The 72089-nt window shown below is 39.3% G+C and overlaps 1 pseudogene; it reads left to right on the forward strand.

The window, feature by feature from the left end:
• The first annotated feature begins 4536 nt into the window (after nt 1-4536).
• LOC149185869 (cullin-3A pseudogene) lies at nt 4537-41944 on the forward strand (annotated as a pseudogene).
• The last annotated feature ends 30145 nt before the right edge of the window (nt 41945-72089 follow it).

A 72089-nucleotide genomic window follows, 5' to 3' on the forward strand; every position in this document is an offset into this window, starting at 1 on the left:
CCAAAAATAAACCACAGTGGAGTGGCAAAAAGGAGTTTTGAGCAAACGTAGAATACAAAAAGGAAAATTTCCATTGGTTGCAAGTGGAACCCACAGTAAAGCCTGGCTCGGCTAAGGTAGCCTGATAGGTGCACCCCAGAGGTTGGAAAAAAACACTCAAAAGTTAAAGTGTCTGGAGATACACGTTGGGGCATGCAACAAAATTTAGAAATCCCTATAGATGGAAGTCTTGTTACGCCTCGAGGTATAAGGAGGTGGTTTCCCATACTACTAATGGCATAGATCAACGACGAAGAACCATTTTAGGATCACTCCCCCTAATACCACAAACCATAATGGAGTGGTTTTCAGGCTGGTTTCTTGAACCTAGTGGTTTTTTATTAACAAAGGAAATTTCTCGCAAAAGAAAGGTTTCGAGGACCCTTTATCTCTGCTCTGGTAGGATAGGTGGCAACATGCAATTGGCTCGGATGACATAAGTGATGATGTTAGCATTGGCCAATCAATGGTGGAGACGTGGCAGTCATATTTGGCATTTTCAAGTACTTAAAGCACTCATATTTGAGTGACATGTGTCACCTATCACAAGACAACATGTAGCACGGGTGATGTTAACATGATGTCATCCCACTTAATGGATCCAGGTGGGTTGCTGATAGTGAGCAAAAGGGATGCATCGAGCAAGAGGCGATGGGATGACGAGGTGGCTCACTCAGCCCGAAGAGATTTTCTATTGGCTCTTACAGTAATGGGAGGACCCCACTAGGATAGCTCATCCCACAAGAGAGACCTCGACATGTTTGTTAACCGATCACAATGAAAGCACCAAGAAGCGAGCACTGAGACATGAAGGATAGACATCTAACGTAGTGGTAGGCAATCAAAAGGCATCGCGGAGGTCCCCACAGGGCACGTCGACCCAACGAATAGACCCCAGTGGTTTATAAAGAGGGCACAAAGGTAATGTACTAGGATAGAAAGGGCTATGAGCTAAACTTTGACCCTTGGTCATTTCACATAGAAATAGACCAAGGGCGTGGTGGAATAACAAGAGGCATATGCTAGTAGTGCCAGGCTTGGGAGCTTTGACATTAACACCAATGCATGGTCATTTCGAGTAGAAATAAAACCAATGGCATAGAGCCATTAACAAAAGATTTTGGCATGCGAAGGGCTTAAAAGGACTAAGTGCCTAAAATCCTTAGCCGATGGTCATGGAGACCTCGTCTTATGGAAGAAAATAGGAAAAGGGCTAGAGTAAAAGGGGATTAGACTCAAAATTTAGCGAAACTATTAGTTTCGTAGCAGAATTAGCAGTTAAGCTAAAGATCACTGTGGATAAAAATAGAAAAAGCATTGCTAAAACTGGTAAAAGGCCATAATTGCTAAAATTAGTGAAATATCTCAATTTAACTTGCATAAAAAGTTTGTTGAAGGTTGATAAGTTGGTGAACATAGTTAGAGGACTGAAATAAACATGACAAAGGTAAAAAATAAGGATGCATGCAACAATCAAAGAAAATAAAGAGAAGCCAAGAATATCAAGCCAAATTCCTTATAAGTAGACTTGAGAAAACAAGTTTAGAGAAGTAAGAAAAAAGAGATATGAGATATGGTGTGATCAAGCTGATGGTGTTTTCCAGTGATTATAGATGTTGAAGGTGTTGGTGATTGATGAATTTAATTGTTTATGAAAGCAAAGAAGGCATTCATTGTTTCTAATATAAAAATGGATGAAATATGAACCAATGAGTGTCAAACAAGTTGTAGCTTGCAAAATTAGGGGTGGGTGCTCCTTCTAGTGGGTGCTAGAAAATAGTTGGGGATGTAACTCCATTTAGTTGTAGGTGATAAATCAGGGAGTCATAGCTTCCTTCTAGCTGTAGCCAGAAAATGCAACAATAAGTTGTAGCTTGCCCTATGAATCAATTGAAGAGCATTTTTGAAGAAGTTATTTGTTCTTTGTCTGTTCCATTGATTGCTGAAATTATTGTTTGTCATACTTATTGCTGAAAGTACTATTTGATGTCTTTTTGTTCTTACACAAAGTGAAAAGAAAATTTTAAATTAGTAAAATTCCTACAAAACTAATTCACACCCTCTTAATATTATCTTAATTTCCAACAAAAAAAAATATAAATAAATAAAAACAAACACAAACCTATTTCTATAAAGCATGAAATATCTAACTCAAGTTAAAAACCTTACATGTAAAAGGGAGAACCTTTCTCATTCAGATGATTAAAACGAGCTATTGTTTTCCCTAATTTTTTTTTTCATTTATAATTTTTTTTATTAAATCACAATGTTGTTCTTCCAAGTTTTGCCTTCACGATAAATTTATTTGTTTTAATCGATTTAGGATAAAATTCAATTTTATCTCTAAAATCTTACTTCACCTACATAAATATAATTTAGACACCTCCCAGGGTATACATTTTCGAATTTGGTCCTCGAAGCTCATTTATATTATGATCAACTATTAAAAAGATCTTGGGTTTTGGATGGCTTGTAATTTTTGTGAGGAGGAAATCATTTGAAAAATAAGTAATATGATATCCTATTTCTCTTTACTCTCTAAAAATCATCTTTATAAACCTCTTACAATTCTTTCTTTTTACTATCCGAAAGGTTTAACGTAATTATTTATTAAGGAGCCACAAGAGACGTCTGAAGTATTCATTAAAGCCTTATAACGTTCTTTTAAAATCATTCATCAAATACGTGAAACATATTGAAATGGAGGCTAAAGGATAATTTTTTTATCAAGCCATATTTCATTATGTGAAGGCTCATATTAAAAAAATACGTGAGGCCCACTCACCTGATATCACACATGTGATGGTCATCGGGGCAGAGGAGAGCATTAACTCAGCTACCACTATCCACCCGATATCAAATGTGAGTCTTTCATTAGAAATTTGATCGACAGTTGGATTCCATCGGCTGAGAGGAGGATCGTTCATCCACCTCCTATTCCTCCGATTCCTCATTCGACATGAGATATGAATCATTGATTAAAGGTGGATCCCATCTCTATATTACTGTACTCAAAGCTTTCACATTCAACAATTAATATAAATTACATTCAATTTATGAAAGTTTATAAAACTACATAGTGTTGACCTAGGTTGTCATTGATGACAATATGGCAATATTCTAGATACTAGAGGATAACATGAAGCCAAGGGGAAGTCGAGCAGATCCATGAAGAGACAGGAGCAAGGCCATCAAGATAGCCAAGCCATAAGCAAGAGGAGTTACCAGAGGAGGCATATTGAAGCATATTATAGGATATCAGAACAAGAGAGGCATATCAGATAAGGTAGAAGCCATTAAGGCATCAAGGTATAAGAGGAGGTCTTTGAAAGACACTGCCAAGCCAGAGGAGCCACATTGGAGCAAGAGGAGCCATATTGAAGGAGCATTGCATGTAATACATGCCCAAGAAGAACCAAGAGGAGCTATAGGAGGAGCCATATATATATATATATATATATATATATATATATATATATATGCCAAAACAGAGTTGGCGGAGCTACAAATGTAAACAGAGAAATCAGAGAGCATATCGAAGCGCAAACATATATATGCATGCATTTAACAGCTATCGGGAGCTATCGGAGCCATATATGCCACAGATAACACTATGGGAGCATATATCATATATATGGATGCATCTACACTATAGGGAGCAATATATGCCACAAACTCATAAAACTCATGTATATAGGGCTATATGCACTATCATCAGTAAATAAATATATAGACGGGGCTAATACACTATCGGAGGTGGAAAGCGGACTTGAAACTTTATACACGGGAGCGTTGAGTCGTATCGGGTCCGGCACATAATATCGCATCGCTATAAGTGAGTGGTCTGCGTTAAGGTCTAGACCTAGACCTTGCGATTTGCGATTGCCGACATATATCGCATCGGCACTTCAGGAGCAGAGTTACAACGTGTTAAGTGGCCCATTGCAATCATCGATAGTGATCAGCGACATCGCATCGGTCCTCTGCCAAGGGCAACCCCCGATTGTGATACATATACATGTGGACCCACTACAACATTGTGCTATGGGTTAATAATGTATCACATCTACCCATCGCAATGATACATAAAGCCCTGTCCTCTTACAAGCACCGATTGCGACTCACTACGGACCCGATATAGTATAGATGCAGGTGTAATATTTCTTGAAGTCCGCCCTTTAGTCTTTTTGCCTGTTTTGCTCATATTTCTTGTGTAATTGAATATTTGGCTTGCGCGGGGTTTTTAGGCCAAAAGGCTTATGATAACTGTTCTGATGGTTCAGGAGGTTGAACGTTAGTTCAATGGGGCAAATCATGGTGATTGAGATTGCGATTGGGACAAAACATCTTTGTTAAACTGAAAAACCCTGTGTATGTCCATAATGATTGGAAAAATGAACACTATTACAGTGTAATGTAGAACATGATTTCTCTGTGTTCTCTTTTGGACCTCTCTTATGAATTTACGTGTCCCTGGAGTATCAGTGAACTCGAACAATGCAGAGGAAGCCACAACGACCGAGGAGGGAAGCCGAAGGATCAAGCGAGGCAGAAGAATCTATAGCGACTGAGAAGGAAGCCAAAAAGAGTCAGTGAAAAAGAGGAAACCGATAGACAGAGGCATGGGGAATGCATAAAACATGAAAAACAAAGAATATAAGTGTGGTTGAACGTTGTTGAAATAAGCTGGAGGAAACAAAGGCCGTGTGAGGGTCCAGCAGAATAGAAAGAGGGTCCAGCAGAACAGAAAGAGGGATGAAGGACCAACAGGACAATAGGCAATCAAAGGGGAGAAGTAGCCAGTAGAGAAACAGTCATGTTGAAGCATTCACTGTGACAATAAGAACATATGCTTGAACAAAATGCAGGTTCTTATGAAGAGTTTAGTGCAGCTATAGTGGACTCACTAAAGCGGTGTGGAGATATGATCAGAGGTCAGCTATTGGAGACTCTGTGTGGACTGTATGAAGAGTTGTAAAGACTCCATGAGAAGATTGGTTGTCATTGATGTTGTAGCATGGAAACTATAGTGAAGCTGTAAACAGACATAACTCAGTAATGAAGAGTTCTGAGAGTAGAACATTACTATCAAATGTGCCTTGACAAGATTGGGTCAGAACCCTTGGGGCTGGTGCCTCAGAAGCAAGAAGGATTGGAGTCCTTGGGGTTGGTGCCTCAGAAGTAAGAAGGATTGGAGTCCTTGGGGTTGATACCTCAGAAGTAGGAATGATAGGTGTCTTTGGATCTGGTGTCTAAGGAACTGGAAGGATTGAAGTCCTTGGGAGTTGGTGCTCCTAAGTCCAAGACTGGGGCCTTGGCGAAATAGAGTTGGAGCTTATTTGTTTGGTTGGAAACATACTTTAAAGCAAAACTGGCCTTATGTGTGGCAAATGATTTGTCCCTTGGAATGACTTCTTGAAAAATGATGGAGACATGATGTTTATGAGTTGGAATGGCCTCATACTTGGTGAGATGACCTCCCTTAGTCCCCCTCTACTCAGATGTCTCTGATTCCATAGCCAACCCTAGCTCAGTGGGAGAGGAAATTAGGGTTTAGTGTAGGAAAAACAGGGGATTTAGTAAATTTATAGGAATGAAGGGAAATAAAGGGGATAGGGGGCTTCTAAATTTTTATGAAAATTTTGGGAGGTAGGGAGGGATGTTAGGAAGTAAGAGAAATTAGAATTTTAAAGATTGAGTGAGGGGAAGGGGTCCAAAAGGGTGAAACACAGGCCTAGTCTAGAAAAGTGCCAAAAGCATAGAAATAGGCTAGGGTTTGAAGAAAAATGATGATATTGAGTGATAGGAGTGATGGGAAGTGTTTAGGAAGGTATATTAAGGATAGGGGAATGCGTAAGAGCATGAGGATACAAGTTTTGTTGATGATTTAGCCATGGAGGTCATGAAACCAAGAAAAATGTCCTCAAAACCCTAGGAGAGGGAAATGAGAGGAATGGGCATGGGAAAAGGTCAAGAGAGGTAGATGGAGCAATGTTGCACGAAGCGGGAGCGAAGCGGAAGCGCGAAGCGGAAGCGCAGAGCGCGGAAGCGTCATTTTCCAAAAATCTAGGAAGCGAAGCGTCCGCGGAAGCGTCTGCTATATATATATATATATTTTTATATTTTTTTGCATTTATACTCAAAACAAACATCCCAAATACCAAATTAATTGTAGAAGACATGAAAACATGCATATTTTTGCATAAATCAAGATAGATATGGCATCCATGATTCCATTGTAGTTACTAGTATGTACAACAATCATCTATATTCTAGCTATTACAAACATACATCAAATTTTTAAGCATATTATAAAACATAAAACATTTAAGCATATTATAAAACATAAAACATAGAGCATATTATGATTTATCTAGCAAGTGAGCAACTGTCAACATTTGTCATGTCCAAAATTCAAATAATAATGTTTACAAAATATGTCACTTGGTCACCGCCAAGCCAAAAAGGTTCAAAATTCAAATTCACAAGTCTACAAGTCTAATGAGTAATCTATGACAAAAAGAAGTAGATTGTGAATATATCTACTAATCTCTCCTCCTTCCACCACGAATAGAACGTGATGGCGGGCCTCCACGTGGTGGCAATGAAGAAGATGGTCCCTGTGTAAGTCGTGGCACTGGAACTGATGAAGAAGAACCCCCTGCCATTGGTGTTGAACCATGGAACCTAGAAACCAAGGGACCAGATGGGGGTGGGGGTGGTGGCATATCAACACCCGTGTCATCATCCTAGAATCGCTCAAAAAATTCATGCAAAAAAAAAAACACTAGTTAACAAAAAAATAAAAAACATGAATTAGAGAAATGCTTTATAAGGGAAAATTGGAAAATTCATACCACAATGGACATACCTGGATAAGAGAATCCTCTAATTGCTCTAGTCGCAACACTCCATCCTCCAAATTGGGCTCCTCTGGATTCTTGTCCCAAGTCAACAAGTCTTTATTAGACTTTGCATCTTCACAGTAATGGGACAACAATCGCAAGTTGTAATGAACATAAACCAAGCTCTCTGCCCGGTCTAAATTCAACCTGTTCCTTTTAACACTGTGGATGAAAGAATAAGAGCTCCAACACCTCTCTGCAGAAGAAGTGTTTACCACCTGTGATAGCATCCGCAATGCCAAACTCTGTAGAAGTGGAGTAGGCCCTCCATGCATGTTCCACCACTCAAGAGCAGAAAAATGCTCTCGATCTTGAATTGCATGCATGCTCCCAAATGGACCAGTGTTGCTCGTATAGTTGCTCACCTGTCTCCGTACCAATGCAGCCTCCTCATTATCAGGGATTAATCTACTCAATGCAGCCATATATTTTTCGTGAACCTCTTTATCTTGGTGTGGTTTTTTCCTGCTTCCCCCCCCAGGTGCTGGTGTTGAAAGCCATGATGGATGATAGTATTTAGGTGTCAAAACATATGCTAATGCATGCAATGGAATATTTAGCATTTCCCATCGGTTTTGCACCTCTTCACGAATATAATTGTACAAGGTGGTATCTCTAGGCTCAACAATGTCTTTAATCTGCCCCAACATGCTATCCATTTGCTCATACACCTCCCCAATTACTGGTCGATCTGAATATGCAAACTTGATCATGTAATAAATTGGTTTGGTGAATTGCAAAACATATTTAACCTGTGACCAAAAGTAACTGTCAAGAACAGTGTCCTTGACTGCATTAGCACCATCTGTGTCAGTGTTAATTTCATCCCATGTTTCAGCACACACCAGATTAGTTAAAGCTTGTCTCACCCTCACTAGCCGCCTAAAGGTGAGGTAATAACTAGCAAATCTTGTCTTTGCAATTTTAAGCAATTGCAACTTGGAGTAAGTGCCATAGAAGTAGTTTACCCTTGTATGCCCTGTGATGAATTTAATGAGCTGCTTCCCTTTCCTGTAAACCTCAGCAATCCACCCACAATCTTTGTGTTTCACAATATCATGCATCAAAAGGTTCAATGTGTGAACCAGGCACCCAGACCAAAAGATGTGTGGATGAGTACGCTCAATAATTTTTCCTGCTACCTTACAATTTGCTGCATTATCTGTGATCACTTGAACCACATTATTCGGACCAACATCTTTGATTGATTTCAATAGGAGATCTGCAATGTTTTGTGCAGTTGCATTGATGGAGGAGGAGTCATGAGATGCAATAAATACTGCACCACTAGAAGAAACACCAAGAACATTTATCAAATGTTGGTTTCTAATATTTGTCCACCCATCTGATACAATGGATACCCCAGAATCCACCCACTCATGTGTAAAACGTGTCAAAGCTCTTTGAACCTTAGCTTTTTCTCTTTCTAATAACACTGTTCTAGCTTTCTCATAGTTGGGGGCCTTGTATCCTTTTGGGGCTTCATTGATGGCCTTTACCATGTCATGCCAATAGGGAGAGCGAAGCACAATGAATGGTACACCGCAAGCACAAAGAAAACGGACTATCTTTCCATCCACATCATCCCTCCCAGCAACATTAAGGAAATCCCCTATTGTTTTTCTACCTCCAGAGGTTGCAGAAGTACCATGAGGAGATGGGCAACTACCAAATTTAGAGGTTGCACTTGATTCAGAATGAGTTTTTTGTTTCTTGTTTTTTTGTTGTGCAGCCATCTCTATTTGGATGTATTTTGTTTTTTGTTCAGCTGAAATTTTTGGGCAAATTTGTACCCCCACAGAACCCTTTTTTTCATCACTGTCCAGCACCCCACAAAGATGCCTCCTCAGACGGGTATATGAACCACAATATGGTTTTCCTCCATGACAATCATGAGGGCACATCCATTTGTAAGATCCACCACCCTTTCCCCCATCAAGTTTGGTCACATAGTTCCACAAGGGTGTTGTTGTACCTTTCCCATCTTTTGCTTCAGTGTCCCCTTCAAGTTCATCCCCTTCCTCTTCAAACCCTTCCTCCTCATCATACATTGGGTCACCAAGTTCATCCCCTTCCTCTTCCCCTCTATTCCTCACCTTTGCCATCATTAAAACCAAGAGTGGAATGATACATAGAAGCCAAAATAACACCATCTTGGAATATGGATATAGGTGGTGGACAACCTGTAAATAAAGGAGCAAGTAGAAACAATGGGAAAGAGTAGGAGAGGGAGGAGAAAAATACAATTTTTTTTTCAAAAAAACAAGGGAGTTTGGGGTTTGAACTTACCTCTTTAGCTCTTGTAGATGAAGTTCTCCAAGCTCCTCCTCCTTCTCCTAGCTCCTCCTTCTTCACTCCTCCAAGCTCTCCTCTCTTCTCCTCTCCTTTCCTCTCTTCTCTTCTCCTCTCCTCTCTTCTCTTCTCCAACTCTCATAAACTCAAAGTGAGAAAATGAGAAGAGAATGGGGGCTTTATTCTTTTCTAAACTCACCCTAAACTAACCCTAACCTCACCCTAACCCACCCCCTCATGCTAACTTAAGTGAACTTAAAAAAAAAAAAAAAAAAAAAAAACCGAGTTATATGCTGCCCGCGCGGAGTTTACTGGAAGCGCGCTTCCGGGCCTCGTGAAGCGTGCGCTTCCGGGCCTGAAGCGTTGCGCTTCCGGAGGCCCGAAGCGCCCTCCGAAGCGCGGATCCGGGCCAACGCTTCATGAATTCCAGGAATCGTTTTTAAAAAAAGGAATCGCGCTTCAGAAATTTGGAATCGCGCTTCGGGGAGAGGTTCCGGAACGCTTCCGTACGGGACGCGATTCTGGCCTCGGATCCGGGGGGGGGGCGATTCCTGCAACACTGAGATGGAGTGCTGGTGAGTGAGGCTTTTTTTACTAGGGCTACCATCAAGAGTAAAGTTTTGAATGAGGACCTAGTTGGAATGAAAAAATTTTCTGAGCGAGACCCTAATATGAATATGAAAAGAGGAGTTTTGATCATTGATGGCAATATGCAAATACTACCACTAACAGACTGGAGATACTAGCGAAAGAAAAATAGAGATAGGAAAGAGCCCATGACATCACAGTAAGTCGAGGAAAGGCATATCCAGGTCCAGATTGGGGATAGTGTGCTGAAAATGTGGGGAGAAAGGACACTTGAAGAAAGACTGCAAATCTGAAAGGAGAAAAGAAGGAGATGGACAACAAGAGAACAATCATGAAGTAAATGTGATAGTTGATGTGTTGAAAGATGTTTTGATTCTTTCATTAGAGAATATTATTGATGCTTGGGTGGTAGATTCAAGGGCTTCATTCCATGCCACACCTAATAGGAAACATTTTCATGACTATGTTTAGGGGGCTTTTGGACAGGTTCGTTTAGGTGATCATAAAACCTCTAAAATAGTTGGAATGGGTAAGGTTTTTATAAAGAAATGGAATGAAAAACAATATCTATTAAAGGAGGTAAGGAATATCCCAGATCTAAAGAAAAATATAATTTCAATAGGGAAATTGGGAGGTGAAGGTTGTGTAACTACTTTTACAGACAAAACCTGGAAAGTCACTAAAGGATCCTTGGTAATCAAAAGGAGAAAATGGTGGTACATTGTATTTAGGCAATAGTATTTATAATTTTGTTAATGCTTTAACCTCCACAAGAGTAGATACGAACTATGGCATCACAGGCTTGGGCACATGAGTGGGAAAGGGATGCATATTCTTCACTCAAGAAATTTTTTGCCAGGTTTGAAGCATGTTGATTTGGATTTCAGTGAAAATTGTGTTTATGGAAAATAAAAGAGAGTCAAATTTCTCAGAGTTGGTAAGGAAAAGAAGAAAGAAAAAATAGATCTTTTGTATAAAAATGGGTGGGGACCTTCTCAGGTATCATCTCTCAGTGGCTCTTGCTATTATGTTACTTTTATTGATGATGCAACTAGGAAAACTTGGATTTATTGTATTCCAAATAAATATAATGTATTTGATACTTTCAAGAAATGGAAAGATTTGGTTGAGAATGAGACAAGAAATAATTTGAAGTGTCTCAGATAGGACAATGGAGGTGAATAATGCATCAAGGAGTTTGATAACTATTGTTTAGAACATGGAATTTGTAGAGAGAAGATAGTTCCAGGAACACCACAGGAAAATGGTGCGTTAAAAAGGATGAATAGGATAATCATGGAGCATCCAAGGTGAATGAGATTACATGTAGGATTTCCCTTACAATTTTGGACATATTCTATAAATATTGTTGTTTATCTAATAAATAGAGGGCCTTCAATTTCCTTGGATGGTGGTATTCGTGAGGATGCATGCACAGGTAAAAAGGTAAACTACTCATTTTTAAATACTTTTGGTTGTGAATACTTTGTCCACATTAATAAAGAAAATAGAAAAAAGCTCGAGGAAAAATCAAATAAATGTACATTTATTGGATATGGTGTTAATGATTTTGGTTATCGCTTATATGATTATGAAAATCACAAAATCATTACGAGCAAAGATGTCATATTAAATGAAAAAGGTCTTTTATAAAGATCAAATGTAGGGAAAGAAACAAGAAAATGAAAACAAATAATACATAGTGCTTGATGCGATCATAGAAAAAGTAAAGGTGCCTAGAAATCATAATGATCAGTAGCAACAACAACAACAAAAACCACAACAGAAACACGCACCTCAAACACCTGAAAGTGGTGTTAGAATTTCTACCAGGATAAGTAGACCCCCTCAACAATACTCTCCTTCATTATATTATGTATTATTGACTAATTCTGGTGAACCAGCAAGATATGAAGAAGAAATGTAAGTAGAAACAAGGAAGAAGTGGGAGCTTGCTGAGGAAGAAGAGATGCACTCCTTGATGCATAAGTAGACTTGGCACTTAGTCAAGTTTCCTGGAGGTAAAACAACATTGTGGAATAAATGGGTTTACAGGTTGAAGGGAGAAGATGGAGGTAAAAAGAGGTATAAGGATATACTTTTGGTGAAGGGGTTTTCACAAAATAAAGGTATATACTTTGATGATTATTTTTTTTTTGCTGTTGCTAAAATGACTTTCATCATAACTATTTCTATTCTAGTGGTAGCATAATATTTGCATCTTGAGAAGTTAGATGTAAATACAACCTTTCTCTATGGAGATTTGGAGGAAGAAATATTTATGGAACAACCACAAGGGTATGATGTCAAAGGAAAGGATAAATTAGTGTGCAAATTGAAGAAGAGCTTGTATGGATTAAAATAGGCTCCAAGATAGTGGTATCTAAAATTTGATAGGTTTATGTTTGAACAAAGTTGTGCTAGATGCCACTCTCACCATTGTGTTTATCTTAAACAACAAGATGGTGGCAACTATATTATATTGATATTGTTTGAAACAAAGATAATACTTGGGGGGGGGGGGGGGGAATCGGTATTAAGGCTATTTTTTACTTCTTTATGCCAATTTACATTCCTTATTTAAACTTGCCATTCATCCATATAACCAGCAACAATATATAATGTAGCAGCAACATTAACTCAACACACAAGCATTGAAACCATAAGCATCATACACATTAGAATAAGTTTTTCATGTTGAAACCATTTTGGGAAAAAACCACAAAGCATGTTGTTGTTATTGATATAAATAGAAGCACCTACTCTATTACATCAATCTGTTTTGTGAGCACCCACTCACAAGAAGCACCAACTCCCTTTGATTGTTTGCTAGCACTAACTAGTAGGAAGCGCCAACTCCCTCTGTTTGTAGAAACCTGCCCAGCTTACCAAAAGCACCATGTGAGGCACCGACCTCATGGATTTGTTGCAAGCACCAACTTGCAACTCCTTGGATTTTTGCAACCACCAAATTGCAGGAGGCACTGACCCCCAAGCATTCTCAAGCTCCATTAGAGATGGAATCACCAGCTTCCTATATTGCAGACACCAACCACAATAAAAAAAGAACTGATAGTTCTCTGTAATTTGGTAGTAACTTTGCTTGATAACAATTTTTGTTCTTATCTCACTTTGCTAAACATTGCAGCTCTCTATGGCTGTCTTTAGCAACTCACTGACTTGCTCAACAATAGTCGCTCATCACCATCTATGAAACTCTATCACTACCCCTTCAACAGTAAGCACTCAACTCTCAACCTATTTTCTCTCCGCAATGGATAGTCTTCTCTAGGCCTTGCTTCTTACAACACATGCACAACTCTCTTATTTCTGCTCTCTATGTCACACACACAACCTTGTTCACACAGCTCAAGCAACTTCTGCCTTTAACATAGAGCGAAGACACTTCAACCTTGTCTCACATATCACATGCAACTCTCAACCTGAAGCACACAACAGAGGCAACTACCACCTTTCACAAACTGAGCACTGCTCTTGGGGTCTCTTCTTTTCTGCTTTGTCACTTTTGGCCTTTACACATGGAACTTGATCTTTCATAGCCTCTTATAATAGTGCATTCACACAAAGCACTTTTCTCTAAGGCTCACTTGTGACTATGCTGCATTCCCCCCACACTTGCTCATTAGAGCTACTGGTTTTTTTCTTCTAATGTTCAACCCATCGATGCTGTCATCCTGTCAATGATGCAAGACTGTCCTTAGGCATCACCCCAAACTCCATGCTATGACTATGTCGATGATTCTACACAGTCAATGCAGCCACATAGTCCTAATTGATCACTGCACATTGTACTTAGGCATGGCCTCTCCATGCTACTATTGTGTATGCCACTGGCTAGATCACCTGCATACTCAATCCCAGGCACAATCCACTCTGTCTATAAAAATCCCATCAATGAGACTTAATTCTCAGTCCACTGTACACTCAAGCCAAACACAATCCTCTCTGTCTTCCATCTCACATCACTGAGACTCTTCATACCTATTCAAATCTCATAGATCTCGTTAGTAATCCAACATGGCACCTCTGTACTCAGGCATGGTATTTCTATCAACCATTTTCCCTGTTGCCTTATTCTCATAGATCTTTAATTGATCCATGAAAATCACCATTCATCTTGTTACTAAACCTCTATTCCGCATTTAGTCCTACATCCACTGACCCATATGCCACCAATACACCTTTCTGCTATTGTTCTATCAAAGGATTTGTACTACAGAGCACTATCAGAGACTTTTCCATATCGACACTTTTACGTTAAAAGACATACAAAAACAGTGAACTCTGATTTTCCTTGGCCCCTTTTGTATAAGTCCCTTTTTTCATTTCTTTACATAGGATCAAGGGTAGTGACTGAGTGTCATGATCTGAGGTGATAAGTATTTTAGCATTCTACTGAGAGCCTTTTTCCTTTGTTAAAGATATTTCCTGTTGATTTCATAACTAGGAGCTAAACACTATCAAAGTCCTCTTATCGAGAATTTCTCTTTGCTAACTATATGACAACAACAACAAACTAACAATTTTTGGTTGTTGTCCCTCCGTACCAGCGCGTCATGTTGACATTAGCAGTCACATGTCCCTTATTAAATCCAATCAAATCCTGCCACTTTTCCACATTGGAGCTCATCTGAGATTGCCATCTATACTTATCAGCCTCAACCAGATGCCTCCATGTGTCTTCCTAGAGGAGAGAGAAAGAGGCCTCTCCTTCCCTGTTTTTTCAAAGAATTCCTTTCTATTTTCGTTTTTCACCTCCCTGACGATTTAACAAAGGATGTGTTATCCTTCACAATGTCCAAGGCTGAGAGCAATCGATGGAGGTAACCACAGACCAAGCTTTCAATTTGGTAGCTAGCCCTACCAAAATAGAGAGGGCTCTCTCTATGAGATCACAGCCAAAGAATTGACTCGAATGTAAAATGATTTTAGGCTAGATATGCTAGGCTCATATAGGTTTGAAACTTTAGGGTTTTGATGTTGAACAAGGGATGAAATCCAAGTAACTAGGTCAAAGGATCAAAGGGTAACAAAAACAAAAATATAAAGGAGCAAGGTAGCAGTAGTTTTGTGATGGCTTAGGGTTTGTCAGTGTAGTGTAGTGTTCAGAATAAATAAGAGGTCTTAATGAGCATATATATCATGAATTCACTAAGCAAGAAAGAAAATAAAATATAATGATAATCCCATCAAAACATAGCTTTATGAAAAGAATTCTGCTTATAAAATTAGGAAAAAACATTGAAGAAAATGATGAATGGAAAGAGAAGATGATTGTCTTTCATATGAAACTATAACAAATAAAAAACAAAATCAAAAACTCATTGCACATGAATTCCTAGATAATAGTTGCAAATGTTCTTTTGATTTCCTGAAAATGCTGAAGCACAAGTTATAGCAGTTCTCTCCTCAAATGTCCAACCCTTCTCTCTGACTAAGAAAATGATAATATAGACCAAGATAAATAGTTTCCTCACCTTCAAGGGTCAAGTCCATGAGTGGTAGAACAATTTCCAAGAATATCTCAACCAACAAGTGAGAGTGAGAATGTTGAAAACAAACTCTTCTTTTAGACTTTGATTTGAGTTTTTCTTCATTAATGAGGCCTAATTTAACACAAAAAAACTTATTATGCTAATTAATCCATGATTACATCATCAAGACATCGAAATAGTGAAATTACATCATCAATTCAAAATATACTGAAGAAATGTTGAAGAAAAATTATCACAGGGATATGCGCAGCGCCATCAGGGATATGCACAGTGCCTTTAGACATATGTGTGGCACCAACTTGTAGGAGGATTTTGGAGGCCTTCCCATTCTATAAATTCAGAACTTTATATCTCATTTCAAATCTATGGATGTCTAGTTGTCATTTGACTCCTACAGAAGGTGATTTGGACACTCTAGCAGGGAGAAAAATTGATTTTCCCAAGACTACTCTGATATGCGCAGTGCCTGCTTCAAAACAGTGGAAAAAAGTGACTTTTTGACCTGTTTTTGAGCATTTTCTCTCAACCAGTTTGCCGACAAGGTGCCCCAAGTGGATAGATGATGTGCAAGAGTGATTATCTATCCAACCATGTAAAGTTTTTGGCATTTGGATGGCTGAGGTGCTGGGCATACATGTGCCAGATAATAGTGAGCTCAAGAAGGTGATTTTGAGGGAGTGTCATGCGAAACCATATTTAGGCCACCCAGGATATCAAAAGACATTGAATAAAATTAAGAAGCTACCTCTATGTTTTAAAATAAGAAAAAAACCACCAAAAATTTCAAAATGGCAAAAAGTTCTCAAATTTTCTTCAAAATTGTCAAGTGAAGTCATCATATGATATGTCATGCCATGAGAGAGGCCTCAACAAGTAGATAAAGCTTTTCTTTTTCCTTTTGGCTTGTTAGGGTTTCCTTGAGCTTTTTCTTCAATTGCTTGATTCTGACTTGGGATATATTGTTTCTTGTGTAGTAATGCATAGCCATATGTATTTGCAAGTTATTGTCCCTACTTGCCTTCTTGAGGAGCTTCTCTAGGTGGCCATTGACCTTGTCAAGCCAATATACTCTATCTGCATTGATCTCTTTAGTAATAACGTCATCTAGAGTGATCTGACGTCTGGGTGGAGAAACTTCTTTTTGTACCTCAAGGGCTCTCTTGAAGGCTCTTGTTCTTGGTCTCCCTAGTGTGTTTGTTCTCCTTTTCCATCTTAAACATCCAACTGAACCACTGATTTTCCCTTTACATCCTCTTGCTTCAAATATGCTATGTGTTTGTTTTGGATCATTTGATTTACTTTCAATTGCATGTTTTCTTGTTGTAAGCATGTTATTAAAGCATTTGCCTTTGTCAGCTTGTCTTCCATCTTTTTTATCTTAGCCTCCTTATCCCTTATGATTTTCTTTGCAATTCTGTCCTCATGGCCTTTCTCCACATATGTCACATTGGTACTTGGATGAGTGAATTCCTCATGTTTTGGGGATGATCTTTGTTCACCTGCTATAGGTTGGCCCTTTCAACAATCTTTGGAGAAAACACACGCCTTTCACCTCTGGAGTAAGTCTTACTCACTTCTTCGCTATAATTTCTCTTGATAGGTCTGCTTGAAGAAGTAACCTCTTGCTATACTGGTGAGTTTGGAGGTGTTGATTCATCACTAGATATAGTTGGAGAAGATGGAGGAAAAGTTGAATTTGAAAATCCATCCCAAGACAAATTTTGTTATGAAACCAGCTCACAAAAAGATAGAAAAGAGAGATCCACGCCTTAGAATTCAGCCTCTTCGAGGGGGCAACCTCCTTTACATTACATAAATGAACAATTCTTGGATGATACAAATGAAAATACCTCCTTTCTATATATAGGAGTCTAAGGAGTCACAATACAATCAAGCCTACCTAACAATAATAATATAGGCACAAAAATAACAATAGAGGGATTCTATGGGGCACAATAGTAACAATATGGGCACTACATGGGTACAACAATATAAATAAGGGGTATAACTACAATAGTAATGGGGTAATCACTAGTATTATAGGGACCCAACATGCCCCTCTCCTTCAAAAAAGTGTTGTCCTCAACGCTTGAGTAGTTCTGGATACTTCTGCATAAAATTCTCATCCTCCCATGTGGAATCTTCAGCGGATAAGTTCTTCCACTTGATAAGATACTCTGAAATTGATCGATTTCGTAGCTGTCGAGTTCTTGTTTCTGTGACTGCTTCCGGTTCCAATATAATTTTTCCTTCCTCGTCAAGTTCTGGCAATATTGTTTGAACTGGGAGCTTGTCGCCTATAACCTTCTTTAAACATGAAACATGGAAAACTGGGTGCAATCGAGAAGCTGCAGGAAGCTCCAATTTGTATGCCATAGTACCAATCTTTTGCAACACCTTGTACGGACCATAATACTTTGGTGATAATTTATTATCCTTCTTAGCTTGCTTGAGGGACATTTGCTTATATGGTTGTAGCCGTAGGAATACCCAATCACCTACATCAAAACTTCTTTCACTGCGATGTTGATCTGCCTGTTGTTTCATTCTATTTGTGCCAACACGAGGTTATCCTTTAAGAGTTGGAGGACTTGTTGTTGATGTTCGATGTGATGTTCCACTGCCTGAACCTTAGAATTTTCTCTTAAATATGATGTGATGGATGGTGGTTGATACCCATAAAGTGCCATAAATGGGGTCATTTTTGTTGCTGTATGGAAGGAAGTGTTATACCACCATTCAGCCAGAGGCAACCATTTGACCCATTGTGTCTGTTTATCAGATACAAAGCAACGAAGATATCCTTCCAAACATTTGTTTACTATCTCAGTTTGCCCATCAGATTGAGGATGATAAGATGAGCTATGAGCTAACTGAGTACCAAGACAAGAAAATAATTCTGTCCAAAAATTTCCAGTGAAAATGGGATCTCTGTCACTTACAATAATCTTTGGGTTTCCATGTAGCTTTTGAACTGTTTCCATAAATGCAGTAGAAACTGTACTGGCTTTAAATGGATGTGATAATGCACAAAAGTGTGCATACTTGGTAAGTCTGTCAACTACCACCATGATGACACTCTTTCCCTCAGACTTGGGTAAACCTGTGATAAAATCCATTGAAACCTCCTCCCAACGTTGGCTTGGAATGGATAAAGGTTGTAATAGACCCGGTGTCTTAATTGTTTCAACTTTATTTTGCTGGCAAACCAAACATTCCGCCACAAACTTTTGAATATCTGATTTAAGGCCATCCCAAAAAAATTCCTTCTTAACCCTGTGGTAAGTTTTTAAAAATCCTGAGTGCCCTCCTAAGGGAGAAGTGTGCAATTCCATAAGAATCTTTTGTTTTAGCTGGGAATTCTTACAGAGGTATAAGCGATCTTTGTACCATAACGAATCATTTTTCCAGCTAAATGTATCAGAAGTACTGGAATCTTGTTGTAGCTTTCGAATAAGTGCCCACACTTCTTCATCATTCTTCCATTCCTCCCTTGCTTCGTTTATCCAATCTGGTTGGATAATAGAAATGGCACACAACAATGCTTCCACATCCTCATCCTTTCTTGAGAGTGCATCTGCCACCACATTTTGCTTCCCTTTTTTGTAGATGATTTCAAAGTCATAACCCAACATCTTTGTGACCCACTTTTGTTGCTCTTCAGAGGATAATCTTTGTTCTAAAAAGTATTTAAGGCTATCATGATCCGTTTTTACCTTGAAGTGTCTTCCCATTAGGTAGGGTCGCCATTTCTTAAGTGCATGGAGTATTGCCAACATTTCCTTCTCATAAATAGCTTTGCTTAAAAACTTTCCCTTGATTGGACGACTTTCAAAAGCAATGGGTCTTTCATCTTGCATTAGAACAGCACCAATTCCATTTCCTGAAGCATCACATTCCACAATAAAGGTTTTTGTGAAGTCCGGTGTAGCTAAGACCGGTGCTTGGCACATTGCCTCTTTAAGATGTTCAAAGGCCTTTGTTGCTTCCGAGTCCATGAAAATGAATCTTTCTTCAATAATGTTGTTAGAGGTGCTGCTATTCTCCCATAATTCTTAACAAACTTGCGATAATACCCTGTCAACCCAAGAAATCCTCGCAGATGCTTTATGGATGTGGGGATTTTCCATTCCTTAATGGCTTTAATTTTGCTAGGGTCTACCTTAACTCCTTCATGAGATACAATATGACCCAAATATTCCACCTCCTGGACTCCAAAGAAACATTTGGATCTTTTTGCATATAATTGTTTCTCCTCCAATAGTTGTAGCACCCTGTCAACATGTTCAACATGATCCTTCCAAGACTTGCTGTAGATTAGTATATCATCAAAAAATACTAACACAAATTTTCTAAGGAATGGTTTGAAAATTGAATTCATCAAACCTTGAAATGTTGAAGGTGCATTGGTAAGGCCAAAAGGCATGACCAAAAATTCATAATGACCCTCATGAGTTCTAAATGCCGTTTTCGGAATGTCTTCAATCTTCATTCTGATTTGATGATATCCCGAACGAAGATCCAACTTGGTGAAGTAAATTGATCCATGCAATTCATCCAGTAATTCATCAATGACAGGAATGGGGAACTTATCTTTAATAGTGAGCTTGTTGAGCTCCCTATAATCTGGACACATGCGCCATGATCCATCCTTCTTGTGCACCAATACTACTGGAGCTGAGAAAGAACTTTGACTCGGTTGAATTATACCAGCCTCTAGCATTTCTGCAACCATACGTTCAATTTCACTTTTTTGGACATAGGGATATCTGTACGGCCTGATGTTTGGAGGAACACTTCCTGGAATCAGATGAATAGCATGATCATGATCACGCATAGGTGGGAGACCTTTGGGAGTCTCAAATACCTTGGAATGATTGTCCAGGACTTTTTGGAGATCTGGAGAAATAGATGATTCCAATGTGGAAACATCTAGCGAACATAATTGTGCAATTACACCTCTTTGCTCCTTTTTTAGAAGCTTTGTCATACCATTAGAGCTGATTATCTTTCCTGGTTTCCCTGCAATACCCCTTAATTCAACTTCCTTTCCTTCCACAGAAAATTTCATGAAAAGTTCTTGAAAATTAAAAGCTATTGTACCCAAGGATTGTAGCCATTGGACTCCTAGTACAACATCAGCACCTCCCATTGGAATGGAAAGCATTGGGCTAGTCAATACATATTCTCCCATGGATAGCTTGATATTATGGCACTTTCCAGAACAATTTATTGTTCCTCCATTTGCAATCATCACTTGACACTCTGGTGCTGGATATAGGAAGCAATTCAATTCTTTTGCTACCCTACAATGAATAAAATTGTGGGTGCTTCCTGAATCAATCAACACTATTACCTTTTTCTTCTTGATTTGTCCTTCTATCTTGATGGTTTGAGGAGTGGTAATTCCCGCCAATGCATTACAAGATATGGTCGGATTTATTTGTTCTTCATCTAGGCTTTGTTCCTGGAATATATCCTCTTCTTTTGACCTTTCTTGCTCCTTTTCTTCTTCCTCTTCACAATCTATGTAGAATAATTTCTTCTCAGCACACTTATGACCTTTTGTGTATTTGCTATCACAATTGTAACAAAGCCCTTTTGCTCTTTTTTCTTCCAATTGTTGTGGTGTCAACCTTGTAGGTTGTGGAAGACTATGGGCAACAACACTTCCGTCTTTATAGTTGTGAATGGTATGCTTCCTAGTTGCCATAATTTTGCTTTCCATTTTTCTTGCTAACCTGAATGCCTTCTCTAATGAATCAGGTTCCCAAAGGCGCACATCATGTTGGATATTATCCTTTAAAGACCCTATGAACACATCAATCCTATGCTCCTCTGGAATATCTTTTACCCTTATGTTCAATTTTTGGAACTCCTCAATGTGCTCCATTATTGAACCCTTTTGTTTGAGACTTATCAATTGGCTAAAAAAAGTGTTGCTTTTTGTATCCTCATAATGTGCTATCAATTCTTCCGTAAAAATTGCCCAAGTGATAAATTGTTTACGAGAACAAAGCCATTGATACCATACAAACTGATTTGGTTCCAAATATAAAGTTGCCATACGTACCTTTTGTGTGTTTTGCACATTATTGAGATCGAAGAATTGCTCCATCTGTAATATCCATGTGGCGGGATCCTTGCCATCAAACTTCCTCATATCGATTTTTGGAACATGGTGAGTCTTCGATCCAACATTAGAGTCTATGGAATCATGATTAACATTTCTTTTGTTCTCATCATGAGTTTCCTTTACTACCTTTTCACCATTAGTGACCCTTTCTTGTAGCAACTTCTTCAATTCTTCCATGTTTGTCTTCAAATCTATCTTCAAATTTGCCATCGAATCCTCCATCTTAGCTTCCATGCCCTTTATCTTAGATTCCACGCCATTTACCTTAGATTCCACGCCACTTATCTTAGCTTCTGTTAGCTTTTGTGAGCGTGACATTTGTTGCACTTGTTCTTGTAATTTTGATATATCATGTAGCATTTCTTCCTCTTCTTCATGAGTCATGCTAGAGCTTTCAGGTTCCTTACTAGGTGTTTGCATTTTCTTTCCTCGGGGCATCAGTTACCGATAATAATGCTTTACTATGCCCTTTGAATTCCGTTAAACCAAGCTTACACAAAAATAAAAAAAAAACTACACACCTTTTTTCACTTTATAGAAGCCTGATATTGAATCTGATGTATCTCTGTAATTTCGGATCATCCAATTTTGAAATTGCTACCTGTAGTAGCCTTCTGCGTCCTCTTTCCAATGCCACAAGTCTGAGCCAAATTGGATTCTCCAAGGAAGAGTTATGTGAAATCTCCCACAGTGACTTGCTTTTAGACTGGTTCAGTAGAGCGAACTTGTACGACGTGCCACGAGTCACTGTTTCGACCTTTGGATCTGAAAAACACCCACAAGAAACTACAGTCCGTCCTCTTTCTGTACCTTCTTACGAAATTCAATCCGATGCTCAGAAAAAGTTATGACGATTTTCCCCAGGTCACCTGTTTTGAGTGTAATTCAGGAGTCATCAAAAAGACCAACTTCCTCAGATCATATCTCCGACAATATCGTGCGAAAAGCTCTGAAATTCGGACCCAAGGTTCAGCGTGATGTCTTCTCAAATGGGTTTTTTTTGTGACTTCTGAAACGTCACAGAAAAAAAGTTATAGCGAAAATGCCACGATGACCTGTTTGGAGCAGCGAAACCCTAGAATCCAAAGCTCTGATACCAAATGTTATGAAACCAGCTCACAAAAAGATAGAAAAGAGAGATCCACGCCTTAGAATTCAGCCTCTTCAAGGGGGCAACCTCCTTTACATTACATAAATGAACAATTCTTGGATGATACAAATGAAAATACCTCCTTTCTATATATAGGAGTCTAAGTGGTCCCAATACAATCAAAGCCTACATAACAATAATATTGTAGGGCACAACAATAACAATAGTGGGCTTCTATGTGGCACAATAGTAACAATATGGGCACTACATGGGTACATCAATATAAATAAGGGGTATAACTACAATAGTAATGGGGTAATCACTAGTATTATAGGGACCCAACAAATTTACCTGTGCTAATTGATGGCAAACTAGAATTTTCTCCAAGCCATGATGAAATAGACTAGTATGATGATTTTCTCTCATCTTTTGTACCTTCTCTGTCATTTTTGTTAGGCTTTTACAGTAAGCCAAGTTGAGTTTTTGAACACGGGTGTGGTATCGATACAACATTGAATACCTACCTTCACATGTAAAATATTTCATGATCAATTTCATGAGAGGGGCATATCTATCCAGCAAATGTTTGAATGTAAAAACATGTTTTGGAGCTGCCTTATATGGTGTTTTCAAGTACATCTTGTAACTTTGAAGGTCAATATCTCTTTTCTTGAACCAAATTTCTCCAGTGTTTGGAATCCCTGTGGCTGTGGAGATGATTTTCCTTGAAACCATGAACTCAACTCCTGTTATAATCACCTTATCCCTTCTTAATTTGGTGTAAAAAGCAATGGTCAATTGATCATGAAACTTCAGTTGCTCAATTCTTTGGCAAAAGGCAAGACAACCTGCATCTTCAAATGATTTTCTGATGAAAGGAGATGACAAGATCTCTTGAGTTGAGGTAGGTTCATATCTGATGATCTGCCCTCCTCTATGTCTCTTTTGTTCAGAGGTTTCAGATTCCATGATAACACCTAGCTCTATAGGAGAGAAACTAGGGTTTTACTTGTAGGAAAATAGGGGATTTTGATAGCTGTGAGGAAATTAGGGAAATGAAAGGGACAGGGAACTGGTAAAATTTTGGGAAAATTTGGGAGGATAGTGAGGGATGTTAGGGAGCTAAGGAAGGTGGAATTTTAGAATTTGGGTGAGGGGAAGGGTTTCAAAGAAGAGAAACATAGTCCAAGGTTAGGAAAGTGTACTCTGGCTAGGGTTTATGTAAAAATGATGGAATTTAAGGAGGGGTTTGATAGAGGGTGTTTGGGAAGGTGTGATTAGGATAGGAGAAGGTGTATGAACATCATGATACAAGTTTTAATAACAATTATCTATGGAAATCATGAAATCCTGAAAACTGTTTTCAAAACCCTAGGAGAGGGAAATGAAATACAATTAAGAGAACTAAGAGATTAACTGAGTTTCATGAGAGGAGACCAACATGGATTTATTGCTACACAACCTGGATGTGATGAAAGAAATCACTGCAAAGAATTTTGCAGCCTTTGGATGAAAAACACAGTAGTGCCATGATTTGCGTAGCACAACATGAGGATTTGCGCAACACATAAGAGAAACTTGACTTGGGCATGCAAAAAATGATCTTTATTTGACAAATTCGACTTGTTTGGTTGGAGTAATGTCTTGGAAAATGGAATGAGCAAATGGAGAGTGAGTGGGACTCTTTTATAGATTGTGGAAATCAATTTTTCACTTACATGTGGTAGTGGACCCACCATCACTTTTCATAACTTGAATTTGATAATGCAGCTTCATGAATTTATGAAAGTATTTCATTAAAAATGAAATAAAAACATGATTTAAAAATTTTATTACCAACTTAACTTTTACTGCTCTATAAAATGGATTTTAATGGTGAAATGACCAGTTTTCAGACATTAACCTTATGACCTAGTGGTGACCTAGCATGGGCTTATGAGATGAATTATGACCATAATGACAATGGGACTCTTCTAACAGTAATTTGACTTGACCAAGATGGTATTAATTGACCATGGAACTAAAAGGAGTAGTAAAGACTAAACCTTCCTATCCAATGACCAAATTTTTATTGAAAAGCTATTTGAAACCATAAAAAATTGACCTGAAATCCTAATAAAAACTTTGTAAGAGCACAATTGATCACCAGTGACTGACATGACTGACATACACTAAGATTGGCTCTAGTTGGGGATGTCAGCTCCTGGAGGTGTCAAGAACACTGTAGACCACGTAGCCTTATTCATTGGGCAATGGAGTCAAAATGAAAAAGACCAAACTCAAACTAAAAACTGACTGACTATTTGAAATGACATGACCCTAAAGAAAATAAAACCAGCAGCTAATCAAAGAAGCCTTATGGCCTTCTCCTCGCACTTCAAACTCCTATGATAGCCACTTCACGCTTGGACATGAAATGTAAACTAGTATATACAATGATAATGAAAATTTGCAGAAATTTCTTTAGGTATGGTAGTGCTTGAGAAGCCTACCATTGATTGCTCCTCTCAAATAATCTTGCCCATTCATTTCCTCCAATAGATAAGCATTATTTCCTATCAAGGCTGAGATTTTGTACGGTCCTTTCGATAAATTTTCAAACTTGCCATGTTTTCCCTTTTCTTAATTTCTTGCATCCCAATGAAGAACCACATCACATAGGTTGAAATTGTCTTCTTTTGTCTTGCAATCATAAATCTTTTTTATTCTTTCCTGAGGTTTAGAAGTATTTTGAAAAACTTCTTCCCTAGTCTGCAGTAAATGGATCATCTAACTTATTATTTGTTGCATATCATTTGTTTCAATGTCCAATTCCCGCAAAATTTTCATGACTGGGATAGCAAGGGATGAGGGAAAAATAGTATCAATCCCGTACACCAACTAAAAAGGAGACAACTATGGATTTCTTGTTACTGACTATGTCTACCCATAAAGCATTAATGAGCTTTTTATGCCAATTTTTCTTATTGACCTCCAAAAATTTCTTGATGATGTTGATGAGAGATTTATTGGAAGATTCAGCTAGACCATTCCCTTGTGGGTGATAAGCAGTAGAATGCCCCAATGTAATATGGTGCTTATCACAAAACTCCACCATCTTCCTGGACTAAAAAGAAATAGTATTATCGCTGATTATCTTTTGCGGGCAGTGCAATCTAGACAATATAATTAGATTCAATAAACTAAATGATAACAAAATTAATATCTTGCCTGGTTGGAATTGTTTCAATCCATTTTTAAAAATAATCTGTGGCTATTTCTTCAAAATTGTCAAATGAATTCATCATATGATATGTCATGCCATGAGAGATGCCTCAACAAGTAGATCAAGCTTTTCTTTTTTCCTTTTGGGTTGTTAGGGTTTCCTTGAGACTTTTCTTCAATTGGTTGATTCTGACTTGGGATATCCTGTTTCTTGTGTAGTAATGCATAGCCATATGTATTTGCAAATTATTGTCCCTACTTTCCTTCGTGAGGAGCTTATCTAGGTGGCCATTGACCTTGTCAAGCCAATATACTCTGTCTGCATTGATCTCTTCAATAATTAAGTCATCTATAGTGATCTGACCTCTGGGTGGAGAAACTTGTTTTTGTAGCTCAAGGGCTCTCTTGAAGGCTCTTGTTCTTGGTCTCCCTAGTGTGCTTTGCTCTCCTTTGCCTTCTAAAACATCCAACTGAACAATTGATTTTCCCTTTACATCCTCTTTCTTCAAATAGGCTATGTGTTTGTTTTGGATCATTTGATTTACTTTCAATTGCATGTTTTCTTGTTCTAAGCATGATATTAAAGCATTTGCCTCTGTCAACTTGTCTTCTAACTTTTTTATCTCAACCTCCTTATCCCTTATGATTTTCTTTGCAACTCTGTCCTCATGGCCTTTCTCCACATCTGTGACATTGATACCTAGATCAGTGAATTCCTCATGTTGTGGGGATGCTCTCTGTTCACCTACTGGCCCTTTCAACTATATTTGGAGAAAACACAATCCTTTCACCTTTGGAGTAAGTCTTAGTCACTTCTGCCCTATAATTCCTCTTGATATTTTTGCTTGAAGAGGCAACCTCTTGATGTAAGGTGAGTTTGGAGGTGTTGATTCATCACTAGATATAGCTGGAGAAGATGGAGGAAAAGATGAATTTGAAAAGCCATCCCAAGACAAATTTACCTGTGCTAATTGATGAAAAACTAGAATTTTCACCAAGACATGATGAAATCGACTAGTATGATGATTTTCTCCCATATTTTGTACCCTTTCCATCATTTTTGTTAGGCTTTTGTACAGATAGTAAGACAAATTGAGTTGTTTAACACTAGTGAAATGCATCAAAAGCCTCATGTGGTATTGATACAACCGTGACTACCTGCCTTCACATGTAAAATATTTCATGATCAATTTCATGAGAGGGGCATATCTGTCCAGCAAATGTCTGAATGGAAAAACGTGTTTTGGAGTTTCCTTATATGGTGTTTTCAAGTACATATTGTATCTTTGAAGGTCAATATCTATTTTCTTGAACCAAATTTATCCAGTGTTTGGAATCCTCGTAGCTGTGGAGATGATTTTCCTTGAAACAATGAACTCAACTCCTGCTATAGTCACTTTATCCCTTCTTAATTTGGTGGCAAAAGTGTTGACACCTAATCTTCATGATTGGGGGAATTTGTAAATAAATAAATTAGGAATGTGAACAGTCATCGGGAGATGAACTGAACAATCACTCCTATTGTATATAACAATAACATACCTATGGAATAATAGACGTATCAGTTTTACTGCCTTTGGAGAGTTACTGCCTGGCCTGACATGGTATCAGAGCCAGCTTCTGTTCTTTGTAACTCCCTCCTGCATAGTCTGCTCATATTCTGCCCATGTTCTACAGGTTGACATGTCTGTCATATCCCTGCGAAATATCAATCATTGTTCAATAATATCGTTGTGTGTGAGTTCCATTTTGCTATGCGTTGTGAGTCTCAACCCAAACCTGCGCCTGCCTGTCTTCTAAATACAATAATCGCTCTCTGGATAGAGAACTGAATAGTCAGACCATGTCATAAACATTTCAAAAGGGCGTTATTCCTCCATTGCATGAATTGCTTCAAGCTACACCTCCATTGATTATACTCTGCGGATTCTCACATATCACCTGCGCCTCCAATAATTATTCTGTGTGGATCTTGCAAGTTTGAGTCTTGGCCACTGTTTGAGCCTTTTTTGTATCTTCGTTGCCCGTATGCCTTGATCTTCGTTGATCGAACTCGACATTTTTTTTCTCCCTGGATTTAGTCATAGCAATAAATTTGTGCTACTTGTGTGAACTGATGTCTCAATTTTCTGAGTCAAATGATTAATGGTGTCCCTGTATGCAGAATGGTGTCTCGATTTTCTGAGTCGAATGGTTAATGGTGGTGCAGCGGAATGTATACACAACAAAGTTATATTAAATGACTTCCCATTAACATTATTTTTCATCGTCGAAACTCTGTTCAGACGTATTAACATATGTCTGTGGGTCTGTAATTTTTTTAACTATCTCCAACGGTTGAATCTGGAACCTGAAGCGTAGCATCTAGAACCTGAAGCATATGCGAACTTGAAGCGTAGCATTTGGAACCTGAAGCGTAGCATCTGGAACTTGAAGCATAGCATCTGGAACCTGACACTAGTAGATTCGGGTCTACGTCAACGGAGTTTGCTGCAAACCTTGTAGATTTTGGATATGAGAAACATTTCTGTGACAGGATGCAACGATGGTTTCGACAACAATATCAAGTAGAGCTGTCTCAACTTGGTATATGGCTGTACATGTGGTCAACACTATAATCTTTCTGAGAAAAAAATATTTTCTTTATAGAATCTAACTGAACACTTTGTAGCAGAGCTCTAAGATAAATAAGTTAAGCATCTCCAACATGGAAGATCGATGTTATAACTGACAATGGTTGAAGCTAAATTTGAATTTGTGCTGATTTTTTATGTTAATTCAATACAAAATATTGGAGATTTGTTTATTTCAATGGTATGAAAATCTGACATGGTATGTTGGATGCTTTTATCAAACATTAGAGGGATTTGAATAAAATATAGTGCATAAAGTTGTAGCGTAAGGAAGAGATTTGAAATCCTTTGAGAATGCCTTTTTGAGTGAAATTTCACTGTATATCAGCAGAAGTTTTTTTTTTTTTATCAGCAGAAGTATTTTTTACAGAATGCATTCAATCATCTCTATGGTAGGAATAGTTCTCACTGGCAAGGAGAACTATCCTGAATGGTCCCGGATGATAAAACACACCCTCATATTCAATGAGTTGTGGAAAGGAGTGTGTGTCGGAGAAGCAGACAGTGACCCAGTGTAGCCTACATCAGGCAAAGAGCTCATCATTTGGGAAAACAAGAACAGCAAAGCCTATGCATTAATCGCAACATCTATAAATGAAGAGGTGAGTCGCCATATTTCATCATATTCAACTGCCTTTGAAGCTTTACAAAAGCTGAAAGAACTCTATGACTCACATTCTGCACTTGAAGTTTTTCAGCTCATGATTAAACTCTTCACTCTTGAACTAAAAAATAATGATCCTCTTGCTCTTGCATCTGAAGTAAAGTCTATAATGCATGATATCAAATCCACTAAGTTTGAGCTGGATATCCCTCTTATTGATTTTCTCAAGGCACTCTATCCTACCTACTCCAATTATCTTGAGTCTTTACAAGCAAATGGAAATCTTAAAGATATAACCTTTGACTCTCTTGTGAAAACGTTTGCTGAAAGAGAGAAAGCCTTTGGAAAGAAGACCGCCCCTGAATCTTCTGAAGAGACTGTGTGCCTTGCTCATAAAGAAAAGCATCCTGCTCAAGATTCTACAAGAGGAAGAGGTGGACGAAGAGGAAGAGGAAGATACTTCAGAGGCAGGGGGGGCAGACATTCTCAAGGAGAAAAGGCAGACTTACACTACATTCGCTACAAAAGAAATGGATCACATGATGCTTCTACATGCAAGCTACCATGGGAAAAAAAATTGAACAGAAAAGAAACCAACAGAAAGGTAAAACTGATGATACAGACAAAGGTAAAGCACCTGAATCCACTCACTGTATTGAGGCACAATGTAACATTGAAGTAAATGAAGATTTGTTTAATGCTTCACTTGCTTCTTCGAAAAATGATTGGTTGCTTGATTCAGGAGCAACCTGTCATATGACTCATAGAAAAGATTTTTTTGAAGATTTCACTAATAATGTTGATGGAGCAGTATACTTTGCAGATCAGTCAAAAATCAAGCCATCAGGGCTTGGCACAATCAGGCTTAAACTGCCTGGTCTTCCAGAATTTCTTCTGGATCATGTTCTATAACTCCCACAGCTCAAAAGAAACTTGCTGTCCTTGGTTCACATCCACCAACAAGGTCACTCCATTCATATGTTTGATGGCAAGCTTGAGGTAAGAAAAGCATCTGACCACTCACTTGTCATGAGGGGAATAGAAGAAGAAAGGATTCTCAAACTGCAAGGAACCTCTGCTCATGCACAAAATTTCTCATATATTTCTCATCATGAAGAAGGTACACTTCCATCAAGTTTATTATGGCATGCTAGATTTGGACATTTAAACTATGACCGTCTCCACTTATTGAAGAAAAATGGTGTTGCTGGTTTGCCTACAATTCCTAGGAAACATAAGCAATGTGATGCTTGCATTCTAGGAAAGCATAGCAAACAGTCTTTTCATGATTCACATTCAAGAGCACATAGGAAGATTGAACTCATTCATTCAGATTTATGTGGTCCAATGCCTGTTACTTCTGCAAATGGAAATAAATATATCATGAAATTTATTGATGATTACACCAGAATGTGTTGGGTTTATTTATTGAAGAACAAATCTGATGCCTTTCAAACATTCAAGAATTTTCATAAATGGATTGAAAATGATGCACAATCTCATATTGGGTCTATTCACACTGATAATGGAAAAGAATATACATCAAATGAATTTGAAAACTATCTTCGCCAACATGGGATCAAACATCAAACAACTGTGCCTTATAATCCCCAACAGAATGGTGTAGCTGAAAGAATGAATAGAACAATCTTGAATATGGTATGATCCATGCTTTTCTTCAAAAATGTAAAGATAATGTTTTGGGCTGATGCTATTCTATGTGCTGCATATATAAAGAATAGATGTCCATCTAATGCTATAAGAAACAAGACTCCTTATGAATTGTGGTATGGACATGCTCCTTCGATAAAACATCTCAGGATCTTTGGTTCCACCTGTTATGGTTTGATACCAAAGGTACATAGAAACAAACTTGGTGCTAGAAGTCGTAAGTATATCTTCTTGGGGTATTCAAACACCTCCAAAGCATACTGCCTCTATGATGAATTAAACAAAAAGTTTGTTGTATCTAGAGATGTAATTTTTCTTGAATCATCCAAATCTGACAATGTTGTTGAGCGGTAACTTTATCGCTTGGATAGATTCACAAAAACTAAATCATTTCAAGAATTTGATAATCAGATTCCACATCTTGAAGGGGGGATTCCTATACTAGATCAACATGTGGAATCTTATTATGAAGAACACTCTCCCCCGAATGAAACAGATGATGCTTTAAGTGATGTAATTGATAGAATTGGGAGACTCAATCTTGATTCAGTCCAACTCAATCAACAGAGCAGCCTGGACCATCTCAGAAAGGTCCTCCAAAGTGGCTAACAAAGACACTTGAAAGTGTTCATCCTGATGAAATTGGAAAAACAGGAACCAGAAATTCAAACTGACAAAATGGAGGTGATGTAGATGACTCTAATTCACCTGTTGATATGGATGTTACTTATGATTGTGAATTGAACTTGTCTACAGATTTTGAACCAACTTCCTTCAAAGAAGCTGTTTCTCATGATGAATGGAAAGAAGCGATGCAAAAGGAGTATGATGCCCTCATAAAGAATGGCACTTGGAAGCTGGTTGATCCTCCATTTGGAACCAAACCAATTGGCTGCAAGTGGGTCTACAAGAACAAGTACAAAGCTGATGGCTCACTTGACAAGCACAAAGCTAGGCTTGTGGCAAAAGGTTTTGCACAGAAGGAAGGGGTTGATTATGAGGAAACTTTTGCCCCCACAGCAAAATGGGCCACCATCCGGACACTCTTTGCACTAGCAGCTCAGACCGGTTGGAAAGTCCATCAAATGGATGTAAAAACTGCCTTCTTGAATGGAGATCTAAAAGAGAATTTTTTTATGTCATAGCCTGAAGGATTTGCTGTGAAAGGACATGAACATAAAGTATGCAAACTTGTGAAGTCCTTGTATGGCCTCAAACAAGCACCATGAGCCTAGTATGAAAAACTAACTGAGCATCTTTTGAAACTCAACTTCAATCATTTTGATCTTGATGATGCAACTTTATGTGTCAAGAAAGTTGGCAAAACAGTTGTATATCTTGTGGTATATGTAGATGATCTTTTAATGACAAGGAACAATGAAAGCTACATTGCATCCATAAAGAAGGAATTGGGGAAAAGTTTTGAAATGACTGATTTGGGCTATGTTCATTACTATCTTGGCATTGAAGTAACCCAACATCCAAAATCCATATTTCTTTCTCAAAAGAAATACATTGGAGATTTGTTAAACAGATTTTGCATGACAAAGTGCAATCCTCTTTCTACTCCAATGGAACAAAACTTAAAGCTCACATCTATTGAAGGAAAGGAATTTGAGGATGCAACAAAGTATAGATAGCTTGTAGGAAGTCTCATCTACCTCATTACTACCAGACCAGACATTTCATTTGCTGTTGGAATCCTCTCCAGGTTTATGGAAAAGCCTTGTGAGGGGCATTGGTCTACTGCAAAAAGAGTTCTAAGGTACTTGAAGGGAACTCAAGATCTTGGAATCAAGTATACATAGGTGGACGACTTCAGCTTGATTGGATACTCTGATTCAGACTTTGATGGAGACAAAGAAACTGGGGTATCTACTTCAGGATATGCTATGAGTCTTGGATCATCTGCTGTCTCCTGGAGATCACGCAAACAATCAGTTCCAACAGATTCCACAACAGAAGCAGAATACGTGGCAACAGCTGAAGCAACAAAAGGAATTGTGTGGCTGAGGAAAATTCTTGAAGATTTGTAGGTACAACAAGTACAATCAACTCCACTCATGATTGATAACACCTCTGCAATAAAGTTGGCCAAGAACCCAAAGTTCCATGATCGAACAAAGCATATCAATACCAAATATCATCTGATTCGACATCATGTTGAGGCCAAAACAATCCATCTTCGTCATTGTTCCACAATGATCAAATTGCAGACATCTTCACCAAAGCACTTGGAAAGGAAAAGCTTGAACGATTTAGAATGATGCTTGGACTCACCAACATCCCTTCAGATTAAGGGGGGGAATGTTGACACCTAATCTTCATGATTGGGGGAATTTGTAAATAAATAAATTAGGAATGTGAACAGTCATCGGGAGATGAACTGAACAATCACTCCTATTGTATATAACAATAACCTACCTATGGAATAATAGATGAATCAGTTTTACTGCCTTTGGAGAGTTACTGCCTGGCCTGACAAAAAGCACTGGTCAGTTGATCATGAAACTTTAGTTTCTCAATTCTCTGGAAAAAGGAAAGACAGCTTGCATCTTCAAATGATTTTCTAATGAAAGCAAATGATAGGATCTCTTGATTTGAAGTAGGTTCATATTTGATGACCTGCCCTCCTCTATGTGTCTTTTGTTCAAAGGTTTTAGATTCCATGATGACACCTAGATCTATAGGAGAGAAACTAGGGTTTTACTTGTAGGAAAATAAGTGGATTTTGATAGCTGTGAGGAAATTAGGGAAATGAAAGGACAAGGAATTGGTAAAATTCTGGGAAAATTTTGGAGGATAGTGAGGGATGTTATGGAGATAAGGATGGTGGAATTTTAGAATTTGGGTCAAGGGAGGGGTTTCAAAGAAGAGGAACACAATTCAAGGTTAGGAAAGTGTACTCTGGCTAGGGTTTATGTAAAAATGATGGAATTTAAGGAGGGGTTTGATAGAGGGTGTCTAGGAAGGTGTGATTAGGATAGGAGAAGGTGTATGAACATCAGGATACAAGTTTTAATAACAATTAAATATGGAAATCATGAAATCAGGAAAACTGTTTTTAAAACCATAGGAGAGGGAAATGAAATATATAAACATAATTAAGAGAATTAAGAGATTAGCTGAGTTTCATGAGAGGTCACCAACCTGGATTTACTGCAACACAACCTGGATGTGATGAAATAAATCACTTCAAAGAAGTTTGCAGCCTTTGGATGAAAAACACAACAGTGCCATGATTTCCGTAGCACAACATGACGATTTGCACAACACATAAGAGAAAATTGACTTGGGAATGCAAAAAATGATATTTATCTGATAAATTCGACTTTTTTGGTTGGAGTAATGTCTTGGAAAATGGAATGAGCAAATGGAGAGTGAGTGGGACTTTTTTATATCTTGTGGAAATCAATTTTTTCACTTACATGTGGTAGTGGACCCACCATCACTTTTCATAACTTGACTTTGATAATGCAGCGTCATGACTTTATGAAAGTATTTCTTAAAAATGAAATAAAAACGTGATATAAAACTTTTATTACCAACTTAACTTTTACTACTTTATAAAATGGATTTCAATGGTGAAATGATCAGTTTTCAAAAATTAACCTTATGACCTAGTGGTGACCTAGCATGGTTTATGAGATGAATTATGACCATAATGATAATGGGACTCTTGTAACAATAATTTGACTTGACCAAGATGGTATTAATTGACCATGGAACTGAAAGGAGTAGTAAAGGCTGAACCTTCCTAACTAGTGACCAAATTTTTATTGAAAAGTTATTTGAAACCATAAAATTTTGACCCGAAACTCTAACAATTGATCACGATGACTGACATGATTGACAGATACTAACATTGGCTCCATCTGGAGATGGCATCTCCTTGGAGGTGTCAAGAACACCATAGACAAGGTAGCTCATTCATTGGGAAATGGAGTCAAAATGCAAAAGACCAAACTCAAACTAAAAACTGACTGATTATTTAAAATGACATGACCCTAAAAAAATAAAATCAGCAACTGATCAAAGAAGCCTTATGGCCTTCTCCTTGGGCTTCAAACTCCTATGATAGCCACTGATGAGCCCCAAAAATGGACAATTATTTGGGCTCATTCAACCTCCTAATTTGACTTAATCCACCATTCTCATTAGTTTATTGCATGTTTTTGATTATATTTATGTTAATAGAGTGAATTTGGTTAGTCATTATGCCAACAAGTCTAATGGGTGCTTTGTGTAGCATTTTTGGTCAACTTGGAGACAAAATTGAAGGTCTTAATGAGCACTTGGCAGCCAAATTCGTGGGAGAACAAGCTAGAGGATTTGTAGGAAGGTGTCCCCTTCATTTATGGGCCCTTACCTCGAATTCTCCACCATCAGCTCGGAGTTCAAAGGCCACCAAATCAATGAGCACAAGGGCAGCCAAGCAAGTCAAGTAGGACTGCTGTTAACTACAAGTCTTGGGCAGCCAAGTCCCTAAATTTTAGGAGGACTGTTGGGTCCTCAAATTGTATAAATAAGAAGGCTTAGGGCCTCATTTTGGTTAGCTAGTTGGTAGTCATTTTTGTAGCTAGTAGTTAGTCAATTTGGGTTTTTGCTCTTTGTAAGCCAGTTTTGGCATGACATTAGACTCTTGATTATGAATAAAGGCAAGCAGATTTGGATCTAATTCTGAGTTTTTAAGGGAGCTATAGCTCTCAAGTTAGGGCCCAACCTGAGAGCAATAGACCTCCTCTTCCTTGTATTATTACTTGTTTTCCTTTCAGCACTTTATTCCTTTGTTTTGACATGCATTTAGAATTTACAGTCTGCTGATTTGATTTCTTTTATGTGATTGAGTAGGATTAGTTTACAGTTCAAGTGCTTTTAGTTGCTTAGATTAGAGTAGGAGGATTGTAATTCATTAGAGCTCCAAAAAAGGTTGATAGTGAACTCGCTGCCATCTCTGTTTAGAGATTGGAGGTGTGGGTTGTACCAACCACCAAAAAAACGCAGTCTTATGCTTTCATGCAAGCTGCCACACAGTCATTTCAATTGTAGATCCATTTATGCATTCTGATCTTGAGCACTACTGCTTCGTTCCAACACAATGCACGATTTTTCTCCACACTTTACATTGCTGTTCATTGGGTTAATAACACAATTACAATAGGTTGATGGAATTCTAGGTTTTGTGCAAGATATAGAGGATTTGTTTCTTTTACACTGCATAGCATCACTTTATCGTGTTCTTCTTCTTCTCAACCACGCCTGAAGCCACTTTCTCGACCTCTGTTCAGCTCATTAGCCTTCCAACCCTTCTACTTCTCACGTAGCTCCATCGTTTTAACTTCTCATTGCTTCCACCCTTCTATCCACCAACCAACTTCGTGCACTCTTTCTCCATCTTATTTCTCTGCCCCTGAGCCATCACAAGCTCCATCTCCATCTTACCTATCCACCCATACCGCTCCATCACTTCACCATCACCCAAAACTCCCCCGGTAGGACATCCTGTAGAAGTTAGCAGACTTCCTGTAGAATTCCTGAGTTTCCTGTAGGATCCCTTGCAGACATCCTGTAGAAGCCTGCAAACTCGGTTGCCGAGCACCTGAACATTGTGGACTTCTATGGACTGACGCTAGGGATCCCCTGGGACCTCTCCTAGCCCTCCTGACTTTTCCCAAGCTTTCTCTCCCTTCGCACCACCTCTGCACAGCCAAACCCTAATAAGAAACAAAACCATAATCACTCCAACCACTTAAGCAAAAATACAAAAACAATGTTCTTTTCAATGGAAGTAGTTTAAGTTCATGCATTTCATATCACTAGCAGTAATGGCATCATTCTTAGACACTTGCACTCCAACCATTGCATCATAGAGATTAAGCTAGTCAGATTAGGGTTTACTAGGGTTTCCATGTTTTGGTTGGCTTTCAGTTCATTTTTGCAAAGTAGATTAATTTCCTTTGAGATAGCCTTCGTCCATCATTTAGAAAGCTTCTTCTGAGAGCATATAGAAGTTGGCTTGAGCCCTAGCGGACTTGTGCCAGCTGACCAAGTGACAGCTGTGACAAGAGCTAGTACTTGTGCATACAGCACCGTCGCTTCCAAGTTTGTACGAACTATCGGGTTGATAAAATTAGAGATAGGAAGCCCCAGGAGTTGTAGCATTATTGCTACAATACTAGAGCCCACCATCTTTTTGGCGCCGTTGCCGGGAAAGCGTTAGAGTATTAGTAATTGTTGCTTTTCTTCTATTTTCTTACTCTTGCCTTCTGCTAAGTAGTTTATTTCATTTCCATTCTGCAAAAGTAGCATAGACATTTCCTGCTTTCATAGATTAGCATTTCCTGCTTTCATAGATTAGCATTTCCGTTCTGCCATTTCATTTCTGCAAGCGTAGATTAGTGTTTCAATTCCGAAAGCGTAGCCTAGCATTTCATTCCTGCAATTTCATTTGAGCAAAATAGATTAGTCCTTTCCTGCTTTCATTTCATTTCCGCATTTTCATTTTAGCAAGATAGTTAGTTGCAGCTCAACATATTTCAGTTTTACATGTAGAAGTAGAAAAAAGAAAAAAATCAACCAAAAAGATTTCATTTCATGTCTTGTAGGAGTAGAGATAAGTTAGAAAAATGATTGCACAACACCCCCACTGCTTCACACAGCCAACGTTCTCTCTTCTTCGATGGCTGTGATTAAAGAACCCCTGGGTGGACATCAAGACATATTTGAAGAACCTCTAGGGGAGAAGAAGAAGAAAACATTCCTCTGGAGCAAATGGCTACAAGCAGAGATGTTGGGAGCAACATCTTGTCCAAAGATGAATTTGAAAATCAGATCAAAGATTTCAAGAGTGATATGAGGCAGTTTCTTGCCATGCAACTGGATACCTTGCGGATCCAACAGAAGCAAGAGGAAGACAAGAGGGCTTTGGTCATTTTTTGTCCTAGGTGCACTAGAAAGCATCCTAGGAACGAATGTCCATTGTACTCCATAGAAGTGTGTTTTGTCTGTGAAGAATACCATCCTACAGATCAGTGCCCTTCCTTACCCAGATTCAAAGCTGCATATCAGAGAGCCAAAGGAGCCACTGAATCACTCTATTACATGAACCAAAGTTGGCCGCATGGACCTAGATCTTACCAGCAGGAACTGCAAGGGACACCCAAGACCTATTATGACCCCTATCAAACCACTTTCATGCCTTCTTGGGGTCCCCCTGCTCATCCTTCCTGGTCTACCCCTCCTCCTTGGTCATATTCTCCTTGTTCCTTCACAGATCCATATTATTCCCAACCAGTTGCTCATTCATTTCACTCTTATGCTCAGCCACAGCCTCAGTGGAATGCACCTTATCAGGAGTGGAGGCCCCAGTACAACTCTCATCCCGCTCATGTTCCTCCACCACCTGCTCATCCACAACCATCGCCTCCTCCTCCACCAAGGCAACCCCAAATGCCTACCCAACCACAATTCCATCCACCTCCATCTCAATTTCACACCTCCACTCAACTACCCATACCATTTCCAAAGCCATACCATGGAGTAGCTCAACCCCATTGCAAATCTGAGGCACAACATATCCAAACAACTCCTCTTGAGCCTAATGATCTTCACCAAAGCTCAGGAAGAGTGTTGCAAAGCAGAGATTCTATTGACAACATTGAAGGACCAAAGGAAAAAGAAGGTTCCAAAGAGGAGATCAAAGAACCATGGGCTGCACTTGATTAAGAGAAGAGATCTAAATCAGAGATCGAGAAAGTTCCCTCATGGTTATCATCAAATCCTCCATGTACTCAAGAGAAAGATCAACAAAAAGAGGAAGATCAAAAGGTCATGATAGAAGGTGACATGAAGAATGATCCAAATCAGCAAGATGACCAAGGATATCAAAGCTATATTGAGATATGGTTTCAGAAGGTCACTAAGTTGCAGCGGTACTTTCTTCCTCAGCTATGTTTGATCCCTTCAAAGTCAGATCATTTGGTCTCTAAAGTCCGGATAGTTGTCCAAGCATGCATTTCAAGCCTTCACATCATTTTTTCTCTAATCTCGATGTGCACATGGCTCCATTGGAAGTATTCTTATACTTGAAAATGATTTTGTTTTTCAAGTAGGGTAGGGTAGAAAAAAAAAAAAGAAAAAAAAGAGAAAAAAAAAGAAAAAAGAAAAATGAAAATAAGATGAAAATAAAAATCTAAGGTGAAAACCTCCTCGGAGGCGCCTTAGATTGGCTCATTGATTGAAAACCTCCATGAGGCGGTCAATGGGTTAGAAAAAAAAAAGAGAAAAGAGAATAAGATCTTTGGGTGAAAACCTCCCTTGGAGGCGCCCAAGGCAGGAAATTAGGGTGAAAACCTCCATGAGGCGCCCTAGTTGTTTTTCAAAAAAAAAAAAAAAGAAAAAGAAAAAGAAAAATAAAGCTAATCTCCATTGAATAATTTCATGTTGCAGCAATGACATTGCAGGTTGCAAGAAGGACGTTTCATGACAGGAGGAGCACTCAAATCAAGGTTAAAGGAATCTTTTTTGTGCCTTCTACAGGAAGCTCTGTATTTCTACAGGAAACATCCTGTAGAACCTTTGGACGAGCCAAATCCAATTTCAAAAGTGAATCTGATGGTGGGAATCTGTTGATTAGGCCTACAAGCACTTGTGTGTCCATCCCTTGCCTTTCTCCATCATTTTTTCCACCTCATTGTGCTTCTCATTGTGCTTCTACAGGAACTTCCTGTAGAAATTGTGGGAAACTAGACATGGATTTCAAAAAGTGGTTTGGCGAACATGGTAGCTTCCTCAAGGGTTCAGAAGCCCTCATGCAATCTTCCAACTCCTCCTCCATCATCTCCATACCTGCATCACAGCCCAAGCTCAATTTTCCTTTCCATGCAAACACTTGCAAAATGCCTTGAAGAAAAAAACACATGGAACAAAATTTGTTTTTGCCATAACTTGAAAACCATGCATCCATTTGACAAACCGTTTTATGGGGAATTATACAAGGGTGATGGAAACATGCTTGAGCAGTTTCAGCCAATTCCGGTGCACGGTTCCCAAGAAATCAGCCTCCATCACCATCAACTATTTTTGCGTTTTCTCCATATCCGTGCATCCATTTTAAAGCCTGTTTCATGGGGAGATGCACATGGGTGATAATAGCCTACCCCAGTAGTTTCAGTCGATTCCGATGCACGGTTTCCGAGAAATCGAGCTCTGAAATCTTCAGCCATTTTCCATTTTTCTCGAAATCCGTGCATCCATTGATCACGATTTGGCTATGGGAGATGCATAATGATGATAGGAACATGCTAACCGAGTTTCAGATCAATCCGGTTTACCGTTTGAGAGCAATGGCGAAAACAAGTTCTGATTTTGTGACCATGCAGCAGTGGCAGCTTGAACGTGCAGATTTGAACGTGGAAACAATTGCCTGGAGCTTAGATCAGGCTAGAGGACACCTGCACAAGGAAAAAACAATCAAATATTAGCAGCCAAGCCACATGCAATCAGAAAAACCAATGCATGCAGCAATGACAGGCCACAGCAGCCATTCAACTTCGAGGTATGTGACTGAACCTCATTCTTCTATTGCATAAATTTAATTTCAAAACTGCATGAATTAATGGAATGGTGGGATTAAGCCACGAATTATCAAGGTTAAGCTGATTGTTCAGCCGGCAGGCACGCAGTACACGTGGACAGTTGACTCACGTGGAAATTTAAAAAACATGAAGTGTTGGCTGTTTGAACTCCAGTGCAACTAATGGTGAGTGATTACAGGTAGAGAACTACAGTTCATAATTACACTACAGTGAGGAACAACACTTCTAGCTGCATGAGGCCACGTACACTTGGCCACTTCTCTCTCTCACGTGAATCACACCTCAATTAAAGTTGCTCGGCTGACTCTCACCATTCGCTGATTAATTTTTCCACGTTCTTGACAACAACCAATGCAATACATCCAACCCTGAGACGCTGCAACTCTGATCTTTTTGTTTTGGCTACTTTCTGTGGTGTAGTCATAAACAAGCCTTCCATCATCCAGTCTACTGTCATCATCATGTGGGACTGAATATTTGCAAGCTTTGGGGATAAGGATTGGTTTTAGTAACAATCTCTTCCCAAAAAGACCACCAATTCTCAAACTGCTTCAATCCGTGCATGCTGCATTCTCTGTGTGCTTTGACATTTTTTTTTACAAGTACCTGTGCAACAAAGTGAAAAATGAACAAGTACTCATGGAACTCCAGAGACGCTGAAAGATTCAGTTGACTTTGTGCAACACCTTCTTGATAAGTATGACAAAATTATTAGCATGGCATTTAGCAATGATAAAACTTTCCAAAATGCTTTGAATTCATCATTTGAATTCTTTATTAATTTGAATACAATGTCACCAGAATATATTTCTTTGTTTGTTGATGATAAACTTCGGAAGGGTCTAAAAGGAGTCAGCGAAGAGGATGAAGAAGTAATACTTGACAAGGGAAAACTGTTTCAGATGATGCTGAGAGGAGTCTAATTGTGAAATTGAAGACAGAATGTGGTTATCAGTTCACTTCGAAGTTGGAAGGTATGTTTACAGATATGAAGACTTCCAGGGACACTATGCAAGGCTTCAATGCATTGCTGGCTGGCTCCAATGAAGTCAGCGAAGAGCCTACTTTGGCCGTGCAAGTTCTCACAACAGGTTCATGGCCAACACAGCCAGGTGCATGTTGCAACCTGCCCACAGAAATCTGGGCTGTGTGTGAAAGGTTTAAGGGATACTATCTCAACACACACACTGGTCGGAGATTGACATGGCAGACTAACATGGGAACTGCAGACCTAAAAGCAACCTTTGGTAAATCTAGGAAACATGAACTTAATGTTTCCACTTATCAGATGTGTATTCTAATGCTGTTTAATTCAGCAGATTGTCTGAGCTATAAAGAAATTGAACAGGCAACAGATATCCTAGCTGCAGACCTAAAAAGGTGCTTGCAATCTCTTGCCTGTGTAAAGGGAAAATGTACTGCGTAAAGAACCTATGGGCAGGGATATAGGTGAAAAAGATACATTCCAGTTCAATGACAGTTTCACCAGCAAGTTTTACAAGGTGAAAATAGGAACAGTGGCTGCACAAAAAGAAAAGAACCACTCAGCACTAGAGGTAGAAATAAGACGTAGAGATGGAAGAACAACTATTCATGTCATCATCGATAGTTGTGAATGCCCCAATGCACAACAGCTCTCCTCGCATCCGAGATCAAAGAGAAAGATGTAATATCGAAAGCTTGATCTGGACTAGAAAGTAGTCAACACAAATGCCAAGGGAGAAGCGGTTGCAAGCACGAGCAGAGAAGACTGAAAAAGGCCAAACAAGTAGGGACACACCCAAGGCAGCCACAACATAGTTCAAGGAGAAGGCACCCCCAGCCAAGCAAGAAAAATCAGACTGTTTCTACAGGAAGACAGAGGACTGTTTCTACAGGAAGCTAGCAGACTGTTTCTACAGGAAGCCAGCGAACTGTTTCTACAGGAAGTTTGAAAAGAGGGAAGCCAAAGGAGGAATCGGCCGAGATGTTAGCCAAAGAAGCCACCAGGGCTATCAAAGATGAGGAGAGAGATTGGTTGCTCAGAGGATGAGCAACACTTTCAGTAGGGGGGTGATGATGAGCCCCAAAAATGGACAATTATTTGGGCTCATTCAACCTCCTAATTTGACTTAATCCACCATTCTCATTAGTTTATTGCATGTTTTCGATTATATTTATGTTAATAGAGTGAATTTGGTTAGTCATTATGCCAACAAGTCTAATGGGTGCTTTGTGTAGACTTTTTGGTCAACTTGGAGACAAAATTGAAGGTCTTAATGAGCACTTGGCAGCCAAATTCGTGGGAGAACAAGCTAGAGGATTTGTAGGAAGGTGTCCCCTTCATTTATGGGCCCTTACCTCGAATTATCCACCATCAGCTCGGAGTTCAAAGGCCACCAAATCAATGAGCACAAGGGCAGCCAAGCAAGTCAAGTAGGACTGCTGTTAACTACAAGTCTTGGGCAGCCAAGTCCCTAAATTTTAGGAGGACTGTTGGGTCCTCAAATTGTATAAATAAGAAGGCTTAGGGCCTCATTTTGGTTAGCTAGTTGGTAGTCATTTTTGTAGCTAGTAGTTAGTCAATTTGGGTTTTTGCTCTTTGTAAGCCAGTTTTGGCATGACATTAGACTCTTGATTATGAATAAAGGCAAGCAAATTTGGATTCAATTCTGAGTTTTTAAGGGAGCTATAGCTCTCAGGTTAGGGCCCAACCTGAGAGCAATAGACCTCCTCTTCCTTGTATTGTTACTTGTTTTCCTTTCAGCACTTTATTCCTCTGTTTTGACATGCATTTAGAATTTACAGTCTGCTGATTTGATTTCTTTTATGTGATTGAGTAGGATTAGTTTACAGTTCAAGTGCTTTTAGTTGCTTAGATTAGAGTAGGAGGATTGTAATTCATTAGAGCTCCAAAAAAGGTTGATAGTGCACTCGCTGCCATCTCTGTTTAGAGATTGGGGGTGTGGGCTGTACCAACCACCAAAAAAACGCAGTCTTATGCTTTCATGCAAGCTGCCACACAGTCATTTCAATTGTAGATCCATTTATGCATTCTGATCTTGAGCACTACTGCTTCGTTCCAACACCATGCACGATTTTTCTCCACACTTTACATTGCTGTTCATTGGGTTAATAACACAATTACAATAGGTTGATGGAATTCTCGGTTTTGTGCAAGATATAGAGGATTTGTTTCTTTTACACTGCATAACATCACTTTATCGAGTTCTTCTTCTTCTCAACCACGCCTGAAGCCACTTGCTCGACCTCTGTTCAGCTCATTAGCCTTCCAACCCTTCTACTTCTCACGTAGCTCCATCTTTTTAACTTCTCATTGCTTCCACCCTTCTATCCACCAACCAACTTCGTGCACTCTTTCTCCATCTTATTTCTCTGTCCCTGAGCCATCACAAGCTCCATCTCCATCTTACCTATCCACCCATACCGCTCCATCACTTCACCATCCCCCAAAACTCCCACGGTAGGACATCCCGTAGAAGTTAGCAGACTTCCTGTAGAATTCCTGAGTTTCCTGTAGGATCCCCTGCAGACATCCTGTAGAAGCCTGCAAACTCGGTTGCCGAGCACCTGAACGTTGTGGACTTCTGTGGACTGATGCTAGGGATCCCCTGGGACCTCTCGTAGCCCTCCTGACCTTTCCCAAGCTTTCTCTCCCTTCGCACCACCTTTGCACAGCCAAACCCTAATAAGAAACAAAACCATAATCACTCCAACCACTTAAGCAAAAATACAAAAACAATGTTCTTTTTAATGGAAGTAGTTTAAGTTCATGCATTTCATATCACTAGCAGTAATGGCATCATTCTTAGACACTTGCACTCCCACCATTGCATCATAGAGATTAAGCTAGTCAGATTAGGGTTTACTAGGGTTTCCATGTTTTGGTTGGCTTTCAGTTCATTTTTGAAAAGTAGATTAATTTCCTTTGAGATAGCCTTCATCCATCATTTAGAAAGCTTCTTCTGAGAGCATATAGAAGTTGGCTTGAGCCCTAGCGGACTTATGCCAGCTGACCAAGTGACAGCTGTGACAAGAGCTAGTACTTGTGCATACATCACCGTCGCTTCCAAGCTTTTACGAACTACCGGGTTGATAAAATTAGAGATAGGAAGCCCTAGGAGTTGTAGCATTATTGCTACAATACTGGAGCCCACCAGCCACTTCACACTTGGACATGAAAAGTAAACTGATATATACAATGATATTGAAAATTTGCAGAAATTTCTTCAGGTATGGTAGTGCGTGAGAAGCCTACCATTGATTTCTCCTCCCGAATAATCTTGCCCATTAATTTCCTCCAAGAGATAAGAATTCTTTCCTCTAAAAGACGAGATTCTATACGGTCCTTTCCATAAATTTCCAAACTTGTCATGTTTTCCCTTTTCTTCATTTCTTGCATCCCAACGAAGAACCACATCACCTAGGTTGAAATTGTCTTCTTTTGTCTTGCGATCATAAATATTTTTGATTCTTTTGTAAAGTTTAGAAGTATTTTGAAAAACTTCTTCCCTAGTCTGTTGTAAATGGATCATCTGACTTATTCTTCGCTGCATATCATTTGTTTTGCTGTCCAATTCCTACAAAATTTCATGACTGGGACAACAAGGAATGAAGGAAAAACAGTATCAATCTTTTACACCAAATGAAAAGGAGACATGCCTATGGATTTCTTGTTACTGACTCTATCTACCCATAAAGAATTAATGATCTTTTTATGCCAATTTTTCTTATTGACCTCCAAAACTTTCTTGATGATGTTGATCAAAGATTTATTGGATGATTCAGCCAGACCATTCCCTTGTGGGCGATAAGAAGTAGAATACCCCAATGTAATATGGTACTTCTCACAAAACTCCACCATCTTCCTAGACTTAAAAGAAACAACATTATCGGTGATTATCTTTTGTGGGCAACCAAATCTAGACAAGATATTAGATTCAATAAATTGATTGATAACAAATTCAATAGCTTGTCTGGTTGGAATTTCTTCAATCCATTTTGTAAAACAATTCGTGGCTGTTAGGATCCATTTGTGTTTTACAGATGATGAAGGATGGATTTCCCCGATAAAATCAAGACCCCACTGCTGGAAAGGATCCGTGACTAAAAGAGGCTGCAATGGTAATTGTAAAAGTTTTCTTTTTCCCTAAAAAATATGGCATTCATGACAACTCATCACTATTTTATACATAAAAAAAAGAGTAGGTGAATAAAATCCAGCTCTCGAAATTTTGTTTGCTATATTTTTCCAGAAAAGGTGGCCACCACAATCTCCTTTATGAAAATCACTCATTACATCCTTTGCTTCATTTTTGACTAGACAGTTCAGCAACACACCACCGAGATCTTTCCAAAAAACAACACCATCAGGAATACAATATTTTGAAGCTTTCAACTTTAAGTATCTACTTTTACCTTTGGGCACTTCCGGTGGAGGGTCTAAACGCTGCAATATATAAACTATGTCAGAGTACCATGGAGATGAAGTGAACATGTTGGACACCTATACCTGTGAGTATTCTACTTCTTCTTCATAAAGAGAAACAATCACATTGATATCTAATGCATGCAAATTAGATTCAACCATGAGCTTGGCCAAACCTTGTCCCTCGAAAGCTTTGTTAGCTTTATCTCTAAATCATATTGTAACATTGTTACGATCCATTTTCCCCACCTACCCTCTAGATCTGTCAGCATGAGAACTTCTTTTACTGTTGCCGTTGGAACATAAGCTATGGTATGAGAATGCAAAAAATATAGTCGGAAATCTTTGAGTGCCTTCACTAAAGCCAAAGCCTGCTTCTCAATAATATTGTATTTCAGCCCTGCATCCCTTATTGTCCGACTGAAAAATGGTATAGGCTGTTCATTTTTCTGATCCTTCTTTTGAATTAGGATAGTTGCTAAGGTATGCTTAGAGGAAAATGAAAATATGATGAAATATGAAGTATAATTAGAACTGATTAAAGTAGGAGCAGTAGATTTAAAGTTCAGCAAGGTTGGGGATGAATCTCCTCAAAAAGTTAATTTTCCCATTAAATGGCTAGACTTCTTTTTTATTCCTCGGGAAATCTAATTGTTGAATGGCTTCAACTCTTACAGGGTGAATGTGAATGCCATCCTTGGAAATAATATGCCCTAGCAGCTTGCCTTCTTCCATGGAAAATAAGCTCTTTTTTGGATTTAGTGATATACCAAATTTTATGCATCTCTGAAAGACAATTCTTAGATGATGTAAGTGGTCTTCATCAGATTTAGAAAAAACTGTGAGATCATCTAAATAAATAACCATAAAAACATCCTTTTCATTGGCGAAATCTATGTCCATAGCCCATAAAAATGTCACCCTTGCGTTATTTAATCCAAATTCCATATTGGCGTACATGACTGTACCCCATGGTGTTGTGAAGGTTGTTTTCAACTGATCATCCTTATGCACCAAAATTTGACTGTACCCCTTATATCCATCAAGAAATGAAATTCTAGAAGATCCAACTATCCTCTGGAGAATATGATCCATATTCGGCAGGGGATAATTTTCCTTCAAGGATACTTTGTTTAAATTTCTGAAATCAATACAAAGACTAATCTCCCCAGTCTTCTTACTCACCAGTACAAGATTTGACATCCACTCAAAAAAACGAATAGGGACTATAATACTAGATTTGTAGAGTCTATTTACGTCTTTCTCAATGGATGGAAAAAATTTAGGATTAATCCTCCTCAGCTTCTGGTGGAATGGATTTTGATTGGACTTAACCAATATAGTGTGCTGAATGATGTCCTTATCATACACCTTTAAATCTGAATAGTCCGAAGAAAATACATCAGAAATTTGGCCATCAAAACAATGTACTTACTTTTCATCTCAGGAGATAGAGACTTTGATAATTTGACCATCTTAGGCTTGTCTGCTGTACCAATGTTTACATCTTCAACACCATTTTCTGTGGGAACCATGGTGGGCTTTTTAGCAACATCATCATGATCAAATAACTCTTCCAAAGGTACACGACCTCGTGGAATGTTATTGTATTTCAACTGAAATATTTCAACTTCGTTTGCTTCAATTTCTGGATCATTCTCATCAGATGCATCATCCTTATGGGAATTCAGGAATTCACCTTCCATCTACAGAAAATTTTTGATCTGTTTGTCATCCCAAAACACCTACCAATATCTCAAATTGTTAGGGACAGTTGGGTGGCGTTTAACATGAATTGAATACTTCTTATTGGAGTGGATGGGAATCTTAACCATAGTAGCTTTGGTAGCAAGAGAATGAGACATAAAATTCTAAGTTCTAGCAATCAAAGAAAAAGCATATTTTGAAAAGGTTTTAAGAATGTTAAGGACAACATTTCAATAAGCTTGCAATCTTGGATGCTTGGCCTGGTATTCCCCTTTTACTTGTTTAATTACCAATTCGGAGTTGCCATAAACTAAAATTTTCTTTGCTCCCAATTTTTTTTAGAATTTTAAGGCCAGCAATCAGTGCTTCGTACTCTACCTCATTAGTTAAGCAATTAAAGGCCAACTTATAAGAACTCATTCTTACATTGCATGGAATTTTACATGAATTATGAAAGGGATGATGAATCCACATGCCAATCCCATCTCCTTCTTTCCCTAATGCACCATCAAACTCCATGGTCCAAAAACCATCTTCTTCATCTGGAAACAAAGCTTTGGAAGGTTGAACTGTTTGATTTTTGGGAGGATGAGTCACTGTCTCAATAATCTTTGTTTTCTGCACTGCCTCAACAATCTTTTCAAGTGAATTATCTAACTGCAAACACTCTATATTCTTTTCTTTTTCTTCAGCAATCAAATCTTCCTGTACACTAATAATAACATTAGAATCTTCTGAAATTTCTACAAGATGACTATCATCATCTACTAAATTCATATCACTATACAAAATGAAAGACTCTAGGTTGGTATGTACAGCATGGATGGGGTGATTATTTGGTTTTTCTTTGCTACTAATCATGAATTTCATCTTTTTCTCCTGGTACAATTTTCTAAGATGCCCAAATACTGGTATAGTAGCATATGAAAAATCAAGTTGCAAGGTTCCTTTCAGCTTTGCCCCCCAATACCATGAGAGAAACATGCCAAACCATGGAGGAATATCAGTGACCACTACGTCCATCAACACATTCTTGGTTGGAATTTGGTCTAGGGACACTACTAAGTCTTTGATAAGGCCAAGGAATTTCACTCTTCCTGAATCAAATGAATAGAGGTCATGATAAGGTCAGGTGATACTTAATCCTAGTTTGTCCATAATAACTTTTGGCATAAGGTTATGTGAGGCACCATAATCTAGCATGGTATTATGGAGGATAAAATCATGGACTTTCAGACTAATATAGAAAGGCGGAACTTCACTATCTTCAAGGCTTCTCTCTAAAGCTAGGCCAAACAGAATTGCAGGCTCATCATTGGCAACATTATCTGTATCTGACATATGGTCTACCTTCAACATTCTAGCAATCTGAGACTTGTACTTATCATTCTTTACTTTTTTAATTAGAGGAATTGAAACTTTCAATTTAGAAATTTCATTCTCTAAACTAAATAGATTGGATTGCTTGTCTACCTATTTTGCAGTGATGTCCTTCTTTTCAATCTATCCTTTAGCTTGAGACTCCTTCTTATGAATTTCACTTTGAGCCTCCTTATCCTTCCTCACATTGCTTGTATAAGCTTCATTGGTTTTATCCCAACTTAATATGACAATCTCCTTCTCTTTATTTTGACCTGCACGGGTTGTTTCTTTGTCTTGTGCATCTTTCTGTGCATTCTGCCTTTTCAGATTCAATGTGATAGGTACATTTATTCTTCTTAAATTGTACTATTTCTGCAAATGGATGAGATCATTCTAATATCCCCACCTTTTTAAACTCAATCGAAGTTCGCAGATTGATGTTTTTCCTTAGCCTGTCAACTATGAAACTGTCGAACGCTGATCGCCAAACTAGCCTAGTCCTCTGACATTACGATATCGCAAGTCACTAATTAGTGAATACCTTAGTTGTGGCACCGCACCCTGGAACCTCCAAACACTAATGTGCGATATACTGAGATCGTCGGGACCTCCGATTGTCGTTATCACTATTTTTTGATTGAAAATTCGTGTTAGATGTGCATTACTCCTTAGGATCCTCTAATCGCCGATTTCCAAGACCTCCGACATGCAATATCGCTAATCATTGATCGGAAATCTACAATTGTTGTGTGTAGTTCCATAAACTTTGGAACTCCGATTTGTGAGTCCTCTAAAGCTTCGATCTCCAACTTCCGGGGGTTCAAATATGCAAGACCTCCGATCTCTGATCTTCCTTCCTGCTTAAGGCTTCAATCACCTTGAACTTTAGCAGGCCATATCTTTCGAACTAGAAGTCCATTTCTATACTTCCACATACCATTGGAAAGCTATTCTAGAGCACTTTCCAATGAAAGGAGTTTGATTATCCACTAAGCCCATCTACTGCCTCAAAATATGGCTCCAATATTACTGTCATCCTTTTACTCCTTATCTCTTTAGACAACTAGGAAACACACCCACAATATGTCCTGAGCATGAGGCCTGCAGCTCCCATGGACTTTCATCAATGTGTCCATCATTGTAATCATCATTTGACAGCTTATACACTAAGCTTGCTACTGTGATGATTCTCTGCATGAAGCCTACAACTACCAAGAGATTCCTCTTGAGCCATCACTACCAGCATCTAGTCCAACAAGCAACAAAGATTGTCTGGTTGACATAAATGCCAACACTCCTGCCAGTTGTTAGGCAAGCCAAATGCCCAAAAAAATTCCTCAGCATGAATGTTGTCATCAATGCCAACATACCTGCAGATGCCTTCTCAAGGCCATTGGTCATGCACACAATTGCAACTATTCAATAATCTCCCCCTTTGGCATTGATGGAAACACACCATCCTTTTGTCCAAGTGATGGACAAACCTTAAGCTGCTTCCACACATGTCATGGAAAGAGACACCAATATACTTCTTGAAATCCCAACTTATCCACAATGTTTCTACCCCTTTGACATCAATATTAAGGGGCAACAAGATGCCTTACTCTCCCCATGCTCTCATCGACTGTGAGGACCCGAGTCTGGTTGTTGAGATGTGTATTTTGCCACGTTGTCCTCTCTTCCAAGGCTGCCATTGTTTTTGCTCCATAAACTAGGAAAATGTGATATGATCCCCATGAACATATACTGCCTTCAATTTGTCCTTCCATTTTTGGACACCTTATGGTTGTTGGATGAGCACTTTGTTCACCAATGCATCTTTTGTATCAAAAGGATTGATACCCATTGAACTGCACATGGTATTGTTGCTTCTGCAAATACCAATTTACAAAGATTCATTCTGGATCGCCCTTCTTCGTTGCTATCTCTGCTTCTAAGACTTCTCTCATTCTTGAGTATATCCACTTCTCCCTTGGAGATCATTCTCATTATAGAGTTCAGGCTTCTGTGATCCATATCAAGTTTGTGAGAGATTTTTCGGCGAAAATCACATGGGATACCATTTGTCGACTTGTTTCGAACCAACTAGTGTGGTTCATCGTTAGGACAAGTTGAAGAAACAGATCCAGCTTAGCAAGTTAAATAGTCTGAGCAGAGCCTCCAACGACTAACTTGACCAATGGCTAGTTTGACTCTAGGACCGGGGTCAAAATTATTTTATTAATGTAATTAGTAATATTTAGGACCAATCCCTTAAAAATATAAAAAAAATATTTTTAATGGGTATTTAGTTCAAAAAATATTATTAAAATTATAAGTTAAATAGTATTTAAAAGGAAATTTAGTTAGATAAAGGACCTTATAATATATGAATAAATTAAATGCCTAAATACAAATATATAAAGTAAAAAGTTAATTAATAATTAAAGGGAAATTAGTTACATAAAGGACCTTATAATAAAATAAAGTAAAATCATAAGGATGTTAGGTTAGTTAGAAAATTAGTTAAAAATATAAGTTGATTAGAATTTAAATGGAAAATTAGTTATATAAGGGACCTTATAATAAATTATATGCAGGAATATATGAAGTAATATATATATATATATATATATATATATATATATATATATATATATATATATATATATCTATATATATATATATATATATATATATATATATATATATATATATATATATATAATTGAAATGGGTGATTATTCAGAAGTATTATTAAAATTAAAAGCTAATTAGAAATCACATGGAAAATTAAAGGACTATAAGAAATGAAAAAATCAACTCTGAAAAATAATTAAATAAATAAATGAAAGGAGAAAATAATGAAGAGAAAAAATAAAATAAAAAAATAAATCAATAATATATATAATAATAATAATAATAATAATAATAATTAAAAAAAAAACCTTAAGAGGAGGGCGGAAAAACGATTAGGAAGAGAGTGCTGGGACCCAACACCTACTGATTTTCCAGCCATCCTCTCTATTGATATTGCTTGGCCTCTTTTCAACCTCAAGCGCTTCCCTAAATTTTCGATGATGGAAATGTGAAACCCTAGCAATAACACTAGCCTCCTCAATACAAACATGATGATTGGTTTTCTCAGCATGTTCAACTAAAGCGGAAGACTTAGCTCTCCTATGCTTAAGGTCCACTGCGTGCTCGCTAATCCTTTGATTAATGGAGCGACCAGTCTCCTTAATATAGGGGGTCCCACAGGAACAAGGGATCATATAAACAACTTTCATATCCTTAGGGTCGATAGGATCCTTCACTGATCTGAGGGACATACGAATGGTGTTCAGGGGCCTAAAGGTCACAGGGATACTATGCTTCCTGAGAATCCTTCCAATTCTATCAGTGGTCCCCTGAACATACGGAAGATGGACACCTGGAATTCGTTCCTTCGGTTTCCTTTTGGTTAGAGAATTCTTGGAAGCTTTAAGGAAAGTCCTATGACCCATGTATCTACTATAACCATTCTCAACAAAGACATCAAGCAGATGGGATTTTTCTTACTAAAATCTCTTCTTGTCTAAGATCCTTAGGGCCCGAGTAGCAAGGGTATTGAGAACACCCATCTTTTGAGCTGGGAAATGGTGGAAATTGGCATGAAGATACTGCTCCGTATGAGTTTTCTTCCGAAAAACTTGATGGGCGAGGGAACCATCACTATTCTTAGAAATAAGAATATCAAAGAATGGAAGGCATCCATCAACTTCCTGATCCTTAGTGAACTTAATGGCTGAGGATTGATTGTTGAGATGATCAAAGAAGAGATCAAGCTCATCCTGGCCATGAGACCAGATAACATTGGTGTCATCCACATACCTTTTCCATAGCTTTGGCAAGAGACGGGAAGATTTAAGAGCCTTGGACTCAAAATATTCCATAAACAGATTAGCAACGACAGGGGAAAGGGGTGAGCCCATCGCAATTTTATATATATATATATATATATATATATCTATCTATATATATATATATATATATATATAGATATATATATATATATATATATATATATATATATATATATATATATATTATATTACTTCATATATTCCTACATATAATTTATTATAAGGTCCCTTACATAACTAATTTTCCATTTAAATTCTCATCAACTTATATTTTTAACTAATTTTCTAACTAACCTAACATCCTTATGATTTTACTTTATTTTATTATAAGGTCCTTTATGTAACTAATTTTCCATTTAATTAGTAATTAACTTTTTACTTTATATATTTGTATTTAGGCATTTAATTTATTCATATATTATAAGGTCCTTTATCTAACTAAATTTCCTTTTAAATACTATTTAACTTATAATTTTAATAATATTTTTTGAACTAAATACCCACTAAAAATATTTTTTTTTTATATTTTTAAGGGATTGGTCCTAAATATTACTAATTATATTAATAAAATAATTTTGACCCCGGTCCTAGAGTCAAACTAGCCGATGGTCAAGTTAGCCGTTGGAGGCTCTGCTCAGACTTTTTAACTTGCTAAGCTGGATCTGTTTCTTCAACTTGTCCTGACGATGAACCACACTAGTTGGTTCGAAACGCGTCGACAAATGGTATCCCATGTGATTTTCGCTGAAAAATCTCTCACAAAGATCATTCTCATATTATGGGGACTGCTTCATAACGCATATAAGTGGAACATTGTACGAGGGAAACATTCTTAATTCTTTTCTCATAAAGAAGTATCCATTTGCACACATGGTTACTCAACATGAGCCCATCACAACTAATTGACATAGCTACACCAATTGAGGGTTAAGGGACATGAAAAAGCTTATACCAATTGTGTTTTATAAACAAAATACTTTTATACATTATAAACTTACAACTTAAATGAAATAAAGGTATTTCACCAAAGATGAAAACCTTTTCTTTGCTCAACAATATTCCTTTATGAGGCCTCCCTTTGGTTCCTGCTACTACTTATCAAAGTAAGCCCCCTTGAGCCAATGCTCCCTGATATTTTGCAAATCTATCTCGCCTTTGTGTGGAGACTGATCCTGTGGACCTGACTAGACTATGAGATTCCTGTCATTCCACACTTCCACTATAGCTCATCTTTTTTCGACAACAAGAGGTATTGTTGTGTACTCCTCATGCTGGTTGCACTCCTCCTTCATCGATCAGATGTGCCTTTCTCTTCATCCTTATAGGTCTCCTTCATCTGACTTACTCGGCCTCCCTTGAGGCCCTTCTCTTCCTTTACTGAAGAGAAAGAGTAGATCTACCCTCCTTGAGTAGATCATCCTCCTTCTCCCTCTAGACCTTTAAAGGTCGAGTTCTAACATAAGAATTACACTCTTTCTTCTTCTTTGCCCCTTTTTTGGCTTCCTCTCTACTGCGATTTAGTAGAGTAAGCTTTCCTTTTAACTCCTCTTTCTTCACCCAAATCCTCTTGATGACTTTCTGCCTCATATAGGGGTTTGCGATAGAGGTAGGAGGATCACTCTTTTGATTTCTTCCTTGTCTTTTCATCTTGATCTCTTAACACAGAGGACTAAAGACAAGTCTATATTCCTCAACTCCATTGTTTTTCCTTGTCTTCAAACCTTGAGCTACTACATTCACATGCTTATGCTGAGAAGTATTTATTTTTTTCTAATTTATGCAGCAAGCTCTCTTGTGCACAAATTTTCCACAATCGTAGCATCTGATTTGGCCTAAGAGTGGGGTAGAGGAGTTACTCCTTTTGACAATGTTTTTGCCAAAACTCCTATCATGGTCAACATGCCTTCTCCTAGCCTTTTTGTGCATTCTTGGGTTGCTGCTACCTAGCACATTTTGTTTCCTTGCATGCCATCTACAGTCTATGGCTTTATGTCCAAAATTATTACAAGAAAAACAATATCCATAAAAAGGCTCTTGATGACAGAGGTTACCTTTTCTTTGTAGGATATGTCTTTGTGGAGGAGGGGACCTCTGTTGGATCTTCATGTGCCTTCTATGACAGCAATCATTGCTATCATGCACTCTCTCTTGCAACTGCCTTTCCCTCTTCTACTACACTTGCTGTTGTTGCTGCTTGGGCTTCTGCTACACTTGCTACTGTTGCTGCTTGGGTTTATGCTGCACTTGCTACTGCTACTACTTTTTCTTCTCTTGTTTCTGTTTCTTGGATTGTTGTTGCTGCTGTCCAACGAACTTTGTTTTGTTGTTGTTGGAACCTTCAAGCTTATGATATTGAGAGAACTCTTTATTTTACTTCTCTAAGTGATGTATAATGAGACTACTTTATTTTGTAGTCTGCCACAACAAGATTCCTTTTCACTCAACTGATGGGTTAACATCCCAATAAGTCTTCTAGCCTCTTTTTGTTGAGAATTTAGTTCAACTAATTATTTTATTAACTTTCAATTCTCAAGCTCATAAAATTTCAGTTTCTCCTCTTGCTTGAGAATTTCCTTTGATAGGTCCTTAACCTCCTTTAGAGCTAAGGTCAACCTATTTCTAGAAAAGATCCTTTCATCTAGATCCTTTTCTTCACCACAAGAGGTGTTAGCTTCTAAGCAACATGGTTTCTCTTTCGAAACAACTTCTCCATTTTCTGGTTCATTTATAGAGTAGTAGGGCTCATCAACCTCTTCTTGAGTCAGATGGCTATTTCCACCATACAGACATTGTAGTTTGTTCAACACTTCCACTGCTGATCCACAATGCCTCACTCTATTGACATCTGACTCAGATATCCCTTTCAAGATGACCTCTTTGGCTTTCTCATTCTTTTCTCCATTTAATATGGAGAGCCATATATCACCATCCAAGGGCATCAAGTAGGCATCCATTCTAACCTTCCAAATTTCATACCAGAGCTCATGGCATGATCTATCTAAGAATGGAACTTCTTTTGTTGCTAGAAAAACATTAGTATCCATTGTTTCCCTTTGATATAGCTTCTAGCGATTAAGTTATTTCTGAAGGAACATGGCTCTGATAGATGTTGTTGGAAAAAATGATAATACTGAGAGAAGGGGCGGGCGAATCAATATCAAGGTTAATTTTTACTTCTTTATGTCAGTTTAATTTCCTTATTTAAACTTGGCATTCATCCATATAACCAACAACAATCTATAATGTAGCATCAACATTAACTCAACATGCAAGCATGAAAACCATAAGAATCATACACATTAGACATAGGGTTTGTACGTGGAAACCCTTTCGGGAAAAAAACACAAAGCTTGTTGTTGTTATTGATGTAAATAGAAGAAACTAATATATTACATCAATATGTTTTGTGAGCACCCACTCATAGGAAGCACCAAATCCCTTTGATTGTTTGCTATCACCAACTAGCAGGAAGCACCAACTCTGTCTATTTGTAGACACATGTCCAGCTTACCGAAAACACCATGTGAGGCACTGACCTCATGGATTTGTTTCAAGCACCAAATTGTAGCTCCTTGGATTTTTGCAAGCACAAAGTTATAGGAGGCACCGAACCCCAAGCCTTCTCAAGCTCCACTAGAGATGGAAGCACCAACTTCCTGTATTGTAGGAACTAACCTAAACTCAAACAAGAACTGATAGTTCTCTGTAATTTGGTAGAAACTCTGCTAGATAACAACTTTTGTTCTCAGCTCACTTTGCTGCACTATGCAGTTGTCTTTAGCATCTCACTGATCTTCTCAACAACAGTCGATCATCACCATATATGCAACCTTGTCTCTTCCCCTTCAATAGAAATCGCTTAGGTTTCGACGTCTCTGCTCTCGACAACACACAATTTTCTCTCGACCTTGCTTCTTAAAACACATGTACAACTCTATGCTTTCTACTCTCTAAGGCACACACACAACCTTGTTCACATAGCTCAAACAAATTCTGCTTTTGACATATAGCACATGCACTTCAACCTTGTCTCACAACTCACAGGCAACTCTCAGCCTAAAGCACAAAACACATGAAACTATTGCCTTTCACACATATAGTGTTGCTCTCGGGGTCTCTTCTTTTCTGCTTAGTTACTTTCAACCTTTATTGTTTGCTTGATGGGGCCTGACCCAGGTTCGAAGTTAATTAGCCAAACAAATCCCTGTACTACTAGCCCTTTCGGCAACAACCCATGGAGCGTGGACTGAGGTCTCATTCGAAGTAGTATGGGGGGATGCTAGAACCAAGTTTCCGCACCCTTGAGATGTCTGAGGGGTCGGTTTAGTCCAACTGTGAATACCTTCGTGCATGTCACTTCATGTACTTTCCTGACCCGTGAGGCCTTCGTACTCCGTTATACTTGCCTTCGTGCAACCCTAATCAAGGGCTGAGGTGATTTCGCGTTGCTAAGGCAACGATCTGTGCTCTTTCCCTATGTTACACTGTGGATCCTACTTATCTTCTTATAACTGTTAGTTAACTTTGCGTAAATAGATACTTATCTTATATTCACTTATTCAACATATTCATATAAGTTTGCGCAACAAATAAACAGTAAACTTGTAATTCATACCCAATATAATTCAATGCATAAATAGGAAAAAGGCACAGAGAATGATAAGAAAGTTCTCTTTATTAATTTCGCCATGCTTACATACTTGACTCACCCTGCGCACTCAGCTGCAGGGGTTCACCCACTCAGTTGCGGACTACTAGGCCTCTGTGCACTCAGCTATAGAGCCTTCTCATACTCCATGACCCAAAACACGACTTTACACTTCCACCAAGATTCAATGCTTCATCTTTCTTAGATTCTTCGATCTACTTCTTATCTCACTCTACAACTTAGAGCCTCACTCTATTTATACAATCCCATGGTTTTTGGACCATGGGCAGATCTCTAAAGCTGAAATCACATTGACAAAAGTAAGGTGGACAACCCTGTGACTCAATTACAACATCACGTTCTGTGCCCACACTTTGTGGAGTCTTTACATCAAACATAGTCAAAACTTTGGTTTTAAGCCCCAAAACTTGCCTTGGGGAATCCTGCGCCCAACAAGCCCCCAACATAAACATCGTGACTCGCCCTCGAGTCACTCTTTTGATGTGGAGATCTTTGCGTGGAGACCTCCAAACTTTGCTCGGACCACTGCGAGGTCGGCAACACACTGAGCGACTGCTTGTTGTATCTCTTGGATGCATTGTTTAGAGATCACAGTATTTGAACTACTTCCCTGTATTTGCTCCTACGTCCCCTACATCTGCGCGAGCTTGCCTTCAATTGATGCTATGATAATGAAGGCTTCATCAATCCATGGTTGGACGTGTGCCTTCAACACTGCTTCTTTGTGCCGCGCTGCATCTACCTACTCCTTAAGTGCCTTGGCCTGTTGCATCCGCGCGAGCCTTTGTGTAAGGGCCACCGTCTACGCAGTCCCTTTTATGTCATCATATTGTTGCTATAGCTCACGCGCCTCTGTCTCCAAGCACTGTATGTTTGGGTCCTCCTGCAGAGCAGTGAGAACCTTGAATGATTCTTCCAACATTTTGGTGCAGTCCCTCACTACACTGCTGATCTCTTCTATGCCCATGGTGATGGTGCTGGTGCGCTGTTCCCTCAATCACAGATCTGCTATCTAAAGGTTCAGCTCCAGCTGAACCTTGGCCATCTCTTCTCACACCTCGCACACCCCTGCTACTAACCTCTAAATGCATGCCTCTGCCAGTGCCTCTATTGGGATGGCCAACTCAGGGACCTTCTGGAAGTCTTCTTCAAGTACCTGCACTATCTGCCTATTCTGGGACACGACCTTGTCACGCTACAAGCTCAACTACTCTATGTTGATTCTTTGTTTTCTTAATACATGCAGTGCGTGGCCCTCCCTAGCCTGCAGTTCTATAGTAACTCCGTCCTGCAGGATATAGAGTGTCTCCCGAGGGAGCGTAACCATGTTGATCCCTACTCCCTTCAACACATTGACCGTAGGCCTGTCGGCATTGTTTTCTGTAACTAATGCCCCTCTGGTAGCACTATTGTGTTGTTCGTGCGGGTGCGAAACATTTCTTCAGCCACGGCTATTCCTACTACGAGGTTGGTCGAGAGAGTACTAGCCTGAGGAGTGCGCACCTGCAACTCCTGAATCTATGCCCCGAGGGCCCCCAACACAATATAATTCTCCTCTGCCAACTACTGGAGGGCCTCTGCAGTGACGTTGCACACTATCTCCTCTATATCATGTAGATCTCCCTCAGTGAGGGTGATCGGGTTGAAAGAAGTCTTAGATGCTTTCGTCTTCTTTTGCGGGCCCACCTGCTCTCTCGGGCGCTAGCATTTTTATTTTTTTGACACTGTTTGTAGGTTCACGCCACCTCCATTTCTTGTTACTGCTCAGGTGAAGGTGACTTCCGGCCCTCGCGCTCTTTCTCTGCTACCTTCTGCACTTCTGCTATGGCCTTCCCAGCATCCCATGCCTCATGTGGCTTTGCTGCTACCTCTTTTCTTCTCTTTTTTTCCAACTACGCTACCCATATTTTTGCCTCCTCCTTTCTCTATGGAGCAGACTTGCCTGCTTCCATCATGGAGATGGCTGGAGGAAGCCACTCCAGTGGCCATGCCTCAAGTACGTCGAAGATAACATCATCCATGGCCATGTATGGTAGTTCATTCCACTTCTTTGCGGGGTCCTTGCACACCCTGATGTAGACGTTGTGGAAGTTTGCATTAAACTCCGTGAAGCTTTGTAAGCTGTTATAGAAAGTGGGTGATAACTGCAGCTTGCAATTAATCCCTAGTCTAATGTTCATCTCCATGAACACCTAGAATATTTCACTGCCTCGAATCCTGCGTGCATCTTTAGTGGCCCATAGCGAAGCGTACTTCGCAGCCTCTGGGATATCCTTGCAATTGTGGGGACTGGCTATCCTTAGGTAATTCCCCAGCCACCAGAACTATGGACAACAGAAGCCATGCATAGTGGAAGGTTTTCCCTTGTTCCTGTGCCTCACAACAATTCTCTAGGAACTCTTGGCACAAGTATTACGATTACCACTTGAATGCTTGACGTACCAGGTCAATGCGCGATCACATAGAGCGCTAACCAATGTCGCTCTTTTGATATTATCATCTGTAACTCCCTACGCTTCCCATACGGATTTCACAACGAACCAAAACTGGTTCAGGTTTTCATTTCCTACTCCCTTGGACACATTCAACTTTATCAAGCTTGCCATCTTAAAACACAGTGGTGGCGGAGGTGGTATAGGCGAAGATGGAGGAGATGATGGTGAAATTGGTCATGGTGTGGGTGGAGGTGGTGTGTGTAGAATCCTCTGTCTTATGAAATGGATCTCACTTCGCGGAGATACCTTCACGAGCTCTTCCTCGTCCCTTTGCAGAGGTGAAATCAAGGGGCTAGTCTCTAGTCCCGTACTCCCTTCGTTTCTATAAATTCTCCCACTTAGCGTAGCCTCGAACATCAGTGTAGTTGCATAATCCTCTTTTTGCACAATAGCATTTTAATCCAAGTGTTCAGAGACTTTACATACTTACCTCGCGGTCCTTTGAGAAAGCATTGCTTTGCCTCGCTATAGCTGATTGAAGTATCTACCGTGAACTCAGTAATGAATCCTCCTATAATCTGATCGAGCCAGTGATCAACAATGCATGAAATCTTATCCTCTGATGCTTCCAATCTGTGCACCAACTCTGGGGTCCACATAATAGGTCCGTCGAGCTTCCACCTTCCTTGGCTATCTGCTAGCTCTATGATCCGTTCGTACAGCTCAATAGGGAAATATGTGAAGAAAATTTCGTGGATCTTTGTGTATAGGTAGCAGTCTAACCACTCTTCCATCGATAGTCACGGATTCATGTTCTCCTACACCACAAATTTGTGAATTTTCTTGTCCAACCACCCTTCAATCTCCTTCTTAGTTGGATTCCAGTGATGCGACATCAGACATCTCTATGCAGATTCCGGTCCCGGCAATGGAACCATTTGTTGGCTTGATGGGGCCTGACCCAGGTTCAGAGTTAATTAGCCAAACAAATCCCTTTACTACTAGCCCTTTCGGCAACAACCTGCAGAGCGTGGACTGAGGTCTCACCCGAAGCAGTATGGGGGGATGCTGGAACCAAGTTTCCACACCCTTGAGATGTCTGAGGGGTCGGTTTACTCCAACTGTGAATACCTTTGCGTAGCTCACTTCGCGTACTTTCCTAACCTGTGAGGCCTTCACGCTCTGTTATACTTGCCTTCGTGCAGCCCTAATCAGGGGTTGAGGTGATTTCACATTACTAAGGCAACAATTTGCGCTCTTTCCCTAAGTTACACTGCGGATCCTACTTATCTTCTTATAACTGTTAGTTAACTTCATGTAAATAGATACTTATCTTATATTCTCTTATTCAACATATTCATACAAGTTCGCACAACAAATAAACAATAAACTTGCAATTCATACCTGTTATCGAGAAATCTAGTGTCCACTCGGAGTTGCTAGTCCCACTAAGACTGGTAGCTATCTTAGAAACAAAAAAACTAAAACTACTTTCATTTTCCTTTATGAGAAGTAGATAAGAGTGGTATGGACACCAACCTCAGTCTTGCACTTGGTTCCTTGCTTGATTCCTCTCCCTTCTGACAGATCCTTGCCGCTTCTCCTTTGTCTACCCAGCTTCAAAGAGCACCTGTGGAATCAAAGTAGCATAATACTATCGAAGAACAAAGATCTACAATCATAAATAATATAGGACCAGATGTATATTGACCACACAAATGCATATATCATCAAACATACAAGAATGTGGAGGAAAACTTGAATAGCTTTATTAATATCAAGAATAAGCAAAGAGGATTACAACCAATTGTTTTGATTCGTCACCCTCCAGCATGAAAGCCCTTCTTTCACCTCATGAAAAGCTTAGATCACCCAACACTATGATATTCCAACAAGAAACCAACAACACTTCCTTACCAGATACAAAATTCCAGCCTCTGGATCTCTGGGATGAGGGATCCATATATAGATGATTGCAGGGGGGTGAGTCAGCTTCTGGGATTTTGATTAGTGTATTCTCTCTAATAGTTCTTGATTCCACTTGGAGATTGATGATCTCTTACTCATCCTTGGGTGAATTCAGAGAGGCAAGTGTCACAGGAGAATTTTCTGGAAGATTCCATGATCATCCACCTTGCAAACTATCTTTGCCATTTGTCCACTCTCGCCCATCGCACCCCATAGAAGGGATTTTCATTATGCATCGCACCTCCCATGTGCATTAGGTGGGATGCATCACACTTTGACCATGGAGCAGGTGAGATGGTCCAGTTTTGACCAGTTCTGAGCAGTTTTTCATGGAGAACTTCTGGCAGATGATTTAATTAGCTAACCTTGTTCTTTTAGGGTATGGAACAACACTTTTAGGGACTTAGGATCCCTTGGTTTATGGACATGTTTGATTGGGGTTGCAGTGCCCAAAAATGTCTATAACAGTTGCCCCTTAAAGCACGAGGTTGTTAATCTTTTGATGTCGGGTGAAATGCTTTATCATGAGGATCCGAAGTTTTTTCAAGCTGGAAGGCGACCTGTAATAAGATACAATAAAATACATTATCTTCATAATATTTTTCATGATCTAGCTTAGGCGAGCATTCCCATGCTCAGATTTATAAATTCATTTTCATGTACATAAGACAGACAATCGTCTGTGCGGGAGACTGATGATTTTAATAGAGTCATCATCCTTTGATTCGGATGATAATCTGTGCAGCAACAATGTACATTTGATGTCTTTATTTTCCTGAATATATCGCAGCCCAGATGGATGAAACTAGATCCGGGGTCTTCAAACTCATTCAATCTTCACTCGGAGTACAAGTCTATCCATGTGAAAGATGTTTTGGAGTCGAACATGGAAAGACATCGCCTGATTACCAGCCAATGATGTAAGCTATTAACAGGTGCAAGAGGAATCACCGATAATGATGATGACCCTCAAGGTACTACAATACAATTCGCGTGGTGTGAATAAGGGACTTGGTGTCGAACACCGCGCAAAATCTTTCAGTCGAAGGCCATTGATGTAAACCTGTCGTCGAAAGTGAGAAACTTGCCATTGAGGCGTGCAAGCTTCAAAGTATTGAAAGGGTTGTTCCTAAGTCGACTTCTTGGATAATGAGCTGGTGTCGACAAGAAGTGACCCGCCGTAGGAGGGCCTTAATGAATCCCACATCTACGACACAGAATGGAGTAAATGATTTTAGAGGTGAAAACGATCTGATGATACAGGGTTCAGGGTGGCGGTCATGATAGAATAGAGCGTGAATGTATTGCAGTAGATGAGACACAGGTGAATTCTCTGAGCGACTTCTCTTGAATATACTGGCGACACTGACATGGATTGGCAGTATTAACCGAAAATATGGATGGTGTGATGGACCAATGGTGATATGACCAGTGAACGGAACAACCCAACCTAACTCGGATGCGGAGTGAAAGTGTCATGTTCAAGAGTGACTTGCTACCAATAAAGTTTCTTCAAGTTTTCTTCCCAATTTTTCCCCAGTCATTGCTGACCAGTACCTCTTTATTTTTGTCAAGATTGAGGAGGATAACATATGCTTTTTCTATAATTTTCCCTTCGGGCAAACCTATCGCTATATTTTAATGAGCCTAGTGATAGTGAAACTCGTTCTTGTCTGTATGGACAAGTTTGTCGCTATTTGGTTTTAACGAGTTTAACGACAAAGATAACTCGGTCCTTTCAATTTTAGAGAGTCTAAAAGGGACATAAAGGAAACTCCAATAATCCTTTTTCGTCATATAATCCCTTAAGTCTGAAAAAGTATAAAATAATACAAAAGGGATGAATTTTCGGTAATTTTAACGAGCCGAACAAAACAAGCACTTGATCTTTTTGTGTAATAATCCCTTAGGTCCAAAAATATTAAAATCTAGAAGAGGGATAACACTTCTTGTAGCTTTAACGAGCTGGAGAGGCCAATCGCTCGGAAATCTTTTCATGTTTTACGAGTTAGGTGAAAAGAGCTTAAAGGAGACTCGTTTTTGAGGAACGAGTGATAATTTCGGGTAGCAGCTGATTCCAGGTAAGGTTTGGAATTTTCCAATTTTGGTAGTGTCACAAGGATGGCTAATAGGATCACTCTTCGCAGCTGTTCCTCAAAAGAGGTAAACAATCAAATGGAGGTGAATGATCGGCTAAAACAGAGTGGAGGTGATGATGAGAACACGACCAAGGCTCAAAAGCCGATGATAATGCATTCACAATGGTTATTTACTGGAAATTGGTTCATTTTTAATGAGCTTAAACTCTGGGGGAACGTTTTCTCATTGCTTATGTTTAATTTCTAACAAGCTTGAACTCCACATAAAAACTGCTCGTGCCAGTCGTATAATAAGGATATCTCATCTAAGATGCCATTTTTATGGAGCTTGCACCTTTCAAAGCTTTGACCCGAATCCTTTCCTTATGCAAGTTAGGAACGACCAATATTACAAGTTTAAAGGGTTTGAGAATCTACAAACTAAGAAAATAAATGGTCACTCTTCACTTGCATGCAAAAAGGTTTGCATGCCCCCAGGTATAGTGAAAAATTTCCAGGTTACCATATAGAAGTTCCTGCTTTCGCAAGATAGTTTCCATCCACACCGCAGATAGAAACACTTCCTAGCTTAGTCCATCTGGACCAGGGTGGTTCTAAATCCCAACCTCCTAACCTTGATGAAGGAATCTTATTCCGGTCCAATCCCAGACGGGTATCGGATCAGTCATTTTCCTTCGCGGAAACCTACTCTATACCTAGAGTTTCCCTGCCGGAGCAGGCCAGGGTGCATGCCCCCTGGGATTCAGTCATGTCCTCCCGAATCACTCGCGCTCATCAGGTGGACGGACTGGAGATTGATGAGACATTCCTTGCGTGAAAAGACCATTTAGGGATGGTATTTGACTATTAGCTATGTGTGAGCCGGGAAACGACAGCTGGTCTACGAGCTTGACCACTCTGCCTTCATGCGGAAAACACATTACTCTAAAGAGTGAGGAGACAATGGCTCCCATGCTATAAATATAGTCACGTCCAAGGAGTAGATTATAATCTAGAGGTCCTCAGACTACTATTACGTTTATGTAAACGATTTTCCTTCTCAACGTTATGGGCACATTGGGAAGGATCCCTAACGGTTGACTGGTTCCTTTGTCAAAGCCTATCATATTTCTCATCTCAGGCAGAAGCGATGGCGAACCAAGCGCTTCCAAAGAAATTGAGGAAAGGATACTCATAGAAGCCCCTTCATCTATGATGGTACCGACCATGATCATTTTGTAAGTTTGTACAATGATTCAGAATGGTAAATTGGCCGGTACTCGGGGTCTGCCTAGTAGATTCCAATCGAAAGAAACAGCTAGGTTACTTGGAGGTGGGACCGAATAGACGGCCGGATATGAATCTGACGAACTTCCTTCCTGCGGTAAAGGAACGGGTAGACTGCCCCCATGTTCATTGGAGTTTGTGTTTACGAAAAGAAATTGGATGGTGTCGTTCTCATTCTCTTCGGTGATTGTGTCATCTGAACATGGACCTTCCGAAGAGAAGACTGGGTCGACTACCCCCTCAACCTTTTGACTTTCATCTGGTATGGGTTCAGCGGGTTTATATTCAATGATAGATGATTCAACCGACCACAATGGCGTGTCAGTTGGATTTTCAACCAGTGACGGACTTGGCAAGAGTTTCTTATATCCAAGAGGAAGCTGTAATGGTGAAGCCGGACGGTCATCCAAAACTCTTTTTGCTTCGTCCAGGAGGGGACAATAGTGGAGGGCATGATCACCTTCACATAGTCTACAAGGGAATTTACATTTTCCTTTTTGTCGAGGGACTTCATTTTCACTAGTTGACGGTGTACTCTCAACATGATCATCAGAGGTCTTTGACACCAGATTGTGCAAACGGGGAGACCAGTCCCTTAAGATCTGAGGGATGCAAGGAAAATCTCAATGATAGTGGTCTCCTTTGCAAATGACAAATGGAGATTTAGGCCTAGACGGTGCAGTGTGTGGATTTTTCGCTAGACGATGCATGGTTACCCCTTTTCGCCTTTGACTCCTTCTTCTTCTTCTCCTTCTTCTTTTCAGTTACTTGGTTTTTAGCTTTACCAGCTTCATCAAGCGAAGAGGAAGGAGGAGAGGGAGAAATGGATGAAGTAGGAGGCTGGGGGGTAACTCTAGTATCATTTAGTTGCTGACTTGATTGTTCAGGAATCACGGTGTTCTGAATGACGGAGGTTGAGAAGAGCCATACGGGCAAGCCAATTGTCAATCCTGGAAGCGACAATGTGGCCATATGGGGTGCACCAACATTTCCCCAAGAGGAGAAAGGACTGGGATTTCCTCCAAGGGGAAATCCTTGGTTGGTGGACTCCATTTTCCTCAACCTAAGACCAACGCGGGAATGGTGATATTATTCCAATTAAAATAAATTTTAGACGCTTTGACACAACTTGTTTTTTCAATTTTTAAGAGTCGAGAAAAAACAAAAGATGACTCTAGTTGCCTTCGATTTTTAATGAGCCTGAAGTGACAAGTGCTCAGATGGACCTTTTCCTTTAAGGAGTCTGAAAAGGAACGAAAGAGACTACTCTGGAAATCTAGACAGAGGGATTACCAAACCAATCACAAAACTGCAGAATACTTTTTACGGTACGACAATCAATCTTCCCGAATGTTGTGTTCAGTGCATTGCGATCGATAGGGCGGCAGACATGGCTTCCTATGGATAAATTATATAGCCTATTGTGGTCTCCCAATATATACTCAATGGTACGTGGGAGCACAAGTTCGTACTGGCACTTGTCGTCTCAAAGAGGAGGAATCACCCAACCAACAATGAAAGCGACAGTTACCAGGCTTTACGACGCCGGAATACGTCTCTAGCCTAGACTTCTAGATGTTGTGCGTTAGGTTCCAAAACGTTTTTAGGTTCATTAAATTTATTTTACAGTTGATCTTTCTTAAGAAATTTTCCTTTCTGGTTCACCTCGTGATGTAGATGTACAATTCCTAAAATGCAATCTAAGATGATAAACACTCGTTTAATCTTCTTTTTGCAATGAAAATCCTAGCTCCTAAAGAAAGAGAGACAATATTCTTTCAACATAGAGCAGAGAGCACACACTAGATGCACTGTTCTAAATCAAACCAACAAGTAGTCTAAATGAAAATGCGCATGCATGTATTTGTTTTCAACTTTCTTAATGTGTGAATGACAAGAAGAATGCTAGTACAAATCTGAATTATCTTTCAAAGCAATAGTACTAACAAATTTCTCTTCAAAAACGAAAGGAAGATAATGACGACACTTTACTATTTTGAATTGAAAACTGCTTTCGACACTTGAAAAACTACTAATTCAAATCAAATACAAGAGTAACCGTATAATCGACCATCAGGAACAATAGAATTCTTTTCTTTGACTGAAAACGACACTTGCGACACTTTCAAATCAAAAGACGACAGTTCGACTATGCCACTACTTTGTAAAAGAGAACTGAAAATGGCAGAAAATACATAAAAACATTCACAGTTCTTTTCACAATGGAGGCGGAATAATGGAAAGGAAGGGGGTTTCCACAGTGGTATACTGATCACAAAGAAAAAAACTCCTGAATAGAGCTGAAGAGAGTGAACATAGAAACCAAAATCTGAGAGCAGGAGAGGTCTTGTCTGATTAGCGCACCTGTAACACAGGGAAAGTGCGATGCAGCGCACCTAGTGCACATGGGAAGTGTGATGCATCTAGATTCCCAAGAGTAAAAGGTGCGATGGTCCAGGGACGAGACTTCAACTGGGTTCCGGGTCACAGTTTGCAGCTCAGTTCAAGGATTTAGGCCGAGCAAGTGATGTACAGTAAATAGAAATCACAGGGGTTGATCTAATGAGGTTACTAGAGTCACCACTAGGGAAATTAGAAAGTTTGCAAATCGATTGTTCAGTTTATAAACAAAACACGGAGATAGAATGAAGCAGCATTGATCTACTTTGCACTTTCATAGTAAATGCAGTTCGAAGGCTAGCTGGCTTGACTTCAGGCTCCATCTGTAAGTTTATAAAACAAACAAATATAGACAAACAAGCAATCTATTCGCTCCCCAGTGGAGTTGCCATTTTGTTATTGGGAAATCTAGTGTCCACTCGGAGCTGCTAGTCCCACTAAGACTGATAGCTATCTTAGAAACAAACAAACTAAAACTACTTTCGTTTTCCTTTATGAGAAGTAGATAAGAGTGGAATAAAGGACACCAACCACAGTCTTGCGCTTGGTTCCTTGCTTGATTCCTCTCCCTTCTGACAGATCCTTGCCGCTTCTCCTTCGTCTATCTAGCTTCAAAGAGCACCTGTGGAATTAAAGCAACATAATACAATCGAAGAACAGAGATCTACAATCATAAACAATATAGGACCAGATGTATATTGACCACACAAATGCATATATCATCAAACATACAAGAATGTGGAGGAAAACTTGAATAGCTTTATTAATATCAAGAATAAGCAAAGAGGATTACAACCAATTGTTCTGACCCAATGTCACCCTCCAACATGAAAGCCCTTCTTTCACCTCATGAAAAGCTTAGATTACCCAACACTATGATATTCCAACAAGAAACCAACAACACTTCCTTACAAGATACAAAATTCCAGCCTCTGGATCTCTGGGATGAGGGATCCATATATAGATGATTGCAGGGGAGTGAGTCAGCTTCTGGGATTTCAATTAGTGTCCTCTCTCTGATAGTTCTTGATTCCACTTGGATATTAATGATCTCTTACTCATCCCTGGGCGAATTCAGAGAGGCAAGTCACACAGGAGAAGTTTCTGGAAGATTCCATGATCATCCACCTCGCAAACTGTCTCTGCCATTTGTCCACTCTTGCCCACCGCACCCCATAGAAGGGCTTTTCAGTATGCATCGCACCTCCCGTGTGCATTAGGTGGGATGCATCACACTTTGACCATGCAGTAGGTGAGATGGTCCAGTTTTGACCAGTTCTGGGCAGTTTTTCATGGAGAACTTCTGGGAGATGATGTAATTAGCTGACCTTGTTCTTTTAGGGTATGGAACAACACTTTTAGGGACTTAGGAGCCCTTGGTTTATGGACATGTTTGATTGGGGTTGCAGTGCCCAAAAATGTCTATAACAATACCCAATATACTTCAATGCATAAACAGGAAAAAGACACATAGAATGATAAGAAACTTCTCTTTATCTCCATGGTTATAGACTTGAATCACCCTGTGCACTCAGCTGCAAAGTACTAGGCCTCTGTGAACTCAGCTGCAAAGCCTTCTCCTACTCTATGACCCAAAACACGACTTTACACTTCCACCAAGACTCAATGCTTCATATTTTCTTAGATTCTTCGATCTACTTCTTATCTCTCTCTACAACTTAGAGCCTCACTCTATTTATACAATCCCATGGTTCCCAGACCATGGGTAGATCTCTAAAGCCGACATTACATTTACAAAATTAAGGGCGGACATCCCTGTGACTCAATTACAACATCGTGCTCCGCAGCCACACTTTGCGGAGTATTTACATCGGACATAGTCAAAACTTGGGCTTTAAGCCCCAAAACTTTCTTTGGGGGATCCTGCACCCAACATTTACACATAGAATTAGCTCTTTCATAGCCTTATATAGCAGTGAATTCACATAGAGCACTTTTATTTAATGCTCACTTATGACTATGCTGCATCCCCGACACACTTTCTCATTAGATCTCCTAGGTTTTGTTCCTTTGTTTTTCACCCCATCAATGTTGCCATCTTGTCAATGCCGTGACACTGTCCTTAGGCATCACTGCACACTCCATGTTGAAAATCTGTCAATGTTTACACATAGTCAATGCTTCCACACAATCCTCATTTATCACTGCACACTGTACTTAGGCATGGCCTCTCCATGCTACTATTGCATCTACCACTGGCTAGACCACTTGCATACTCAATCCTAGGCACAATCCACCCTGTCTACAACTCTCCCATCACTGGGACTTAATTCTCAGTCCACTGTACACTCAAGCCAAGCATAGTTCTCTCTGTCTGTCATTCTCACGTCACTGAGACTCTCCATAGTTGTTCAAAGATCATAGGTCTTGTTAGTACTCCAACATGGCACCTTTGTACTCATGCATGGTCTTTCTGTGGACCATTCTCCCTGTTTCCTTGTTCTCATAGATCTTTGATTGATCCATGATAATCGCCATTCATCTTGTGACTAAACCTCTATTCCACATTCACTCCTACAACCACTGAATCATACGCCATCAATACACCTTCATACTGTTGCTCTATCAAAGGATTTGTACTACAGAGCACTATCAGAGCCTTTTCCATATCAACGCTTTTACACTTCAACACCATAAAAAAACAACGAACTCCGATTGTCCTTGGCCCCTTTTGTATAATCCCCATTTTTCATTTCTTTCCATAAGATCGAAGGCGGTGACTGAGTGTCATGATCGGAGGCGTTAAGTCTTTTAGTGTTGTGTGAGATCCTTTTTCCTTCGTTAAATCTCTCTGCCTCTGATTTCTTATTGACTACATAACTAGGTGCTAAAAACTATCAGAGTCCTCTTATCGAGGATTTCTCCTTTCTGCCTATATTTCAGCAACAACAAACTGTCGATCACCGATTTCCGATCAGCAATAGGCTCCTCTGCTAAACCACAACCTTTGGTTCCCTTAAGACACCGCGACCACCTACTAGCCCTCAAGTAGTAACCCTCTAATCAGTGATTCGACATTATGGCCAATGTGCCAACCATTTCATACCTACGATCGTTGAATGCCGATGTGACATCATCACCTTCCATGTTGAATCTTTTCAGTGGTGACATGTGTCACCTAAATATGGCCCATTAGGCCTCCTCAAAACACTACCTCCATGCCAACATGTCATACTAATGTCAACAACCACATTTCCCTTATTGGAACCAATCAGATCCTGCCACTTGTCCACCTTAGAACTCATCTAGGACTGTCATCTGTCCTTATCAGCCTCAACCAGATGGCTCCAAGTGTGCTTTAGGAGTAAAGAGAAAGAGGCCTTGCCTTCCCTATTTTTTCAGTGAATTACTTTGTATTTTCCTTTATGGCCTCCCCGAGGATTGAACAAAGGATTCAAAATCCTCGCCTTTTTAAACTCAATTGATGTTAGCAAATCGACATTTTTCCTTAGCCTGTAATCTATGAAACTGTCAAATGTTGATCACTAAACTGGGCTGGTCTTCGGACATTGTGATATCACAAGTCGCTAATCGGCAAATGCCTTAGCCATTGCATCGCACCTTGGAACCTCCAAACGCCGATGTACAATATGTCGGGGTCACCAGGACCTCTAATTACCAATATCTGTATTTGCTGAACGATGATTCACATTAGTTGTGCACTAATCCTTAAGATCCTCCGATTGTCGATTGCTAGGACCTCTGACATGCAATATTGGTAATAGTTGATCAGTGATCTGCACTTGCTATGTGCAGTTCCTTAAACCTTCGAACTACGATTTTCGAGCACCTCGAAGCTCTAATCTATGACTTGTGGTGGTATCGATATGTGGGACCTCTGATGTTCGATCTTCATCCCTCCTTAAGTCATTAATCACCTTGAACTTCAGCAATCCATATATTTCAAACCATAAGCCCATTTCTAGACTTCCGCATACCATTGGAAATATCTTCGAGAGAAATTTCCAATAAAAAGAGTTTGATTAGCCACTAAGTCCACTTGATGCCTCACAATATGGCTCCAAGATCACTGCCATTCTTTTTCTCCTTGGCTTTTTAGACAACTAGGAAACACACCCATAATGTGTCCTTAGCATGAGGCCTGCAGCTTCCATGGACTTCCATAAATGTTTCCATCATTGTAATAATAATTTGACAATGTCTCCACTATGCATGCTACTATGATGATTATCTACATGAAGCTTGCAACTACCAAGAGATTCCTCCTGAGCCATCATTACCAACATCTGTTGCAATAAGGAACAAATATTTTCTAGTTGACATCATTGCCAACACTCCTATTGGTTGTTAGGCAAGCCAACTACCCAACAAAACTCCTCAGCATGACTATTGACATCAATTCCAATATACTCGTAGATGCCTCCTCAAGGCCATTGGCCATGCACATAATGCCAACTATCCAACAAATATTGTATGTAGATGACATGCTTGTTGCAGGGTATAACATGCAGGAAATAAATGTGCTCAATGGAAAATTGGTAAATTCATTTTCAATGAAGGATTTGGGTGCTGTAAAGCAAATACTTGGTATGAGAATTGCTAGAGATAAGGAAAA

This window comes from Pinus tabuliformis, chromosome 3_1 (genome assembly GCF_031772625.1).
Source record: "Pinus tabuliformis cultivar Carrire ecotype Pingquan chromosome 3_1, CPIR1, whole genome shotgun sequence".
Classification (NCBI taxonomy): domain Eukaryota; kingdom Viridiplantae; phylum Streptophyta; class Pinopsida; order Pinales; family Pinaceae; genus Pinus; species Pinus tabuliformis.